At 38.4% G+C, this 72,089-nt stretch overlaps 1 protein-coding gene across 1 annotated transcript; it reads right to left on the minus strand.

The window, feature by feature from the left end:
• Positions 1 to 425: 425 nt before the first annotated feature.
• Positions 426 to 41,245, minus strand: MAT1A (methionine adenosyltransferase 1A). Its single transcript, XM_020977377.2, has 9 exons — positions 40,909 to 41,245; positions 31,822 to 31,899; positions 28,133 to 28,255; positions 19,520 to 19,632; positions 16,640 to 16,783; positions 9,281 to 9,499; positions 5,264 to 5,446; positions 4,357 to 4,490; positions 426 to 3,368 (listed from the first exon to the last, which is right to left on the minus strand). The coding sequence occupies exons 1-9, from the start codon at positions 41,000 to 41,002 to the stop codon at positions 3,266 to 3,268; spliced, it is 1,191 nt and encodes a 396-aa protein (XP_020833036.1). The 5' UTR covers positions 41,003 to 41,245; the 3' UTR covers positions 426 to 3,265.
• Between the last annotated feature and the right edge of the window lie 30,844 nt (positions 41,246 to 72,089).

Below are 72,089 nucleotides of genomic sequence, written 5' to 3' on the forward strand. Positions count from 1 at the left end.
AATTGAACCTAAAGCAAGGAAGCATTAGCAGTTCCACAAGTTCACTCCTTCTCCTTTACTTGACCTTGTTACAAAATGTCTTTTTCACATTTTCTCCAGCCTTCAATTCCTTTCAGCAGTGAGCAGTTGTGAACTAGTCTGTGTACAATGATATGATGGTGGATTGAGCTTGTATATTTGGCGTTCAATTTGATTTAGTGCCTTTACCCAGCATTGTATAATTAACCATTATGACCTGTAAAACATGGGGAAATATCTGAGGAGAAAATAGGAGAATAGACATGATAGAGTACAGAGAAAATTGTGGTTATCCAGAAGTTGGCCCCTTTGTTTACATTTCAAAGTGCAGATTTGCTGGTTATTCTGCTTTTTCCCATCTTCTATTCTGGAAGACTTTGAAGAATGGCAAAGAGTGAGCCCAAGACTAATACTGCTTGAAATTTTATTTATTATATACAGAACTAGCAGGAGCTAAGTATTAAGAAGGAAAGATGTTAGTTTCACACAAATACCTTTCCTTAAAAAAAATCTTTGATGAGGGTGGGCAAGAAAGTAGAAAAATCAACGAATTGCAAATAGGCTCAGAAGTGAACGTGCTCTTTATATTTCTGGAAAGGAAGAGTCAACAAAAATCAGGTCACTTGCTCCTTTGGCACTTAACCTAGCCAAAGTAGAGCCTAGCCAAGGCCAAATCTGGCTCTAAATGTAACACCCTGTTAGAAGCACAGGGGCTTTTGGGTAAAATATTATTAAGCTATAGCATGGCATTTCTGCATCCCATTTTGGCTCGAGGGGTTTGTAGATTAATTTTCCTTCTGTACTCAGGCAACATCTTGCCATGGATATGAAAAATAATAGTAATAAGTTCAGCTGGTGTCATAGGACAAGTACAAAGATGCTCTTCCAGTAGACAATGGGCCTCTTTGCCATTAGAATTTCATCTCTCAGAACCCTTTCATTAAGGTGAAGACAAACTACATTTCCTGCCAGCAATGATCAGAGCAGATAGGTGACTTGTCTTTTGTCAGCTGCCTAATACTGGTATTCTTGGCAAATACTCAGAAATTTATAGGTCTGAAAGAAAGTCTTTTCCTGGCTATTTCTCTAGGGCCAGTTGTTTTTTTTTTTTTCAAAGTGCACTGATGATTAGGCAGATGTGAGGGGAAATTTAAAAGATAGAACATTATTGGTTATCAATGACCAAAGGATGCTGGAAGTTTTTAGTTTCCTAGGCAGTTAAGTAATTGATGAAAAGCAGGTGAGTTTACAGCTGTGAGGGCAATAGGGTGTCAGGGTAAGAAACTTCCCTTGAAGGAACAGGGAATTAAGTTTGGAGATGATAGTCATCCTTGATTCAAATCAGAACTTTCTTCAGTGTCTGAGTTAATTTTCACCTTCATTTCAGGGAGAAAAAGGCGGGAGTAGAAGCTGAGGTATATTACATCTGCTACTTTGTGTAGCTTAGCGTTATACATTCAAAAATCAGCCCGACCTTTACCACGGGCCTGCCTATTAACCGCGGTTTCACGGTAAGCTGTAGGTGCATTTAATTAAAAGCTATCATCTCTCCAATGTGTCTTTAGAAAGTACCGGGTGAGAAGATGAAAGTACAATCGCAGTTTGGGGCTCGGCAGGCCTTCACGTGAAAAACACGCAGGTGCCCAATAGATGTGTTTTTTCTAGTAAAGAACTTGCTTCGTTGCTGTTTCCTCTTCAGGGAACATAAGTCTCTTCCACATGAGTTTTCAGGATTTATCTTCCTAACAGCAGCAGCAGCAGCTGTATGGAAATTGGGCCCCAGAACTGGCCCTTGAGTGACACAGGCTCCTGGGGATTTCTTGATTAGCAAGGTTTCCTCCTAGTTGTTTTAGTCTATGCTTTAGTGTTTCTAGTTTGTCACCAGTTCTTACTCTCCACTCTCCCTCCAAAAGCCACCTCTAGGGTATTCTTGCTAGATAACACATTGTATAATTTGTGTGAAATATTCCTGAGACAGAAATAAATACATCTTTAGCTTCTCTTCCTGGCCTTGTCTCCTTTTACACACTGAATCATGAGGATCATGGATTTTCAATTGGCCGTAGAAACAGCAGGCCTCTCTCCAGACAGATGTGGACATATTTCAAAGAAGTCCCCCTTCCTAGTCAATTCAATAAACACTTGCTAAGCTCCTATTATGTGCAAGGCACTGGGCTAGGGTAGCATTCAAACCTGCTTTTTCTCTGAGGCCTGCTTCTTGACAGAAACCTGGCCCAGAGCACCAAGAGAGGGCTGAAGAGGAAGGGGCCTGTGACTTCAGAAGCATGACCCTGAACTGGGTTGGACACGGTACCTAGGCTCATATGATCATAGATTTAGAACTGGAAGTTGAGGGAGCTGAGGCCCAGAAGAGTTAAGCGCTTTGCCTAAGGTCATAGAGATACTAAATGACAAAGTCAGGGCTTCTATCTCCAGATCCAAGTACCTCTTCTTTGCATCACACATCCTCCCTAGATAAAAACTTTTCAGTGTAGTTCAGGTGTTCTTAATTGTCCCTTGGGCATGAAGCCTAGTGACCCCTTCTCAGAATAATGTCTTTAAATCATTATAGAAAATGGTGTATATTTCAGTCAGAGGTTGGTGAAAATAAAGATGTAGGTCTTTTCAGGAAATCTATTCATGAATTCCCTTGGGACCCCCAGGTGTAGGGATTATCTCGCAAATATAAGGCCAAATCTTTGGGACATTGGCCCATTTGGGAAATCCTTGTGTTTGGTATATGGCAAGTAAGGGAGACTGATCTACAAAGAACACAGGATGCCATTGTAAGAAAAATAAATCTGGACCCTAGAACTCCCCAATTCCAAATACCACTACCACCACTGGCCCCCAAGTGATAAAGGGACTGGCAATTGGCAAACATATACAGCCTGGATATATGCCTTTCCTTTGAAATCAGTCAAATTTTCCCGGGTCAGAATCAAGAGTTGAGGGAAAATCTTTATCATCTTTACAAACAGGTCTGACCTAGCAGTACTAGAAAGATGAATTCCACTCAGCCTTCTGCTAATGGCAACATGCTAAGAATAGGTATGGCTTTGCCACTAACTCGGGACAATGGTGAATAGCAGAACCAGTTCCTATAGAGATAATAAGTAATCTGTCAGTATCGTGTAGCTCTCTGATCTGCATATAGGGTGGTCAAAGGGAGTAGAAATCCAGGGCCATTTTGCAATGTGGAATCCTATTGGGTTTTCTTCAAGAGACTGACTGATTCCTGCCAAGATTAAAATATGAGCTCCTTGGGAACTTCCCAGGGAAATTCATTTCTTCCAAAATGGCCATAGCATGCTGTCTTCTGATAAATTGGCTTCTTCAAATCAAGGTCCCTAAGAGTTCAGCAAAAGGAAAGAAAATGTTGTTACTCCAGAATTTTATTCTATGGATCACATGCATTGTAAACACAAGAGAACTAAGTAGGGAATACTCTCATTCTATATATTGGTTGGGGAAAGTAATGACTGCCTCACAGAGTGGTTATGGGGATCAGATGAGTTAACATAGGGAAAGCAAACTCTAAAACACTATAAAAATATGTTATCATTATTATTACTATTATTATATAAAGTTTGAGGTTTGGGGTGTCATGAAAACTCTTTGTTAGAGGACTTAGGTATGCTACTGCAATGAAAAAGTTGTTGATATTATTATTCCCTATGTGATGCTCTGACATCTTTTATGGCCACATCACCCCCTGCTCAAGAATTTTCAATGGTTCCCTATCACTTCTAGAAAAAGTGACAAGCTTCCTCAGCTGGTAAAAGTCTTTCACAACGTGAATCCAGCCTACTTTGCTAGGCTGACTACACATTAATTCCATCCACACACACTTGGGGGCTTCTTGACATTTGCCATGTGAGGACACAGGGACATGCCTGGCACTAGATGTTCCCTCTTGCCCAGAATGCCCTCCCTACTCAGCTCTCCCTCTTAGAGTCCCTAGATTCCTTCATGGCCTTTCCATTTTCCTTCTTCCTCCAAAGAATCATAATTCCAGAAGGAAGAAAATCATCTGCCTTATTTCCTCTTTAGTAAATGAGGAGTGTAGGGGGACGATAAAGGTAGACTGGAAAGGGGGAAATGACTATTGCTTCTTTAAAAATATGTGTATAGGGGCAGCTAGGTGGTGCAATGGATAGAGCTCTGGACTTGGAGTCAGGAGGACCTGAGTTCAAATCCAATCTCAGACACTTGACACTAGCTATGTGACTGTGGGCGAGTCACAACTCCGATTGCCTTACCAAGAAAAAAAAAAAAGTAAGTGTGTGTGTGTGTGTGTGCCCACTCATGGGAACTTTGAAGCTATCAGACCATTACCTGACAATGACTCCAGGACGAAGATCAAAATTCTTATTCACCACTTGTAACAGCTCTTTCTCTGTCTTTTGGGAGGTCCCATAGGTGAACAGGGAAATTGAGAGAGGCTCAGCCACACCAATTGCATAAGAAACCTTCATAAGGAGATGAGGCACAAGAGACATATCAGCTAGGAGTCTCTACCATCCCCAAAGCCACAGTTAGCAGTTCTGGCAGCTAAGGTAAGCACCATGAAAGATGCCCTTAAATATTTTTTTTTTAAAAAAACAAATTCAGTTGAAGTTAAGGTGGAAGAGACATGTCATAGATATGCCTCAGACCACAGGGAAACAGACTCTAAGCAACTGCTCATATGGGCAGAAATAGGCTTTTGCAAGGGAGACCAGGATAAGGAAGTGAGCCATCATTCAGCTTCCTATTTTAACTAGTGATACTAAATAGGTGCCAATTTCAGTTGTTTTTTTCTGATAGCATGTAAGTTCTATAAGAACCTCTAAATTCTGACACCCTGAGACAAATCACCTATTGTCCCACTCTAGTTTTACCTCTTCCCATTCCTCATCATTCCTCATCATAATCCAAGTCTTTATAAAATCAAGAAATCTAAGCCATCTATCACACTACCTTGAGGCTAACCACTCTACCACAAATTCTGCTGGATTTGAGATCCTTAAGGCTGAAATAAGGTCTTTTTTCAGTCTTCTCCCTTCTTCCTAAGGGCAATATATAAGGGGGAAAGACAGCATGGGTTGAGATGGAACTCTACAGATGAAAGACTGACTGACGGAAAATAACCTTAGCCTTTAGCATCCCAGAAATCACAGATTTTAATCAGGAACTGGCCCTTGAAATAGAAAAGGTATTTGGAGGGAGAGGGCGGAGAGGAAGGAGAAAAGTGCCCACGTACTTGCACCAGAACTCTCCGACACAGTTTGGCTTTCACTAGTGACTTTGCCACCCAACGAGCTGCATAGGCTGCAGAGCGGTCCACCTTGGTATAGTCCTTCCCGGAGAAGGCACCTCCCCCATGTGCCCCCCAGCCTCCATAAGTGTCCACAATGATCTTCCGGCCAGTGACTCCTGCATCCCCCTGAAGGAAGGCAAGAATAAGGGTCATATGAGCAGTTTCAGATCGAGAAATAACCACTATGTGCCAGGCAGAGTGCTAAGCTCCAAGGATACAAAAAGAAGCAAAAGATGGTCAGTCCCTGCCCTCAAGGGGCTCTCAAGAATACTTTGGGCACAGTTCCATTTTCCTGCACTGTGGCCACCACTGATAGGTCAGAACTCAGGAGAGCAAGCGCTTCTGTTGACTTTAGTAAAGTCACATCTCCCCTTTGGACCTCAGTTTCCTCATCTGTAAAGTGAAAGGTTGGGGTGGGGGGAAGGGAGCAGGAGAAGACCAGATGATAGCTAATGAAATAATTCTCAAGGAGAAAACCAGACCTAGAAAGAAACTGTTAGTGTCTAGAATTCTCCACTAGATGGTGATATTGGGTCAGTGGTGTTAAGCACGACTCTCCAGACGTCCCTACTCATTGCACTGGCTTCTAATCGGGCCTCCTAAGCAGGGTTAACACCAGCCACACAAGTATGCAGACAGGAGCTAATTGATGTGATACAAATCAAAGTGACACCAGGCAAAGCGACCTGCTCCAGGACACCAGTGCTATTAATTGCTGTTTACCTTTTTACCGTCATTCTTTTCTCTGAATCTTTAAGACTCTTGCAAATAATGTGGAGGTATGAGCAGGTACCTCTGCTTAAAACTGAATCAGCTAATATTCTAGTTTCCAGTTAACCTCTTAGCAAGAACAATGAGAAATGAGACACGGGATCTTCTGCCTAGGATAGAATGGTGCAAGAATAATATATATTACAGTAATGATGAGGCAGCTAACTAGACAGGGCAGTAGACTTGGAGTCAGGAACACCAGATTTCAATTCCTTCCTCAAATACTTATTAACTAGGGGCAGCTAGGTGGCGCAGTGGGTAGAGCACTGGCCCTGAAGTCAGGAGGACCTGAGTTCAAATCTGACCACAGACCCAACACTTGACACTAACTAGCTGTGTGACCTTGGGCAAGTCACTTAACCCCAACTGCCTAAAAGCAAAAAAAAAAAATACTTATTAACTGTGTGCCCCCAGGCAAGTCACTTAACTTCTCTATGGCCTCAGTTTCCCCATGTGTAAAATGGGAATAATAATAATAGCACCTAACTTATAGTGTTGTTGTAAAGATTAAATGAGATAACATACATAAAGCATATTTGTAAAATATGAATACTTGAATAAATTTTGCATATTTACTGCATATTTGCATGGGGAGGAGGGGGGAAGAGGAAGAAAGGAGGGGAAAAAGCAATTATATGGCACCTACTACGTGCCAGGCACTGTATTAAGCCCTTTACAAATATTATCTCACTTCACCCTCACAAAAACCTGTCAGGTCGGTATTGTTATTATCCCCATTTTACAGGTAAGGAAACTAGGTAAACAAAGGTTAAGTGACTTGCCCAAGGTCACACAATTAGTAAGTATCTAAGGCAGGAATTTAAATCAAGGCTTCCTGACTCTAGCCCCTGAGAAGGGAAATGTCACTGATGTATCATAACCCTGTGTGGGACGGAAAATAGAAAATCATCTGAGGAGAACAGGAAAAGGGCAGTCCACTCTCTCACAATAAGCCCCTCATGATAAGCAGCTGTATGGGCAGGCCAGGAGCTCATCCAGCAATGAATATATCTAGGACAAACAGGGGATTTGGACAATGGACCAGGCTTAGAGTGGAATAGGAGGAAGAGAACTGATTTGCATGTGGAAAGCTGGGCAGCAGTCCACCCTGAAACAAAGGCCCAGACCAACATTCTCCCAGTGGAACTCGGCTTGGCCTCTGCTGCTTTGCCTCGTCTCAGCTCCACAGAACAAGATGGCCCTCCCAGGATAAGTTCATTGTTTCTAAACTCATCACCTTGCTGCTAACTCAAGACTTGATTGACTGATAACTCCTCCCAATGTCTTCCTTTACAGAGGATCGAAACTGGATTCTCAGCTCCCTCCACTTTGCATCTGCTGCTCTGCCTGGTTTCCTGTCAAAGGAACAAGATGCCTCCTGCTGTATTTGACCCCTCGCCCCTTTTCTGCCTCCTTTTGTGTATTGTCTCCCACTTCAGATTATAAACTCCATGAAGGCAGGGAATATCTTTTTATTGCTGTAACCTCAGTGCTTAGCACAGTGACTGGCACATACTTAACAAATGTTTATTTGATTGAATTGGATAAAATTACATGATTTTGAGTCACAGAATACCATAGTCTCTGAAAAACTAAAGTTACCTCAAGGTAGAAATGCATGGTGATTATAAATATGTTGAGTATTTTGCCAGCAAAGAATAGCTCTTTGGGACAGACATGAAAGAAAACAAGTATACCATTTCTCATCCTGGGTAACTGTAAATCCTCCACAATCTACCTGGTATTCTGGGGGCACCTGTCTCTGAATATCTTGAGATTGCCTGGGTTAGTACTGGGCTGCTCACCTGTTATCCCTCACTCACTCTAAGTTACTGACATATAATAATAGTTCAAGGGGCAGCTAAAGGGGCCTAGCGGATAGAGTCCTGGTCCTGGAGTCAAGAAGACCTGAATTCTAATCTAGCCTCAGACACTTAGTAGCTGTGTGAACCTGGAGAAGACTCAGCCTCTCTGTACCTCAGTTTCCTTGTCTGTAAAATGGGGAAAATAATAGCACCCACCTCCCAGTGTTGTTGTAAAGATCAAATGAGATATTTGTAAAGTACTTTGCAAATCTTAAAGCTCTATATAAATGTTAGCTGTTATTATTATTATTATTATTATTATTATTATTATATTCATATAGCTCTTTAATATTTAACAAAGTATTTTGGAAGGAAAGTAGAATATCTCTTTTTTTCAGTAGATGAGAAACTAAAACTTAGAGGGATGAAACAATTTAATCACATATCCATAAACAAAGGAGCCAGGATATTGAAAGAACTGGGAATGTTTTGGCTTGGAGAAGATAAGTGAGGGGACATGATAGCTTCCTTCAAGGATCTGAAGGTTTGTTATGTAGAAGAAGTCTTAGACTTGTTCCTGAGATTGCAGAAAGTAGAGATAAAGATAAATTCCCAACTTTAGCTAGGACCAGACCTCACAGTGCCACCTCAAATCAACTCTGGACATGCATATGGGCGTGGAGCTAAAAAATGCCAACCATAATGAAGCATGCTACCTACCTCCTAACAGAGAAGTGGCTGACAAGGTGCAGATTGAGACATATTTTTTTAATATAGCCAATGCAGAAATTTATTTTTCTTGACGATGCATATTTGTTTCAAAAAGAGAAAGGTTGTTTTCCTCTTTTTTTTTTCAACAAAGGGTGAATATGAGAGAGAGAGGGTGAATAGATTTTCATTCATGGAAAACAGATGATAATAATAAAAGGTCTAAGTTTTACAAAGCATTTAAAGAGCACCTCTTTTAATGATAGATATGTAGACAGACAGATGGACTGACAGATAGATAGATAGATAGATAGATAGATAGATAGATAGATAGATAGATAGATAGATAGATAGATAGATAGATAGATAGATAGATAGATAGATGATAGAGAGATAGACAGAAAGACACAGACAGATAGAGAGATAGATAGATAGATAGATAGATAGATAGATAGATAGATAGATAGATAGATAGATGATAGAGAGATAGACAGAAAGACACAGACAGACAGATGGATAGATAGATAGGTAGATGATAGAGAGATAGAGAGGTAGATAGATAGATGATAGAGAGATAGGTAGATAGAACAAATGTTCAACCTATGGTATGGAATAGAATCAACAAGGCAAATGACTGCTTGATTTGGATGCTAGCTTGTAAAGATAAATAAGGCACCTGTGGCCCGCCAATTACAAAACGCCCACTGGGCTGCAGGTGGTAGATTGTCTTTTCATCCAGATACTTTGAAGGCACCACGGCTCGGATCACTTGGTCCTTTAAAGCCTGGCGCATGTCCTCCAGTGTGATGTCCTCATTGTGCTGCACGGAGATCACAATGGTGTGAACGCGCACTGGAATGACAGCCCCATTGTCCTGGGTGTACTGGACAGTGACCTGCATGGAGAAAGAACAAGGTGATTATCATCTGTGTTCCTTCCATGTTGTAAACAGAGGACCAGGCTTTATATTGATGTTTTATGGGTGAGAGATTATAAAGGTTAAGTACACAAGATCCTATTCTCTCATGTCTCATTACAGCAGGAAGGTAACCCAGCATTCTCAAAGGCTGTACAAGAAAAGGACAGGCTCTGTCAGGTCCCACCAAATTAGAAGAAAAAAAAACAGAGGACCCATCCCACATTTCTGTCGTCCAAGAGTCAGCCTGGCTAAATTTAAAATACTATCACTGCTACCAATAATAATAACATTGTTTGCATTTATATAGTACTTTAAGGTTTACAAGGCACTTTACAAATGCTACTATTTTATCCACAAAACAATCCTGGAGGTAAGAGCTCTTATTATCCCCATTTTACAGATGAAGAATTTGAGGCAAGCAGGAAGTGAAATGATTTGCCTAGGGTCACACAGCTAGTAAGCAGAAGGATGACCCCAAAGTGTTGGATGTTCTGTCCACAGCAAGTCACAAGAGTCTACTGATTCACTGAGATATAGATGAGTTCTAATCTGTATCATTGAAAGAAGTGACCACTCTAAATAAATTCTATTTAATTCAACAAGCATTTAGCTAGCACTCACTAAATATAAGGCTCTGTGAGACTCTTTATATAATGAAGCAGCACATATAAGGACAGAATTTAATGGTACAATAAAATAACAGACAAATACATTTGATAAATATTTAATGACAAATAATTGCTGTGGAGTTATGTGCAATTAGCCGTAAATGGCAAGTAATTCACATATAAATGACTTGAATTATTGTTATTATTAACTTGTCATTGTTCAGTCATTTCAGTTGTGTCTGACTCTTGGCAACCTCATCTGGCATTTTCTTGGCACAAATACTAGAATGGTTTGCCATTTCCTTCCCCAGCTTATTTTATAGATGAGGAAACTGAAGCAAAGAAGGTTAAGTGACTTGCTCAGGGTCACACAGCTAGTAAGTGTCTGAGGTCAGACTTGAACTCAGGAAGGTGAGTTCCTAACTCCAGGCCCAGAACTTTTTCCATCTATTTACCCAACTGATCCCTATTATTATTATTATTATTATTATTATTATTATTATTAAACCAGGTAGGTTTTTTTTCCTCCTGTTCTGTTAGGCCTCCAGTGACATTCCTTTCAGTCTAAGGGCTTTTTGCTGTTGTGTCCCAAGTAAGTTGGAAAATTGCATTTATTAGGTTAAATACTAGCCTCAACTCTCTAATACCTGAAGTACCCCACATACACTTCATAGCCAAGGACTGAGGCTCCCTCTGCCATACCTATATTCAGCCATCTTAACTGAGAATATCTTCAACAGAATGTTTAGCTGTTTCCTAATACTCAAGTCCAAACATTCTGGATTTACCAAGCACTCTGGGTCATGCCCAACAAGTGGGCATCACTATGTAGCAGTTATGAATTGGTGGAAATCTGGGTTAGTCAAGGTGAAGGGGCAAAGGCACAAGAAAAAATGGATTTTGAATCTCCATCATCTGAGCATCTTGGTTACAGAAGAAGAGGGAGACAAAGTCTAAGACTGTCTGGTGGGTAAGGATCTGGAGGAAGGGGACCTCTTGGTAGACTGGTATAGGGTGTGAGAAAAAACCTCTGTTATAGAATATGCATATTCCACACTAGCAGCTCCAAGGCATAGACCTTCATCAGCTGTAGTAATAAACATATCTTCCCTCAGGGATCAGGCAGTGGCATGGATTCAGGGAGAACGCCACCCTTTAATCACCATGTTTATGTACATGTCATGTTTACGATCAGGGTCAATTTTTCATCAAAGCATAGTATTATTTCAGAAGTCTCCATTACCAAAAAGGAAGTCTCTCCCATCTACTGCTAATGCCTACACTTAAATTGGAGACATTCAACACTTAGCCTCCATGCCACCCGTTTCATCTATAGAGGTATCCATGCAAACAACTTATTGGAAAAGGGATTTATAGCACATAGTCTGCCCAGGGCATCTAAAATGTCAACCAATCAAAAAGTAAGTATGAGCACTCAGTATGGGTTCAGTCCCATACTAGATGTTGGAAAGGAAACAAAGTGACAAAAAGTGACAAAAAATGACCCCTGCCCTCAAAAAGCTGGAGAGGCAAGATATATGTGCCTGAAACAACAGGATACAATTAAATGCTAAATGGTGCCATACTGATTTTAAGGACTAGAACAGTTCTTATGGAAAGGAGATCTAGAAGGGCTAGACTGGCCACGGGGGCTTCCTGGAGGAGGTGGTACCAGATCTGAGTCAAGAATGGAAGAAGTTGACTTCAATGAAGACTTCCTAACTCATAATGAAAATATGACTAAAAAGTTTCCCACATGTTCCCAGATGCTTCCCCACCCAATGCAACCCTACCCCCAATATTGGCCCATTTAGAATTATGAATGCATTGAAAGAGTGCTAGATTTAGAGGCAGAGGACCTGGATTGGAAAGCTGGCCTGGCAACTTGCTACTTGTGTGACTTTGGGGGAGTCCCTTTCAGCACTCTGGGCTTGTTTCCTTGTCTGTAAAATAAGGAGGCTGGATTGCACGACCTCCAAGGTATTTCAGTATGTGATTACATGATCTCTTGAATTCCTGCATGCCACGAGCATGATCCTCAAATTCTAGGGCTTAGAAAAGGAGTTCAAGAAGTTTGTGTTTCAGCCTTTAGTCAGAATCATGCTTAAAACTCACAATGTCTGAGTAGACTTGATACAAAGAAGATTGGTTCTAAAGTCAGAGGACCTGGGTTCAAATCCTGTTTCTGATGCTTACTAGCTGTGTGACCTTGGGCAAGTGACTTCACTCCTCTGGGACTCAATTAACCTCCTCTAAAATGAGGGGATTGGACCAAATACTACCTGAAGTCCCTTCCAGGCATGTCTTTTACAGTCTCAGGATTCTCTCAAACCCTTATTTTGTGGCCATTTCGTAGACAGATAAAGAAATGTGGCTACTAGATTTAAACCACAAGAAACGTAGTCTGGAAAAATCAGAGTACTGCAAAAAAAAAATCTACTTCTCTCTGATCATAAAAGAAATAGCCTAGTTGCACTGCTACAACCCAGAGCCCAGTGGATCTTCGTGGTAGACCCTGAAGTAGGTAAGGATAGGAGGGAAGAGGGAGACAAGGATAATTAATATCTATCATTATAAAGAATAATACAAATGCTATACTAGCCAGGTGAAAAAAAAACCATACATACTCTTAGTCATAGAGCAGCTAGGTGGGCAGTGGATAGAGCGCTGGGCTTGGAATCAGGAAGACTCCTCTTGCTGAGCTCAAATCCAGCCTTAGACACTTACTAGCTGTGTGACCCTGGACAAGTCACTTAACCCTGTTTGCCTCAGTTTCCTCATCTGTAAAATGAGCTGGAGAAGGAAGTGGCAAACCACTCCAGGATCTTTGCCAAGGAAATCCCAAATGGGCTTACAAAGAGTCAGACGTGACTGAAACAATTAAACAACAACGCTCTTCATCATAACTACTGCCATCTGATCATCAATAATAAGTAGCACAATGCTGTTCACAAAGGGCTTATCATAGGATCACAGGTCTGGAGCTGGAAGGGACCACAGAGACCATCCAGGCATTTTACAGATTAGGAAACTGAGGCCCAGGGAACTTAAGAGACTGACCCAAGGTCACACAGATAGTAGGTGTTGTTTTGAACCTTGGATCTTGGTTTTTTGTTTTGTTTTGGGTTTTTTTTGCTTTGCTTTTTGGTGAGGCAATACAGGTTAAGTGACTTGCCCAGGGTCACACAGCTAGTAAGTGGCAAGTGGCTGAGGCTGGATTTGAATGCAGGTCCTCCTCACTCCAAGTCCAGAGCACTATCCATTGTACCGCCTAGCTGCCCCAGAACCGTGTCTTCTTGACTTAAGACCTGCACTACCAAAAAAACTCTTGATTGAAAATGGAAACTCTTTGGGAATGGACCAAAGAAAGAGAGCTCAGAGAGTTACCTGGAATATTAGTACAGAAGCTCCCACTGTCAAATGTCTGATCTCTAGATGGAGAAAAGCTTGGGACAAACATAAATGCCCTTTCAGGAATCTTTGGAACAACCTATGCCGGTACGAATATTGAATAATCCAGTCGTGTTGCAACTGACTAAGAAAGCAAGGAAGTCTTGCATGACTTAGCCAAAAGAATGTGTATGCGGATCCTTCATGTCCTCAGGGAGCTGTAAATCCAGAAGGAGCTTGGCCTTGGATCAATGTTTGCCCTGTCTCTCCTTCCCAGATCCAGGAGCATCCCATTTCTCAGCACAGGAGCAAAGGAAGTAATCTGCTTTCTTACCAAGTAAAATGGATAATCTCCTCCCATTAAACACACTGTATATATTTCATTTCCCATCGATCACCCGAGAAAAACAAAAACTCGCGTGGTTCATCTTATCCTTCTCTGTGAATCCATTTTATTTTAATGTCTCTACATACAGGTAAGATCAGACAACATCTTTGTTGATTTTACTTGGCATGATAAAAAAAAAATTTTGAATGTCTTATCCCAATCTCTACCCACATGTTATATTCCCAAAGGGAAGGCTCTTGAGAATGGCCTTTATTTAAAAAAATCCCCTCTGCTGATGCAATCTCCAGCTGAAATTTTGTGCATAAGACTAAAGAAACCAGAAGACAGCATTTTACCTGTTTGGTTTGGTTTGGTTTGGTTTGGTTTTTAGGCAGCATGTACACTGATGTCCATTGTACCAATGAATTAAAAAGTTCACATTCAAAACTCTGCCCAGAGGCGAGGTGGCTAAGCTCCTGCTGCTGGGCCATAAAATCAAATCCAAAATGTTTATTGAGTGGTGCAATATGCAAAACTCTGGGCCAAGTGCTATAGATGATAAAAAGAAATTTAAAATGATCCTTGCCCTCAAAAAGCTTTCAATCTAGTTGGTGCATTTTTTAAATTGTATATAAAGCTACCTAAATTGGAAAGCAGCACATGGATAAGTCATTTGCATGACAAAGACTTAGCAGTAGCAGATCAAAGGAGGCAAAGGTTACCCTGGAATGGTCAGGTCAGAGAAGGCTCCATCAAGAAAAGAGGACTTAAACTCCAAAGGATGGGTGAGAATTGGGAAGGTGTTTCAGGAAGGGAGAATGGCTTGAACAAAAAGCGTGTTCAGGAGATAGGGTGGGGAGGGATCATGTGGAAGAGTAGATCATCATATTTGGAAGGTGGATTAGGATTCATTGCCTAAGAACTTGATTGTCTTACTAAATTATATGGACTTTATTTAATGGGAAAGAGGGAACCGCTAGCAATTTTTGAGCAGAGATATGAAACTACAAAAATCATACTTAAAGGAATCTAATCTGGTGGCTGGGTGCAGAATGGATTGATGGAATCATAGGATCATAGACTTAAAACTAGAAGTGACTTTAGAGACCAGCAAGTCCAACTCCCCATTTCACAGATGAGGAAAGTGAGACAGAGATGGTTTAAGTGACTTGCCCAGGGTCACACAGCTAGTAAGTGGCTGAGGCAGGATTCAAGCTCAGGTCTTTCTCATTGTACCACCTAGCTGCCTGGCAGAAGGTAAGATCAATTCTAGGAAGACTAGTTGTATTGAGTTGTATTGATATGAGTCAGATGGTAAAGGTTGAGATCTTAATAATGGCAACAGAAAAACAAAGATAGGGAAGAATTTGAGACTCATTTCAAGGGAAAATTGCCCATTTTAATGACTAACAATATCAGGAGGAAGAAGAAAATGATATCCAAGATGACTCCAAAATTTTGAATGTAACCAAAAAAAAATACAGAGATTAGCTATCGTTCTGAAGGAAGAAAGAAAACCAAAGAAGGAGAAAGAAAGAGTGGTCAGAGAATAGAAAATGATAGAATAGTGTCATGGAGGCCAAAGAAAGAAAGTTCTAAGAAAGAAGTGGTCAATAGTGTCTCATACAGAAAAATCAAGGAGAATAAGGACGGAAAAAACTGGAATTAGTGATTAAGAAGTCTCTGGCACCAACATCTTAGGACAAGGGAGCAACAATGATTCCTCAATCAGTCATCTTAAGCACTAAGGTCCTCTACCAATGTTGGCCCATGAGACACTGTTGGGATTCCTTCCCACTACCGTACTCCCAATTACTTCCTTGCCTCCAATCTCCTTTGGAGGTGTCCAGTGCCATTATTACAGCAGCGAGCCACTCCTGTCCTAGTATCCACCTTCTACCATGAGGACCCCTCAATGAAGGATCCCTAACCCTCCCCGAAGCTCATCCTGGGAGTTGCCCAATGCAACCACACCCACATAGAGGCAGACTGGCTTCTGCCCATATCTCCATACTGCCTGTCCCCCACTCATCTGTAAAATGAGGATCCTACCCTTCACTTAAAGCTCACCTCTCCCTACTCCATCCTCCTCCCCCTAGTGATTGCCTAGTTTGGCAGCAAGGTGGTATGGTGAATATTACTCAGGATTTTGTATCAGTTAGACCTAAATTCAGACCTTCTCTCAGAAACTTACTAGCTCTGTGACCCTGAGCACATCACTTAACCTCCCTCAGCCTCATCTATAAAATAGGCATAATAATAGTAACTACTTTCAGGGTTGTGGTGAGGATCAGGTAAAGTAATATAGGTAAAGTGCTTTGAAGATTCTACATAAACACTTGCTAGCTAGCTAGCTAGTAGTAGTAGTAGTAGTAGTAGTAGTAGTAGTAGTAGTAGTAGTAGTAGTAGTAGTAGAACTGACCATCATTGAAGATCCTCTGGACTTACTATTCTACTGCCCTTTCTCTTCATTCTCATCCAGGTTAGGATGGCCTGGTACAACTCTATCATAAGGGCTCTGATACCTCATTTACCACCGCCACCCCAACTCAGGAGTGCAAAAAAGACTGCCCCCAATCTACTGGGGCCAGCTTTCTTCTGTTCTTTATATACTGAAATGCTTGTGTTTGGGGATAATTGTTCATTTCATAATGAAAAGAAATTAAAAATTGATCTTTGTGTCTCTGAGTATATGATTTTGACCTGTCAAGGGACAAAATTTAAGAAGAGTTTGAGGTTGTTGAAATTTTTGTTCAGTGGCCCTCTATAGAGAACCAAAGGAAGACTTACCTGAGTTTTAGAGTCAGGTCTAAGCCAGGGGAGAACCCCCATGCGCCTCAGCTCTGCCATCCGGGCATTGAGCTTATGAGCAAGTATAATGGTGAGAGGCATACATTCTTCTGTCTCATCTGTGGCATAGCCAAACATCAAACCCTACATGAAGAAGGAAAGAAGAAAGGGAGAGGAGAAAAAACAGTTTGGTGCCCCAACTATGTTGCTATGCCCTAGGGTTCATTGGCTCTTAAATTTCTATGACTCCTTACTTCAGCTGCTAACTCCTCTCAGGCTCCTTAACAAGTCCTGCCAAAATATTCCCATTCTCAAGGTAAGTGACAAAGAAGGGCATACTCTCAGGGATGCATTAAGTTCATTTAAATGTAAAGTGTGAGTTGAAAAAGATGGATGAAAAAATATTTATTGTCTTAACAGACAATGTGCTTATTAAAAAGGGGGTCAGTCATTTCAAAAACAGGAGTCCATTCAGTATTTAAATTTAGAGTCTTTGTAAACACACAAGTGTAGATAAAGGCAAAAAAAAATTCATGCTTCAACATTTGAACTCCTTGAACTTGTAATTTCACTCTCAAAGCTGACCTCTGCAGATTCTGAAATTCCATTAGACTTGAGAAATGCTCATTTTGTTTTCTAATAAAATTACAGAAGGATTTTTTATTTTGGACATCAGTATTCATTATCTATGAGTAGAATGAGAAATTGACCAACTTGAAACATGGTAAATAGACATGGATTAGTAATGAGCCCTGTTGAACATCCTTATACTTGGAAGCTACTCAATTGCATTCAATTTCAGTTTAAACTCTCCAAGTCAGACTCATTACCAGTTGGGAAGCAGTTTTATCTACAGTATTTTTCTGTGACATTACGGTCTCCATCTCTTCTCATTTATGCTTTTAGAACTAAATATATTATATAGCAAACATCCAGATTTCAGTCCAAAAGAAGAATGTGCATAGACTGATTTTTTTTCTTCATCATTATTTTTTAAATAGATATTCACACATCTATCACTCCTCTTTTTCACAGCCAAACTCCAAGAAAGAAAATCTTTGTATTCTCATTACCTCCACTTTCTCATCTCCCAATCACCTCTCAACCCTTTGTAATCTGGTTTGTGATCCCACCATTTCATCAAAACTGCTCTAAAAGGTCACCAAAGATCATTTATTGACTGTATCTAGTTTCTTTTTCTCAATTCTCAGGCTTCTTGTGTTCTCTGCAATGTCTGGTACTGCTGACCATGTCTTTTAAAGAATCTCTCCTTCCTGGATCTTCCTAGCATTGATTTCTTCTGGTTCTTCTCCTACCAGCCTGAACATTCCATCTCAGTCTCCCAGTGGTTCCCACAATTACAGATAAGGCAAATGGTGTTCTTAGACCTGTATTAAACATCAATTACCACAATCCACAGTTTAGTTTTCCTCATGGTAAGTCTGAAGATTTATCATAGAAACTATGTCAAACACATAAGAGTTTTCGATTTGATCTAAGTTATGATTCAGAATGATTTACTTTTAGACTACAAGGTTTCCTCTAAATTAAACCTCATTGTTCAGCTACTCTCCCAAAATAAATGACCAGGTGGGGAAACTCCCTCTGCCAATGCTGGTTGAAAACTTCTCTTCAACTTAGAGTCTTAGAGAATTATTTATAGTTTGGAGAAATTAAGTGACTTGCCCAGGGTTACATAGGCAGGACTATCCAGGTCTTCCTGCAAGTTGACCTTTCTATCCACAGTGCCATACTAATTCTCACAATAACAAAAGCTTACAATTATGTAGTGATTTAAAGTTGGGAAAGCATTTTATGCATTTTGCCTCACTTGAACCTCACAACAGCCCTATAAGATATGTGCTATTATTATCCCATTTTACAGAGGAGGAAACTAAATCTCAGAGAGGCTAAATGACTTTGCCATTATCATTCAGCTAGTAAATATCTAAGGCAGGATTCAAATTTAGGCCTCCTTTGACTCCAACATGTATCCTATTACACCACACTGCCTTCTCTATAGAGATCACATATATCATATGAGTTTATGAGTTTCTCATCCTCTCTAATAAGAAGTATGCTGGTAAATATTTAACAACCAGCTCTCAGGATGTGTGTGGGGGGAGTACACAAGGCACATTTTTAGTTTAATCTGCATTATTAACATTTTCTCTAGCATTTTCTTAAGTCAATCAACAAGAAAATAAATCAAGTGCTGATTTGTATCATTCGCCGATTCCAAGGTATAAATTGCTCACGCTGAAAATTTAACAACTGGTTCTCAGGAGCCAGTAGACATTGGTTTCAGCACACCCCCTGTGTCCTGTGTTTGATGTATGCTCATCAAACTTATACATAACATGAGACTTTGATGGTGATTTTGACCTTTTAATACTCAGTAAGCTTTTATGTTACTTATAATTACTTTCTCAGAGTTTTCTGTCCATCGGGCCATTTGCCATCCAACCAACTGTAAACACCACGTAGTAAATCAGTCTTTCTTTGAGGGAGGATAATGAGAACTGAATAAGAGAAGGAGTAATAGCCTCTCATGCACAGCCCGAAGGTTATTCCTGAGTCCTTAGGCAGCTTGGAAATCAATGAGAGAACTTCATTTGAGCAGTTGGGGGTGGAGGAGCAAGAAACAGGAGCAAGAAAAAGTTGTCGGTGATCTTGTAACATACTGGCCTTGCCCCACAATTTGTAACTGGATAGAAATAAGAACACAGAAAAAACAAACACTATATGACGTCAACAGGTAAGCAATCCAAATAACTGAGATATTCTAAAAATGGAGACCATTTCCTCCCTGGAAAGAACAGAATAATTGACTAACTGAAACTGAATTATGCCTCGCTAAGGTGAATAATGCTTAGTCACCTGATCTCCAGCACCCACATCTTCTTCATTTCTGTCTAAATGGACACACTGGGCAATATCTGGAGATTGTTGTTCCAGGGCTACTAGCACATTGCAGGTCTTGAAGTCAAAGCCTACAGGGGAAGAAAAGCAAATAAGAGAGAATACACATTTCACAGGTGAGCCGGGCAGAGGCCTGCTTCCCAGGTGAATACGTGGTGGCCTTGCTCAATTCCTAACCCAAGCTAGAGCTCCTATCTTTTTTTAAGTTTATATAATCCTCATTTATACCTTCCAGGAAATATCTTACCTTTGCCTCATTTATCTAAGATAAGGTCAGGCGCAACCTAAAACTAATCCAAACCAAGAAATTGGTAACCAATGTGGGGTAATAATACACCTTCCCCCCCCTTGTGGTGAAGATAAAAATGAGATGATATTTGTAAAATGCTTTACAATACTGAAAACACTAACTAGTCAGTCAATAAACATTTATTAAGCACCTATTGTGTGCCAGGCGTGGTGCTAAGCACTGAGGATGCATGGAAAGGCAAAAGATAGGGCCTGCTCTCAAGGAGCTCACAATTTAGTAGGGCTACAACAAGCAAACAACTATGTAAGATCAAGATATATACAAGATAAATTGGAGATAATCAACAGAAGGAGGGCTCTAGCACTGGTGGTGGTGGTGGTGGTTACCATCTGCCTGCCTATAACCCCAAAGAAGGAAGGTAAGAGCTTGAAAGAGTCAAAGTCACAGAATAAAAAATGTAATCTGTCCACCTTTGCTAGATAAAGGGGTTCCAAAAAAGCCATTTTTTATGCAATCAGGGTCAAGTGACTGCTAAGGGTCACACAGCTAGTAAGTGTATGAGGGCAGATTCAAACTCAGGTCCTCCTGCCTCCAGGGCTGGTGCTCACTTCACTGTGCCATCTAGCAGCCCTAATTTTAGTTATTGTTGTTGTATGGTCAATTAGTCACATCTGACTCTCCGTGACTCCATTTGGGGTTTTCTTGGCAAAGAGGCTGGACTGGTTTGCCATTTCCCTCTCAAGCTCATTTTATAGATGAGGAACTGAGGCAAACAAGGTTAAGTGACTTTGCCCAAGGTCATACAGTTATTAAGTGTCCGAGGCTGCATTTGAATTCAGGTCTTCCTGCAATAGCACTGAGTTGGGAGACAGGGGACCTGGGTTCCAGTCCCATCTTAACCACAGACTAGGTTATAACCTTGGGACAATCCCTCCCAGTAAATTTCAACTTCCTCACTTACGAAGTAAAGGTGAGGGGGGTAAGGAGAGGAGAAAATTATTCAGCATGGGACAGTAAAAAGACCACTAGTCATTTGATCTTAAAATGACACAAATCTCCCTGACAAATCTCACTTCACTCCATGAAACATTTCCATCTGTCATGGCTAAAATTCTATACAATCAACCAAAAAAATGCCATTTCAGAGCAAGAGGCTTATTCCTCCTTGGCTATTGTTATGTTTTGTACACTGAGAAATAGTCTAATGTGAGCAACTCCATAGTACTCAAGTTGCCCTGAGGATGACAAGAATATGAGTAAATCAAGATTAAGGCTAAGAGATACTCCCTCCCCAAGTGGCTGGGCTGAAAATACCTCTGAGGCTTCTCAAGGTGAATCCTGACAGCCAGAACTTTTTCAGACATTCAATACCAACCATGACTTTTGTATGTGCACGGAGAGGATAATGGACACATGTTCTGAAGGGCCTAGCAATAATACAGATGTGAACAGAGCCTTTCCCTGCAGGACTAGCAAAAGGGTAGCAGAGGAAGCCTAGCCCATTTCTCAGGAATTCATTGCCAATGGACTTGCTTCTCAGGACAGCTGAACAGAAAACAGGCTTGTGCCTCCTCCTCAGAGGAGGCCTGTGCACCTTGGTCCTAGGGAACAGATAATGAGATGGAACTGTACCTCCTTGCTGTCCATTAGCATGGTACTGTGGAAATAGAATTGGTTTTAGAGTCAGAAAAAAACTTGGTACAAATGTCCCCTCTGACAATTACTCCCTGGATTACCTTGGACAAGTTACTTGCCTCTCTGGGTCTCAGTTTCCTCAACTGTAAAGTGAGGGGGTTTGGCTAGATGGCTTTTGGGCCCCTTGCAAAGCTAAGTCTATGATCCTCTCAGCAGAAAAGGCCACCCTGTCAGGCATTTTTGCTTAACTGTTTTCCTTAGTTACAAGAGAGGGTTCATTTCCTGAGGGGTGGCAATGTTTCTACAAATGATGGCGTTATACCAACAAAGGTATCAACCATACTTAAAAAATAGAAAAAAGATGGAGTCTATGAAACAGAAAGAAACAGAAGAAGCTGCAATGCATGAAAAGAACGGACTGTGACAAAAAGAAAAAAAAACCTCTGGCCTAAAGCAGCAAACACACTGGAGAACAGCAGAATATGGCTTTCTGCCTGACTGCAACAGCCAGAGATTTCCTGAAATATCCTCAATGCCAGATGATGATCAAATAGAGACACTAGCATCTGAGTGCACCGGTACACACACACACACACACACACACACACACACACACACATAGAGTCACAGAGCTGCCCAGGTGTCACAGGATGGAAACAAGCATTCATCAAGCATCTAATATGTGCTTTGTGCTGCACTAAGAACTTTACAAACATCGTCTCACTTGATCCTCCAACACCCCTGGGAGGTAGGTGCTATTATTGGCCTCATTTTACAGTTTAGGAAACTGAGGTAGACAGAAGTTAAGGCACTTGGTCAGGGTCACAGAGCTAGAAAGTGTCTGAGGCTGGATTTGGCTTTAGGTCTTCCTGGCTCCATGTCCAGTGGTGTGTGCCAATTAGCAGTCATAAACAACAGCCCATGTGCCATCTGCTACAGTAAGACAGGGCTCACGAGGAAATAAAATGAGCTTTGGAGTTACTCTTTCACTTTCCTCTCCCTTTACCATTTCTAGGGGAAATCCCTTCTGGGAACTGTCTCTCCTAAAGACAAAGACAAAAAGTCACTCTTGAATAAGTTCTGAATAAACCAAAATAGAGTGACTGTCTTGGTAGAACATGTTGACAGTTCTGTCTGGCAAAACATGTCCATTTGGCATTTCAGGAAGGTTAAATAATTTTGACAGTATGTTCCTCAGAGAGATTTCATAAAAGAATGCTTCTAAGAACTAGCAGAGTAGAGAGAAATATTTACTTCAAACATGCCTCTTAGCATTCCTGGGCCTCAATTTCCTCATCTGTGAAAATGAGAAGGTTTGACTAAACAGCCTCTGAGATCTCTTCCAACTCTAAATCTATGCTCTATGAAGGTCTGTTGCAAAGAACTGGGTTCAAACTGAGGTTCAAAGCCTCAGACACTAACTGCCGTGGCTCTGGGCAAATCGATTATCCTCTCCGCTTCAGTTTCTTCATCTGTAAAGTGAGTCCATTGGTCTCTGAGGTCACTTTTAGTTCTAAATAGGTGTTCCTGTGATTCTATGATCCTCTTGTTTATAGCACTCAATCACAGTGATAGTTGAGCACGTGGGGGTATTGTCTCATTTAGGTATGCCCAGGATGTAGCAAGAACCTCAAGCGTATTCTCTCCTCTACCCAACCTCATTTCCTTAAGAGTAGTCGATAGAGACATTAAGCAACAGTCCAACAATTCTGAAGTGTCTAATGTTGCTTCTGCAGTCCTAGACTATGGCCAACTTGACCCAAAGCCAGTTTGCTTCATTGGAGAACAAAGGTGTCCAAGGGTCAGTTTTGCATCTTCAGGCATTCCTGTTTATCTTCTCTCTACCTGAAGTAGAATTTGCTGCTCCTCCCCTGCCCCTTCCCACCAATGTTATTGGCTGGCTGGACTTTCAATCACAACCAAACTCTCAAGTTTAATACAACCGATCATCCAAAACTTTCCCTGGTTGACTCAATACTGGTTGATAGCACAGCCAACAACTGATGTTGGTGGAAAGGGGGAGAGAGAAGGAGCCAGAAAATTCTACTTAGGGGACATCTGTAAGGTATTTTTCACATAAGGATTTTATTAAAATCTGTGTCTCCAGCACTCAAATCACATATTCTCCTCACCAACAGATAGAAGTAGTGAATAGACAATGTGTGTATGTGTATATATGTGTGTATGTGTGTATGCATGAGTATACACATGTGTGTACACATGTGTGTATACATACACACATGAGTATACACATGTGTGTACACATGTGTGTATACATACACACATGAGTATACACATGTGTGTACACATGTGTGTATACATACACACTATAGAGAGATATTATCTATCTATGTGGTATTACAAGAATTACTAGTCCTATTTTATAGATGAGGAAACTGAGGCTCAAAGTGCCTCCGAAAAGGTTAAGTCATTTGACCACGTCACATAAGCAGTAAATAGCATAAGTAGAGATAAGGATGAGGACAGGGGCTAGCTAGATGTGACTTCATTGGTGTAGAGAGAGCTTCCCCTTCCAGTGGAGGTCAGCACCTTGTCTAAAATTTCTAAATAATCTCAGAGAATTGCAATGAGAGATGAACTGATTTGTCCAGTGTGTCTGAGACACAACTCAAACCCATGACTTCTCAGTTCCAGATCTAGCACAGTGTCTATTGTGCCAAGTTGTCTCCATACTTAAAGGTATTCTGCAGGCTTCACTATGAATTCAAATTAACGTTATGTCAATACAGGGAGGCCTGGTAACAGAACATAATTAGTATATAAAATAATGAGGGAATTTTTTTTCCCCTGAAAGCAGATGAGCCAGACACTTGGCTCTGGTGGAGTGGACTTGATTCCTTCCATGTCCTTGACAACCTAGCTATGCCGGCCTGCTTTCTATTCCTTGAACAGGACAATGCATCTCCTATCTCTGTGACTTTGCACTTGCTGCCCTCCATTCCTGGAATGTTCTGCTCCCTCACTTCCATCTCTTAGTGTCCCTGGCTTTCGTCAAGACTCAGCTCTAATCCCACCTTCTACAGGAGGTCTTTTCCAGTACCCCCAGCTACTAGTTCCTTCCTCTCAGATTACCTTCCATCTACTATCTATCCATCTATCTATCTATCTATCTATCTATCTATCTATCTATCTATCTATCTGTCTGTCTATCTCTACATCATCTATCTAGATAGGTATCTACATGGGTAGATCGATAGATATCTAGATATGTCTAGTAACAGATAGATAGATAGATAGATAGATAGATAGATAGATAGATAGATCTCTTGTGTGTATACTGTGTATACCTAGTTATTTACATGTTGTCTCCTCCCTGTCCATCCTAAAAGGCCAAGGTTAAATGCAATCAGGTCTATGATGCTTATCCTACCAGATGATTCTAAGATCTCCTTCCTATGAAGTCTCGTGATGTACATATCTTCATAACTTCTCTCAAATATGCCCCCTTCTGTTCTCTAACACTGCCAGACCCTGGCACAGGTCCTCATCACCTCGCTTTTGCACTATTGCAATAGCCTGATGGTGGGTTTCCCTGCCTCAAGTCTCTCCAGTCCATTCTCCACTCAACTGTCAAATCAATCTTCCTGATGTTGGTTGGCTGTTGTTCTTCATTCCTGAAGAGGACCAAAATGGCTTCACTATGTTGGGGTCAAGGTACAGTGTGTCCAACTGTGGCTGATCAGACCATTACAAGCTTGGAGGGCTATGCCACTAAGTCAGGCACAAATAGTCCATATTCTTCCTAAAGTACAGGTCTGAACATGTCACCTACATATCCCACTCCCATTCAACCAACTCCAGTGGTTACCTATTACATTCAGGATCAAATATAAAATGCTGTTTAGTTTTAAAGCCCTTCATATCCTGGACCTGTTCTACCTTTCCAGATTGCTTACATCATACTCCTCTCTGTGATCCAATGACGCTGGCCTCCCATACCATCCAGTGTTATTCCTCTAATATGACAATCCATCTCTTATCTTATTCTGCCCCAAACAATTGACGTTGTATGTTTCTTTTATCCTGCTTACTATATGGCAAGCTTGCTAAAAGCAAGTACTATGTATCACTCATTTTGTCATCTCTCATAGCATTTAACATCGTGCCTTAAATATAGTAGGTGCTCAATAATTCTTTTTTGAACTTAAGTTACTTCGTTTGCAATATAGAAGAACAATTAGCAAATTCAGTGACCTGCCATCACTCCTACTGTGAAAGATAATTGTCAGTACAAGTAATATCCTATGCCTTAGGCTAAGCCTTTTTTGTTGTTCGGTCACTTCGGTCATTTGGAGTTTTCTTGGCAAGGACACTGGAGTGCTTTGCCATTTCCTTCTCCAGCTCATTTTACAGATGAGGAACTGAGGGAAACAGGGTAAAGTGACTTGCCTAGGGTCACACAACTAGTAAGTGTCTGAGGCCAAATTTGAAATCAAGAACATGAGTCTTTCTGATTTAGACCCAGCCCTCTATCCACTGCATCACCTGGCTGCCTTTAGACTAAGCCTAGTTCCCCATTAAAAATGAGCTTGAGAAGTTCAAACATAAATAAGGAAACACTTTTTCAACTACCAGTAAACAAGTATTTCTTTATCTCACCCAAGCTGGGGATGGAAGAGAATACAAAAGTAGTATAAAAAATTAATCCTGCTTCAAGAAATTGAAAATCCACCTGGGAACTCAAGATTGTCAATAACCATTTTAAACAACAAACAATAAAATACTACAACTAAGTGCTATATTTTATGGCATGATGGATACAAACTGTTAAGTTCAAAGCAGAGGGAAATCAGTGTAGGTTCTAGTGGTCCAAGATGTTTTCACTGAGAAGCTGGAACTTGAGGTAGGTCCTAATGACCTTAATAAACACAAAATATGACTTTACTCTGATCAAGACAATGATCCAAGACAATTCCAAAGGACTCATGATGAAAAATGTTATCCTCCAGAGAGTTATAAACCAAGTGCAAATTGAAGTATAACTTTATTTTAGATTTCTTGCTTTTTGGTGATATGGCTAATATGGAAATATGTTTTGCATGATTTCATATGTATAACTGGTACCATATTACTTGTCTTCTCAGTGGTGGGGGGAGGGACAGGTGGGAGTGAGAAAATTTGCAACTAAATTTTTTTAAAAGAATGTTAAAAATAAGTGACAATTTTTAAAAATAAGATTATATGAAAAAATAAAAACAAGATATCTTAAGCAAATGATTAACCTTGATAAAAAAAAAGTATAAATAATATCAATGAATTTTTAAGTACTTTTCTCTACTTTGCTCTTTATTAGTAATAGTGGTAGTAATAACAATAAAAATGATAGCTAGCATTTATATATTGCTGTAAAGTTCATAAAACACTATGTATAATTTCATTTGACCCTCATAACCACCTTATGAGATAGATCTTATTATTATTCCTATATTACAGATGAGGACACTGAGGCAGAAAGAGGTTAAGAAACTTGATCATGTTCACTCAGCTAGTAAGTATCTGTGGCAGAATTCCAACACAGGTTTCCCTGACTCCCAGTCCCGTTACTTTGTTTTAGACTAACGTGTTCTTCATGTGGTTGTGCTGAGGGCCAAAAAAGCAGGTAATGAGCCCAGTGGCAGAATGTCTTTATAGTCTCTGTCACGATAGGATTCAAGATATCATTATGACGTTTTGAGGCTTGGAGGACTTTCCTGGGATTTCATTAATGTAGAGAATAAGTGGCAAATAACAATAGAGAGGCTTTCTCTGCCACATAGAATGTTAGAGAGCTTCCCAAGGCCTAGAGAAGAGAAATTTCCTGCCCCCAGTCAGGAAGTTAGGATGTGTCAGTGGTGAGACTTGAACCCAGGTCTTCCTAGAAGCCAGCCTTCCTTTTCCCTCCTTCAATTGTTTTATTTTATTTATTTGAAATTTATTATTTATTTATTTTTAGCATTCTTTTTTTTTAGTTCCAAATTCTCTCCCTCCCTTCTCCTCCAGCGTGCCCCCCATTGATTGAGAAAACAGGTAATATCATATCACGCTTCTATGTGTTGTTATGTAATTCTTATGCTAGTCTTCATTCAGATACATGTGTGAGGCATATATAAAGTGACCCAGCATTGGCCACTATTTCAAAAGAGCTGTATTGCTCTCATTTCTAGATTTTTCTGCCATTCAGGCAGCTAGGGACACCCACCCTTACGAAATACCTAATATTAGCAATTCAACTTCAGGCCCTTGATGTTTTCACCAAGCACAATTTTGTAATTAATCACTTGATTTTCACTCTTGAATATTTACAACAAAGACACGGCTGCTCATTTGTTTAAACAAGATTTTGACTAAGGTCAGCCACCATTGGAGTCAAATGATGCCATACCAGACAACCTAAACAGAAATGTGTTTTCATTTAATTCTAATTTTCTATAATAATCAGGGGTATTTGCCTATGAGCAGTTTCTCTTCCCAGTGCTTTATTGTTCAGGATGTGGGCCTAGCTACCCGAGCTCATCTTTTTCTAACATGGTCTTTTATATTACCCTGAATTCCTATGACATGACCTACAAATTTGTTTCACCCATAAAGGCATCTGGAAAGCTTCCAGATAAATCTGCTCTCATTCCCAGACATGGAGACACAGTTAAGATGAATGTGCTTTTCGGTCCCAATGTTTTCTCCCCTACCTTTGGCTGAATCATCATAGCCTATGTGTTTGATGGTGTCCCGGACTACACGCTGATAATCCACCATGGCAACTGAAGTGATCTCCCCACAGAGTAGAACCATCCCAGTTTTGCAGACAGTCTCTGTAAAGGAGAGAAGAGAAAAACTTAGAACACACATTGCAAGGCAGCAAAGGCTCCATACAGCCTGAGACGGCCCTCAGAGTGACATTGAAAAAGCTGAAGGAGACTGGATGGCAAAGCTGTAACTAGTATGGGGTGACTAGGGCTTTGTCCCAGGGGAGAGAGAATGCTTCTTCTCCACAGCAACCATCCCACATGTTATTCTCTATGTCGCCACACAGCGCAGCTTCTGTCCACCCCACCCTCTCCCCATCAAAGGGCTGGCAGTGGCTCATAATCCCTCTCTCAACTCCTATAGAATGTGTGGGGCCTTGGGGTCAGGTCGCCCCCCAGCTGCTCCTTTGGTCAGACTATGCTTTGCATGGGTACTATGTAATTAGTTCTAGTATAAGACCAAATAAGACCTGTGACCTTAGAAAAGTCACTTTTAGTAAGAGCACTGTTTCTAGAGTCTTAGGACCCAGCTCAGATACTAACTCTGATGCTTCCTGTCTTTATGACTGTAGAAAAGTCACTCAACTCCCTTGGGTTTCAATTCCCCTATCTGCAGAATAAGACAATTGGACAAGAGGGCCTCTGATGTCTTTTCCAGCAACTGATCTATCATCTTATGGCCTCTTTGAGCTTTAGTTTTCTTACCTATAAAATGATAGAGTTCAACAAGATTGATCTTTATAAACTTTTCCAGCTCAAAAATTCTATAAATCTATCATTATAATCCTGAGTCTTATTGAAATCAAAAGAGTATGAAACAAGAACATTCCCTTAATATCAAGATGAAGAACCTTGCACCTTATACAGGTTTAGGAAATACTGATAGAGGATGATAATGATTTGAATGAAATTTAGGTGAAATTTAGAAATTTAGATTAAATTTAGATGATTTAATTACACAATAATGTACCTTGGTCTATCTACAGGCTTAATAAGGAATCACAAGACGATATTATGACACATATGGGAGAATGAATTAATTATCACATAATTTAACTCTAACCAACAGACTAGTGCCAAAATAATAATCCCCTAGAAAATCACTCTTTTGTCGAGTGCTACCATGAATTAGAAATTATAAATGAAAAAAAAAATCTAAGCCAGAGAGACATCTGTGTTTATGTCCCATTTTGGTACAATGAAGTCATTATTAACAGTAACTTTAAAGGTTTGGCTTGTTCCCAGGAACTGCCTGATAACTTCTTGCAGAAGACCCAAAATCTGCATTGACATTTCCCCTAAATGAAGATAACCTGCTTAATTTCCAATCAGATAAATTCTCTGGGACTTTCTAGTTGTGACCAAGCTCTGAGACAGGTTTATACAGGATTATTCTCCCAAAGAAGGTAACCTATTTAGGACCATTAAAACACCAAGCAGAGCTTCTACAAAACAAAAAGATGAAACGACTAATTTTTCATATGGTACAATGATTTCACCTATATAAATAGGAAAAAAAATTCAGGCTGTTGAAAGACAATGGATTTAGGAGATAGGCTATTTGGATTCTAGTAGTGGCTCTGACCCTAATTTGGCACACGACTTGGAGATAGATATAACCTCTCCAAGATTTAGCTTCCTCGACTTTGAAATGAAAGGATTGAACTAGATTATTTCTAAGGTCTCTTTCACCTCTAGTATTTAACCCAGCATTTAGCACAGTGCCTATCCCATACTAAGCACTTAATGAATGCTTGTTGACTGACTGAAACACTATAACCCATGAGGCATAAAAGCAATACTCAATGCTCATTTGGATATTTAGATCTCTAGGAGAAGAAAATAAAAATTTACATGTACCCAAGAATAGATACGAGCTCTATTACATTTGGAAAATGACACAATGAATAACAATTCATTGGTCAATGAATGACAAAATCAGGATTCCAAAAGACCTTGGCAGGCTAGAATGTTGGTCTTAAACTAATAAGATAAAACAGTAAAGGTTTAGACGGAGGTTTAAAAAAATGATTTCATGAGTATATAAGATAGGGGGGTATGGCTAAACTGCAGGTCTTCCGAAAAATAGTGGGAGGTTCAGTGGGCTGAAATCGATATGAGTTGACAGTGCGGCATGATTGCCAAAAAGATCATGTCAACATCCCCCATTTAGAGGTGCAATGTTCAATGTTATAGAGGTGATTGTCCCATTGTACTCTGTCCTTAACAAATCACATCCAGAGAATGGTGTTGTTATGGGCACGATATTTTGGGAAGGATGTGGATGAGCCAACAAGCATCCAGGGGAGGATGACCGAGAGAGTTGAGGCTTTCATGAACATGTCACATAAGGGTTGGGAGAAAAAAACAGAGATGTTTAGCCTAAAAATGTCTTAAGGATATAAAGATAATGCTATTGAAGTAATTGAAAAATTGTCACATAGAAGAAGGATTGGGCTTGTTCTATTTTGCTCCCAAACGATAGTAATAACAACCAGAGCAATAGCTAACATTCATATATTGCTAACTAGGTGCCAGGCATTATGCTAAGTGATTTATAATTATTATCACATTTGATCCTTACAACCCTGAGATCTAGGGGCTATTGTTATTCTCCTTTTGACAGATAAGGAAACTGAGGCAAATAGAAGTTAAGTGACTTGCTCAGCTAGTAAGTGTCTGAAACTGGATTTGAACCCAGGTACTCTCTAATTCAAGACCTAGTGCTCTATCCACTGGGCCCCCTAGCTGCTAATATGGTAGATGGCAGAATCAGGAGCCACAGGCCAGAATTATAGAGATGTAGATTTAGATTTGATTTAAAGAAAAACTTGTGAACAATTAGAGCAACCAGAAGTAGAATAGGTGCTTTGAGAGGTTATACTACAGTATGCAAATATGAGCGCACGGTCACACGAGCACACGCACGCACACACACATACTCGCATCTCTACCAGAGGTCTTCAAAGAAAAGCTAGATAATCATTTGCTGGCTACACTGTAGAGGGGGTTCTTGCTCAAATATAGGTTGGACTGGATGGCCTTTAAGGTTACTTCCAATTATGAAATTGTGACAATTAAAAAATTTGAGAGATGCAGTTTCTGGATAATTCAATCATTTAATTAATAAGACCAGCACCTTTACTAATAAAAGGAGGTCATTTGGCCATCTCTCTTAGACCAAAGACTCCTCATGGTGGTGGGTTCACAGTTATGCCCTTCAAAGAGTAGGTGTTTCTGGGGGGTGGCAATGAACTCTGATTGGTTAACAATGAGAGAATGAGTGTTACAATGAGAGTGTGGGCTGTATTAACATGAGGGTCTTGGGGTACATGACTTCAGTCACCAAAATCTTGGTCAGAGAGACTTATCAATTTCCATATCACCTATCTGACAAAAGGGAGGAGCCACATTTTCCCAGATCTGTCTGAGCAAACACAATGAGCAGCACTACACCCATTAGCCCAAACTTAGAATTTCTTTTACAGTCTGATTAGCTCTTGGCCTGGGTTGGTTTCTTGATGAGGAAACAGAAAAGGAGGAGAATTTTGGTCCTAATTCAATAATTAGCTATTAAATGTAAGAGAGAAATAATCATTTCTCACAAAATCATGTGACTTTGTGATTCTTACCGCAAGCAACCTTGGCATTTGGGTCTTGTTTGAGATGGGCGTCTAGCACAGCATCACTGATCTGATCACAGATCTTATCTGGAAGAAGAAGGAAACTATCAGTCTGAAACAGTACATAAATCATTTATGAATGGACAAATGTGAATATATCATTAGCTATTAAAGAAGAGACTAGAATATTGGGTATCTGAAAAATAAGAAATTTCAAATACTGTTTCAAGCACCTCTCCTCTCCCACTCCAGCTTTGGGGTGATGTTAATTTTTGTCCTAATCTTGGAATTTCCTGTAGAGAAAGATGCATGCCAAAAACAGTTACTCCAAGACCTCCAGGGTAATTCACAAACATTCTCCTAATAATGTTTTCATCCATCAGCATATATTCCCTAATTCCTGAGTGCACATCTGGAAAAGTCCTAGAAGCAGACACTCAAGTGCTTACTTCAATAATAACAAGTTAAAGTTAGGATAGTGAAATCTGATTGGACAACAGAAGGGGTTTTTTGTTTGTTTTTTTAAGAGTCAATGCACTAGGTTCAAATTGTTACACCTTAGTATGTGTAAATTCTAAAACAAAAGTGACCAGGAGAATACCTCTAGATCAGTATAAAAGTTTAAGATATTTTCACAAGAAATTCTCTAGCTTTCCCAGACAATCCCAAAACGACATACATCCTCATTGTTTTTAATAACATAAATAGTTAACTGAAAACCCTTGTCTAATGTTAGTTGCAGTAGACACAAGAGAGCTCCAATCTGTAGCTTGGCATTGTTCTTTTCATATTTATGAAGGATGTCTTCAGTGTCAAAGATACTTGTAAAGAGGGAGCCCAGAGATGCATTTCCCAATTAATTTGGCCATAGAACACTTTAGAACCTGACATATACCAACAAAATCATACATGCTGGTCAAGATATATGGAATTGCATTGGCACATAGATAACTTTTGGATTGAGCAAATTAACCTTATTTTACTACCAAAAATGCCATATTCCATGTGTATCTGATATGTACATTATTTGATATGTAGTATCTTAGAGAAGAAATACGAAATTTTCCCATGGAACCATTATGTCCATCTTGAACAGCATCATGTTTGGGGAAAACTCCAGGAAAAAAAAATGTATCACTGTTACTTCAGGACAACCTGAGATGCCCATATTCAAAACTTAAGGAATAAAAAGCACTTTGGCCTTATACCCACATTCTTAGATGTCAGATTCAAGTTTCAAATTAGCTGCAAAGATCAGTTCTTTAAATCACTTCTTTTTCTCCAGTAAAGAGTAAGTACTAAGAACAGGGCCGCACAATTGTGTGACCACTATTAATTAAACCAAGAAACTTCTAAGAGTGTACCATGGAACTTGAGTTATTGTATCTAAATTGTATTAGGCTCTGGTTCAAACAGATATTAAACAACATGAAACATGTTTATACTGTTGCTTCTTATCAATTTCCTCTATGCTATTTTATGCAACATTTACCTGGCATTACTGTCTTCATATTTTAGGCTCATTTTACCAGTGGGAGTTTGCTTGTAATATTTTTTGTTTCTATTAAAAAAAAATACCTATACCTACAAGCAACTTTCAATTATTTACATAAAAATTATCACTCTGGGAACAGTGTAACTGAATTTAATTGAAATATAAATCTATTTTAAACAATATATTGTGCCATACATTCCCAAATCAAATAGAATTTATTTTAGTATTTTCTACTTCATAAAATAATCCACTAGTCTGGAAGCAGAAAGCTGACCATATACACAAATATTTTCTGTATAGAATTTTTTCAATGAAACTAAAAGGGAAATATGTCTGGGATCCTTTCATGCTCCAACACTGTAAATGTTATATTACACTGCACATCATACATTTCACTATAAGTGTTTTGTTAGAATGCAAACTTAAAACTCTATAGTCACTGCTGTTCCTCTAATAGTTCATATTGCCTAACAAAATTCATATCTATTCACATTCATCAAAAAATAGTTCATATTATCTTTAAAAAAAAAATAGAATGAGCTCCACTCACTATGCCCTAACATGAAATTTTGAATGTTCCAAATAAATTTTGAACCTGCATACATGGCTTATCCAAAAATTCAAAGCACAACAGCTTAAGAATTGGGAGGAACCATTCAATCCAGCCCCTTCATTTTACAGGTGAGGAATCTGATGTTCAGAAAGGAGAATGACTTACCCAAGATCACACAGGTAATAAACAGAGCTACAAGCCAAAACTCGGTTTTTTTCCCCTTACTTCCAAATCCAGCTCTCATACTCACAAATGTTTTCAAAACTCCTCATCTTGCTTTAACACATAGAGCATCTGAACAGCTACCACATCATAGAAACCAGAGAGCCACTCAAGGGCTATGCATCATCTGAATAAAAAGATTAGAATGACTAGCCTCAATTACAATTTAATGAAGCACTATCATATTCCTCTGCCTGCCTCCCTATGTCTCATTTACTAGGTGGGATGGAAAACAGGAAATAAAATCTCATGGTGTCAAAATGGATATACTGAATATACTTTAATACATGCAGAAGAGGCAGCCAAAAGTGTGCCTGATTGAAGAAAGAGTGTAAAAATTAAAATTCAGTTCAGCAAGCATCTATTAAATGTCTGCTATATGTAAGGCACAAAGTTAGGTTTAGGTGATTGCAAAGACAGTAATGAAAAAAGTCCTTCCTTTAAGCAACTTATGTTCTCTTGCCAAGTGCTTTGCACACCTCAGCGTACCTCTGGGGCCTCCGTGAATGATACAACCAATCAACAAATAGTTGGTATACATTCACTCTGGGTGCCTAGAAGTATACCAAGTGCCATGGAGAATTACAGAGCAGTACAAGAAAATGGAGAGGAAGCCCAGTCCAGGGCACAGAGACCTTCTCAAAGTTGGCCAATGTCTCCTAGGTTCTTTATCATGGGCAACCATAAACAAAGATCATATGCCAATCCCCTAAAGGCCTACCAAAGCAAGTGAGTAGAAAAGCAAAGCCTACCCCTATTTACATATGGCCATCAGACGGTCAACCAACGAAAGAGCCTTCCCTTATGAAAACAAGAACTTGAGAACCAAATGCTCATGGGAGATAGATCTCAAAATCATCTACTTTGTGAGTATGCTACAACCAAACTGAATAATTCAGTCAGCTTTATACAAGTATCTAGTTAGGTGGAGGAAAAAGAAGATCCAAGTAATATGGAAGCAATAGTACTTATTTCAGAAGTTTGACAGCATGCAATTTATTGACATTGTATTGCCTCCACAAGTACAGATTGCAACTGTGCCATAACAAAGTAATTAGCCTTCAAGAAATGGTGAGGCCAAAAAAATGTTATCACCCCATGGCCACTGACATGGTGTTGAACCTCTTAAAATTTAGCTAAGTCTGTTCCTCAGACAGCAGAGAGATGACCCATCACCAGGTCCACACTAGAGCTTTTCCAGCTGGGTAAAACCAACAGAACTTCAACTCTACTGGCATGGCTATCAAGAACTCAGAATTCCTTCCATGCTACAATGAGGAATTGAAGAATAAGAATTTATGATATTTTATAGGCTACATCTAAGGTCTGATAGAACACATTCGCATATAATGCCCACTTCAAAATCCTCTAAACTTAGAGGAGTCACCCATTTTGCTAAACAGGGCTGACTAAGCTTGATGAGGGTTAATTGAGTATGTATTCCTGGTTTTCATGAAGAAGGTGCAAGAATTAGTTCACAGTGGATAGAGTGCTGGTCCTGGAGTCAGAAGAACCTGAGTTCAAATCTATTCTCAAATGAGCTGTGTGATATTCAGCAAGTCACTTAACCTATTTGCCTCAGCTTCATCATCTGTAAAATGAGGTTAATAACAGCATTAATCTCCCCAGGTAGTGAGAATAAAATGAGATATAGTGTACAGCACTTTACAAATCCTAAACTGTAAAAATGCTAGCTATTATTATAATTGTGGTTATTGGTAGAGAACAAGGTACAGTAAAAAATAGTGATAGTCCAACATGACTATTATGGAAGTGTTTTGCATGACTACACATGTATAACTTATATTGCATTGCTTGTCTTCTCAGTGAGGGTGGACAGGAGGGAGAGAGGGAAAGAATTTGGAACTCGAAGTTTTAAAAACAAGTGTTAAAAATTGTTTTTACATGTAACTAGGGAATAAGATACACAGGCAATGGGGTATAGAAATATCTTACCCTACAAGAAAATAGGAGTGGAAGGGGATAAAATAAGGGGGGCATGATAGAAGGGAGGGCAGATTGGAGGAAGGGATAATCAGAAGCAAAATATTTTTGAGGAGGGACAGGGTGAAAGGAGAGAGAGAACAGAATAAACAGGTAAGGGGAATAGGATGAAGGTAATACAGGTAGCAATAGTAACTGAAAAAAAATTGAAACTAATCTCTCGGATAACAACCTCATTTCTCTAACATACAGAGAACTGTGTCAAATTAATAAAAATAAGAGCCATTCCCCAATTAATAAATGATCAAAAGATATAATCAGTTTTCAGATGAAGTAATTAAAGCTATGTAGCCACATGAAAAAATATTCTAACTCACTATTGAATTGAGAAATTCGAGTTAAAACAATTCTGAGGTACTACCTCATACCTATTAGATTAGATAACAGAACACACAAGTTAAATGACAAATGTTGGAGGGGATATGGGAAAAATGAGACATTAATGTACTATTGTCAGAGTTGTAAATTGATTAAACTATTCTATAGAGCAATTTGGAACTATGTCCAAAGGGCATATCCTTTGACATAGTAATACCACTACTAGGTTTGTATCCCAAAAGAGATAAAAAACAAAAAGGAAAATGACCTATATGTACAAAAATATTTATAGCAGATCTTTTCTGGGGGCAAAGAATTAGAAATTGAGGGGATACACATCAATTGGGGAGTGGCTAAATAAGTTGTGGTATATAATTATGATGGAGTACTATTGTGCTATAAGAAACAATGAGCAGGTTGCTCTCAGAAAAACCTAGACAGACTTACATGCAAAGCGTTTATGCAAAGTGTAATGTACTAGGTACAAAGTAACAGCAATATTATAAGGTGAGCAGCTGTGAATGACTTAGCTATTCTCAGCAATGCAATGATCCATGAGGACTCTGAAGGACTTAGGATGAAAAACGCTATCCATCATCAGAGAAAGAACTGATGGTGTCTGAACGCAGATTGAAGCAACTTTTTTTATTTGTTTTTTTGTTTTGTTTTGTTTCACTTTATTTTTCTTGAAATTTTTGTTTGTGTTTTCTTTCACAACATGACTATTATGGATATGTTTTGCACGACTACATATATATAGCCTTAAAAAATTGTGATAGTCTTTGCTAACTACGATCTTTTTCTCTGTAAGTATCAGCACTGTCAAAATGTCAAAAGAGGCAATATATCATAATGTTAAGCGTGTTGGACTTGGAGTCAGTAGACCTGGGTTTGAATTCCCTTCTCATGGAAAAGCCACTTAACCTCTAAGATCCTTACTTTTCTCATCTTTTAAATGGGGATGGTAATAGTTGTACTACCTAATTCATAGCCTTTATCATGTGAAATGGGAGTAACCACACCATTATGCTTATACAATTTTGAAACTCTCAATACATGAATTAGTTCATATTATAATCATGTATATGCCTTTATCATTTATACTAAAGCTTCTTTCATGAAAGAGTGACTGATTTCTTTTCCACATTGCCTTTAAGGTAAATAAGTTTCCAGCTGTTAGTTATTGTAATCATCTTTTAAGGATGGCTTATGGTGTGCTAATCCCTACCCAGGAATCTTTCGCAGGAACATAGATCTGGTGGTATGCCTCCCCTGGAGGTCCAAATAAGCAGTAGATTCCATTCTTGAGGAGGAACATCTTTTTTCAGTACTGAGGAACTATCATCCCTATACAAACTAAGGAAGGCAGCAGGTTGAATTAACATTTATTAAGCTCCTATTATGAGCGAGATATAATTACTGCACTGAAGTACCTTGCAATCTATGTGGAGAGACTGAACATATGCATTTTAAAATGGATGCATATGAGTCCCAAATGAGTGGTACAATATAGTAAGGGCTTGAAGATTTCAATAGACTCAAGCACAGTCTAATGAAAGGGACAAAAGGGATGTGTGTTCTGTTTATGTTTATTTTTATTGGTATTGTTAAATATTGCAATTATAATCTGAAGTTCCATATAAATGTTGCAGTTTTAATTTCTTTCTAGCACCAAGACTATGGTAAGATGAAATTGTTTACATTATCAAAAATAATAATTTATTTTGAAATAAACACCAATTCCAACCTTTTCAGTTATTACTTTGATCTTTCAATGTTGCATCCATAGAGCTGTGATTTCATTGGTATGGGTACTCACTTTAACCATTAAAAGCACAGCCCATACATCCATGCTTGCTGATCTTGTGCTACCCTTGTTCAAGGGGTCTATGCACAATGTTAGGGCCTTCTTCCAGATCTCTTGATGGATACCAATGCTAATGGAGCATATGGACTATCTTCCATTGAGAGCAAGGAGTCCCAGAATATGATCATCCTACTTCCTTTTCTAGGCATTCTAGATAATCTTTAATAATATCTTTTACAACATTGTTATGCATGATTCTTCATTGGTAATATGCAGCCATATCTTCCTCTCTGCTGTTTTTCATTATCAAATGATTCAAAACTACCTTATTTCAAATATGGTAAATGTTGAAGTTTCCACAGACTTGGTGGCCAATGACTATTCTCATATAATGGAAAAAATAAAATGTCAACTTAACGAATTTAGAGTGAAGGGAAATGCTGGATAGGAATTCATTTAAATGGTGGTACATGGTATTCAAAATCATTCATTTATCAACTTTTTCATTTTTCACCTATTCAACACATTATTATTGTATCATCATGGATTCTTTGAAGGTCCAATCTGGTCATCCAAGGTCCTAAGTTTTTCCCCTAGGTACAGAGAATCAGAACCTCTAATTGTCAGCACTTAATAAGCATTTAGAGCTCTGGGAATGCATGAGATAAAGCAGTATACTGGAAAATAAATGCCATGACAATCCCAGATACCATACTTCAAAATTAGTAGACAAAAATTTTGAAGTGGGCAATAGGAGTAGGAATAATAACATTCACCTACTGCACAGGGAAGTGGGGAAGGGACTAATGAACCAAAAGGAAATATCAGGCAGAAAAAACAAGAGGCAAACTAGGAGAATGAAAGATAGTCAAGATAATAAATGTTTACTGGATTGAGTTTGTTTGAGGGAGTAAACATGTTACGTTGCAATACATTTCAAGTTATCAATAAAGCCTCTGAGTAATACATAAGCACATGCCTGAACTGCAGCTTTGAGGGTTGCCAAAAATGTCTTGTCATTTTAGTCTAAAGTGCAAAAAACCTCATGCAGAGCTCCAAAATACATCTGAACTTTATGATACCCCTATATCTATAATGTTTATATAAGAATAATGCCAGAGACTGGAAACAACTAGACTTTCAATAGTGCCTTCATGTTAGCAAAGCATTTTATAGCCATTTCATATATGATCATCAATAGCACTATAAGATAGCTACTACAGGTATTATTGGTAAACATTTTGCAGACAAGGAAAATGAGGCTACCAGAAGGTAAGTGACTTGCCACTGATCACACAGTTAGCAAGTGTCAGGGGTAGAATTGGAACTCAATTCTTCCTAATTCCGGGTCCAACACTCAGCCCATAATGCTGTGTTGTATCTTTGGGAAGGCATGGCATAAAGTAAAAAGAAGCAGAGTCTGAATCAGAGACCCTGGGTGTGAATATAGCTTTTGCTAGACTGATTGTGTGGTGCTGAGCAAATTGCTTCACTTTCTGAGTCTCGGTCTTCTCATCTGTAAAATGTGGAGACTGGACTATATGGTCTCCAAGGTCCCTTCCAGCTCCAAGCCTATAATTCTACAATCTCCAAGGTCTCTTTGGTTGGAAATCTTTGCTCCTATGAAGTTGATCATAGTTACAACTGTCCAGAGTGACGATTTCCCTTCCTAAGGTAGCTATTGTCCATATGCCTTTGCAGGAGTAGAAGGGCAAATAATTATCTTTTCAGCCAAAGTTTTTTTTTCCTTCATATTTCCTAAAATAACAGACATTTGATACCATCTCTTTCTTTCTAAAGTACATTCACTTAACATGGAAAACTCAGTGACCCTTGTCCTTGTTTGAGGGAACATTTTCTGTTGACTCAAGCTGCATATTGGTGGCAGAAGACTATTTGATTTTTTAAAAATACATAATTTTAAATTCTCTGACCATACACACAGACATTCAGCTGGTTATTTTTGCATTTCCAATTCAAGCAACTCCATACATAACCTTATTTAAAAAATATAACAAGATACTTGTGAGGCTAAACATGCTGCATATATTATTGTTTTATACCCTGTTATTTTGTGTTTTCTCTCTGACAGCTGAGAGTTCAACTTTTCTATGAACATATTTTCTAAGGCTTTGAGAATATGAAGACCAAACCCAATCCCCATTCGTATTTATAACAGGATTATCATCATCATCATCATCATCATCATCATCATTATTATAGGCAATAACAATAATAATAATAGATTTATATAGTGCTTTAAGGGGTACAAAATGCTTTACATATACCTTCATTTTATCTTCACAACATCCAGAAAAGTTGATGCTAATATGTTATTTTTATTTTACAGATGAGAAAGTCAAATAATAAGTGACTTGTCCAGAGTCATACGGCTCATAAATGTCTAAGGTAGGATTCAAATTCAGATCTTCCCGACTCCAGGTCCAAGGCTCATATCTACAGCATATCTAACTGTTCTGGTTTGTTTGTTCGTTTGCTTTTTTCAGAGAAGTAATACAAAAGTAATATAGCTAATACTAATAACTAATAATGCTAATACAACCTGCCCTCTTTGACGGCAGTTGTTGTTGACACTAACTATATTCTTCTTCGGGCAACCACCCACCTCTTCCATCCCATGTCACTAATTGCTAGTGACTTAATTGTTTGAAGCCATTCCCAGGCAAGCTAACTTACCAGGATGCCCTTCTCCTACAGACTCCGAAGTGAACATGAAAGCCCCTTCTTCACTCAGAGAATGGTCACATAAGCCATCCACGGGTCCATTCATGTTGCAACACTTTCCCTGTAAGTTTCTTCAAAGGAACAGATTGAGGACTCTGATTGCACCCTGGTTTCCTTTGGGAGCCAAAAGGAATTTCCCCCCCAGCAGAGCTGTTTCTATCTAGGAGACTGCCTCTGCCTGCAGAGCTTTGAGCAAGTGTGAGTAGAAGAAATATGTATGAGAAAGTGAATGAGTGAACTGAACCGGCATGTGCCTCTTCCCCCTATCAGTGTCTCTGGCTGATTGGATCTTTAGTTCCAGTTGCTCCTATATATGGAAAAGTGAAAGTGCCTGAATAATCATGTGAGAAAATTGGAGGAGTCCATTTGCTGGGAGTGGAGGGGAACCTTCTTTCTTTGGGGGAATTTCAATGAACTCTGATTCCCCACAGCATAAAATTCAGCATTGCACATCAAGAAACCCTATGATTTTTTGCAAAAGTGAAGAACCTATGGGATCCTTGATTGGCTTCATTTGGAATGTATGAATTAGTCCAATTTTGACATCCCCTTTGGACAGATGTAAATGTTTTCACATGTGTACTGTTGTTGCATGAAGATAGAAAAATGTGGGATCGAACTCTCCTGAGGAAATGTGTGAGAATAATAGTTGATTTGGAGTATGGAGAAGTATTGTAGCGTAACTTGTCTTTGCTACAAGGTGTTTCTCCCCTGTTTCTTTTCAGTATTTCTTTAGTTTTCTTCCTTCTTTCTTTTTTTGTTTATTTTTTTTTCTATTGTCCAGTACGGGTTTCTCTATTTGTATATATCTGTTTGAGCTTATCACTAAAAGAAAGCCAAAGCTAAATTCTGCCTTGGTTTGCAGTTGCTGAAGAGCAGTTTTAACATAGTTTCCTCTTAAAAGGAAAGCATGCCTCTTTGTTTTCAAGTCTTCTTTGACCACACTAATTGTTGTAAAAGGTATTTCTGCCTCTATGAAGTTGCTACATAACGACCAGATGGACTGTTACTGAATCAAGTTTCCTAAGTTTCAGCAGAGAAAATGTTTTTTTTTTTTTCCAGGAAAGGATTTTAAAAGTAAAAAATCATTCCTGGGGCATTTCAGCTATGGAAGAGTACAATTTTCTAGAGCCTTCAGGATAGAAATGTGATGTTTGTATGTATAGTAGCCTAGATACAATGACTTCCAGTGAATCCCTATTCACACTGATCCTAGAATCTTCTACGATGGCCAAAATAATAAATAAAGCATATTATACAAGTAAGAAGACAATGCATTTCTAGTAGGAACACCCTCTAATTTATCATCACATTCCAACTGTGTTTGGATTCTTCTGTAATTTGAGGCAATAAAAATTAAAGGTAATCAGGTTGAAAGGAAAACTGGAATACAGAAACCATTTTGCATTAGGGAAAAACAAAAGATCACTCAAAATCCAGTGTCAAACACTTCAAAAATAGCAAAATGTGAAAGCCATGGTTGGGAACCATGATGATTACATTTAGATGTGTCTCCCATATATGCATTATTTTTTTAAAGTTAATTAAGAAAGGTCACTATTCCCTTTTGGCATGAATTCTGGTCTCTAAAGCAACAACCAGCACATTGATGGCTTTACTAATTGCTTAGTAACAAAAGCCATATTTAAATACTTTACTACTACCAATGAAACAAAATCAACACTCCCAAGACATTAAGCAACATTTTTGTTTAGCAATATTTAACAAGGAGGGACCTTTGGCTGGGGAATGGGATTAGTAAAAGGAGAAGAAAAGGCTGATGGCAGGAGGTAGATACAAAAGGAGAATCATATTAGGACATGAGATAACCTTTGATACCATCAGTATATTGGGATTCACATTGTTTGCACCTAAAATGTTTCATCATCAATGTGCTTCAGCAAATTTCTTCTGCGTATATTTGTTTCAAACCAGGAGGTATAGTGGGCTAATGTTTAATTTGGACTGTAGACCCAGGTTCCTCCCTCAATCAGTTGCTTTGTTTGGGGGGTTTTTTTTCAATATCTACCAAACAGTAAAAAAAAAAAATAAGACAAAGTTGAGATATCAAACAATTGTCAAAGTTCTCAATCAGGAGCTAGAATGAAGTAAACCAGTAGTCTCCCTGTCCTCTGTATTGCAAGGATAAAATTAGCAGTAGAATCATTGATGCTCCCTGCTTTTAAAATAGTTTAAGTAGTATTAGGAAACAATTATCATTTATAATACGAAAGGAGAAAAAAATTTATTGAAACTATGTTACTCCCTATGTAATCCCTTCAAATGGGTCACAGTTTATTCAAATTCTAAAATGAGAGGGTTGGATTAAATCATGTTACGTTGTTTTAAGGCATGTCTGACACTTTGAGACCCCTTTTGGGGGGGTTTTCTTGGCAGAGATACTGGAGCAGTTTGCTATTTCTCTCTCTCTGCCATTTTATAGATGAGGAACAGAGGCAAACATGGTTAAGTGACTTGCCCAGGGTCATACAGCTAATAAGTGTCTGAGGCCAGATTTGAACTCAGGAAAATGAGGCTTTCTGATTCTAGGCCTATCACTCTACTCACTGAACCACCTAGGTGCTTATTTTGTGTGTCATAGACACATTTGGTAGTCTGGCGAAAGCTATGAACCCCCTCTGAGAGTCATGTCTCTATTTGTCGGTTTGTTTTGGGTGAGGCGATCAGGGTTAAGTGACTTGCCCAGGGTCACACAACTAGTAAGTGTCAAGGGTCGAGGCTAGATCTGAACTCAGGTCCTCCTGATTCCAAGGCTAGAGCTCTATCCACTGCGCCACCTAGCTGTCCCAAGAATCATGTTTTTAAATGTGTAAAATAAAACACACAGAATCATGAAGGAAATGAAAGGCTAATGAGAACAAAGATGCACATACCCCATGAAATCTATCCAGCTAAGAACCCCTGGATGAGATGATGCGTCTCTCAAGTCCCTTCTGCCTCAAAATGATAGCAACAACTGTCATTTTATGGAGGCTCACAAACTGCTCTGTACACATTGTCTCATTGGAGTCTCCTGACAACCCTGAGAGGATGGTGATACCTTCGAATGACTGTCTCCTCTTTAAAGGGAAGTGATTTAGAGCTCAGGTAAGCAACTTGCCCGTAGTCACACAGTTAACAAGGGCCAGGAGCTAGATTTGAATCCAAGTCTTCTGAACTCCAAGTCCAATGTTCCACTCACTGAACTATTCTACTTCACTGAATCCTAGCATCCTATGATATTAAAGGCATAGAGAAGTGATCCTTAAGAAAGCTATGCAAACTATTGGTAGAGTTGTGAACTGATCCAGATATTCTGGAGAGCAATTTAGAACTATGCCCAAAGGGCTATAAAACTGTGCTACCTTTCGATCCAGCAATACTGCTGCTAGCTCTGTATCCCAAAGCTATCCCCCCCCAAAAGGGAAAAGGACCTATTTATACTAAAATTTTTATAGCTGCTCTTTTGGTGGTATCAGAGAAATGGAAATCCAGAGGATACCCATCAATTGTAGAATGGCTAACCAAGCTGTGGAATATGGTTGTGATGGAAAAGTATTGTGCTATAAGAAATTTCAAGCAGGATGACTTCAGAAAAACCTGAAAAGACTTTACATGAACTGATGCAGAGTGAAATGAGCAGAACCAGGAGAATGTTGTACAAAGTAACAGAAATATTGTATGATGAAGAACTGTGAATGACTTAGCTCTTCTCAGCAATACAATGATCCAAGACAATCCCAAAGGACTCATGATGAAGCATACTATCCACCTCCAGAGAAAGAACTGATACTCTGAATACAGACTAAAGTATGATATTTTTCTCATTTCTTCTTTCTTTCAAGTCTTCTTGTACAAAATAACTAACATGGGAATGTTTTACATGACTGCTTACCATCTCAGGGAGGGGAGAGGACAAGGAGGGAGGGAGGGATAGAATTTGGAATTCAAAAAAAAGTTTTTAGAATTGTTTTAATATGGGGAAAATAAAAGATTATATAAAAAGAAAGCTATGCAAGGATATCCTACCCTCTATTGGGATGTCATTGAGGAACTGTTACTATCCCAGTCACGGAAAGGCACTCTCAGGCACACTGACCCCTGACTTTATAATCTCAGGTTTCATGCTGTATCCTAAAGGCCGGTATGTAGGAAAAGCCACAGTAAGTGGAAAAAAGGAGTGTCTCTAAGAAATTTTGACTTTCACATAGTCGAGATGATCATTCAAATGGAAATTATTCACTATACACTGGGTTTACTCTCATTTAATGTTCTATCCAGTTCTAGACACTTAGTAGCTGTGTGACCTAGGGCAAGTCACTTAACCCAGTGAGCCTCAGTTTCTTCATCTATAAAATGAGCTAGAGAAGGAAATGGCAAACCACTCCAGTATCATTGCCAAGAAAACCCCAAACAGGGCCATAAAGAGTGAGACAAGACTGAAAACAACCAAACAACAACAACCAGTTCCTGAAATCATGACTTTTGTTTAGGATGCCCTCATTTGATAGGTCAGATTTAGAATTTTTTTACCCGAAACATACAACTTACGCATGCTGTTACACTAAGTGAAATTGGCAATACATTGTTTAATACATAATCCCTGTCCTTAAGATTCTTAAATGCTCCATCCTTTGTTTGTAATGATGCTATTAATGATCCACTTACATAAGGCAGGTACTTCGGACTATTCTTTCAGCAGGAAGGACAAATTGCACTGAACCATTCACACTCCATTCCTCCGCTCTCCTTTCAACCAACAGCCCACATTCACAATACAAGTAAAAGGGAGTACACATCTACAGTAAAAGAACAGGTTTTTAGTCAATATCTTTATATTTTGCTGGACAGTCTTTACCTTGCAGGGTCAGTATGGAGTGTGATAAGCTATTTGAGTGTTTTATGTATCCTTTTTTTTCTAGCCTAACTTCCAACTGAAGGAGAAGTTTTGAATGCCACTGGGCTCCTTTTTTTTGTGGCAAAGTGCCTGGTGCTGATTCTATTCCAGCTGAGATTTGCAAAGCATGGGATCTGCTTCCCATACAAAAGCTGACTGAAATTTTCTGGGTTACGTGGCAAGAGGAGGTTATCCCCCAGGAGTTCAAGGATGTCTCCTTTGTCCATCTCTATAAAGGAAAAAGGAAATAGATTGTCCTCTGATAATCATGGGGGCGTGTCTTTTTCTTAGTCATTGCTAGCAAGATTCTCGCCTTAACAGATGATCCTTCACCTGGAAGACGGTCATCTATCTACCTGAGAGCTAAGAGCCAGTGTGGCTTCAGAAAAGGCTGAAGAATAATTGATACGGTGTTTGCTGCCTGACAACTCCAGAAGAAATGTCAGGAGCAGAACAGATATCAGTACATAACATTCATTGATCTAACCAAGGCCTTTGATACTGTCAGTCAGGTGGCCTTATAAAAGATCATGGCAAAATTTGGTTGCCTGGGGAAGTTCATCAGTATTGTACATCAGTTTCACAAGGGTGTGCTTGCACAGGTCCTAGATAATGTTTTTTGTCTGTTCATTTATTTTTCGTTTTTTTGCTAGGCAATGAGATTAAGTGACTTGCTCAGAGTCACACAGCTAGTAAGTGTCAAGTGCCCGAGGCTGGGAGGACTCAAGGGCCAGTGCTCTATCCACTGTGCCCCCTACCTCCTCCCAAGCATGATACTCTTGCACTTTCCCAGCCACCAGTTGAGTGGAGCAGGGCTGTGTGCTTGCTCCCATGCTTTTTAGTGTGATGTTTCCAGCAATGTTGTCAGAAGCCTTCAACAAGGACAAAAATGGCATCAAGGTCAGCTAGCACACTGATGGTAAATTATTGAACTTGAAAAGGCTACAAGCCAAAACTAAAGTAGAGGGAAAGTTCATGCATGATTTTTTTGTTTGTTTGTTTGCAGATGATTGTGCACTCAATGAAGCTTACGAGGCTGAAATGCAACAAAGTATGGATGGATTCTCTGCTGCTTGTGTTAATTTTGGCCTGATGATTAATACCAAGAAAACAGAGGTTCTCCACCAGTAACACACTAATATGAGGAACCATCAGTTACAGCAAATGGAGAAAGTTTGAATGCTGTGGCAGTACCTTGGCAGTACACTTCCAGGGACATACACATACATGATGAGGCTGATGCCAGAGCTAGTTCAGTATTTGGAAGGCTCTGAAGGAAAGTGTGGGAGAGAAGAGGTATTAGACACCTTTCAATCTGAAGGTCTACAGAGCCATTGTGCTGATCTCATTGTTGTATGCCTGTGAAACCCGGCTAGCATAACTGTGCCATGCCAGGAAACTGAATTACTTCCATTTGAATGGTCTTAGGAAGATGCTGAAGATCACTTGGCGAGATAAGGTCAGACACTGAAGTCCCTTCTCAGGCTGAAGTGCCAAGCATTCAAACTCTACTGCAGAGAGTGCAACCCCAGTGGATTGGATACGCTGTTCAAATGCCAGACATATGTTTTCTAAAGACTATTTTATGGAGAACTCACAGAAAGCAAGTGCTCACATGGAGGTCAGAAGAAGGAGAAGGATGGAAGAAGGACACTCTCAAGGCCTATCTGAAGAACTTTGCATTGATTGTGAGACAGGGGAAACACTGGCACAGGACCAACCAGTATAGTGTGCCCACATCAAAGAACGTGCTGTGCTCCATGAACAAAGCAGAATTGCAGTAGCTCAAAAGAAACATGAGATACACAAATTTAGAGGCACCTTCACTTCAAATGTTCATATGAACTATTTGTGCCTGACCTGTAGTAGAGTGTTCTGAGCTCATATTGATCTGATCAGCCACAGTCAGACAACCGTACCCTGACCCCAACATAGTGATGTTATTTTTATTCTCTTTGAGCGTGAAGGACAACCAACCATTTCTTCATGAGTGTCCTTTGCAATTACATATTTTCTAGAATAAAAGAAATAAAAAGCTGTCCCCATACTTGATGTCCATATTGTACACTGACTACCTTCATAGAATGGGAGTGGGGAGCTGTTATCCACATAGGGGAATCCCTATTTCCCCTATGTTATCTCAGCTTGGTTTTAGAGATTTCCCTGGAATTTTCTTCCAGAGTGGGGCAAAGGCAGAGAGAAATACTGACCATCTTGAAGGGAGGGAAGACGGGGAGAGGTTTAGGCCCCTAAGATGAATTTGGTCTTTGTGAGTACAAGAGTTCCTTGGAAGAATTTGAGAGCCATGTAGCACATGTACACACACACACACACACACACACACACACACACACACACACATATACATATATATGTATGTGTGCGTATATGTATGTATGTATATATGCATATGTATATGTACTTATGTGTGTGTGTGTAATTTATACACACACACACACACACACACACACACACACACACACACATTAGTGTTCTGCCCCTGTCCTGCACCAAATAGAATATAAGACCATTGAGAGAAGGGCCTGGTTCATTCTTATCCTTGGATCCCCAAGCCTTGCACGTAGCAGGAACTTAAATGTTTGTTGAGTTGAATCTGAGATTGTCTTAGTGTCATATTTCCTCTGCCAGTACAAATTGCAGCCCCATCTATAATTCTTATCCTGGCAATCCATATCCATGCTTTTCTATAAATCTTCCACAGAGGATCCACCAATGTTAAGGATTTTTTCTTCTACTTATTTTAGTGTTACCATTTCAACATGTGTGTCATCCATCTCTTGTATTCCGTTCTAACTACTTGACAAGCCCATCTTGTTTTCTAGTTATCATGCCTTGATTATACCGTTAATGTCATTCTTTCAATGAGAACCATTATTAGCATGCTTCAACCCACCACGTGCTTTCCCATTAGCTTTTGGATTTGGTTTTTCTGGAATTATGTGTTTTTTTCATACACAAGCACTAGAATACTGATGTTGAAGAAATAAAGCCTTTGTTGTCATTTAGAATCATTGAAAAATTGAATATACAATACAGTTTCCCAAATGTCATCCAATGTCATATCCTCTCCTGTGAGTCTAGTTGTGAGCCTAGTTCATTACCAATTTGCAATGTCTGTCCATTGGGGTGTGTGTATGTGTGTGTGTGTGTGTGTGTGTATGTGCACACGTGTAGATAGACAGAAAGAGAAAAAGAGAGAGACAGAGAGAGAGATGGAAGGAAGAAGGAAAGAAAGAAAGAGAAAAATACGAGAGAGAGAGAGAGAGAGAGAGAGAATGGTTACTCATCCAGCTGAATGTCATAGTTGTGGTAATAGGTATTTTTCATCTACTTTATTTTTCAAATGTGGATAGTTTAAATAATTTTCACATTGTTGTGGATTCCAATGAAGAGGCTCTACCTGTCCCCCATCACTTGTCACCCAACTTTTCCCTATGGCTCCAAGAAGCTGCCCAACAGCCACACCACAGCAGAAGGGCAAAACCAGATTGAGGGTAACCAGCAGGCCTCCAACCTGTCAGTGAGTAAGGAGATGTCTACCCCAAAGATGTGAAGATGTCCCCTGCTGAAATGGGCAGAGCTTGGTCAGACATCAAAGATGTCAAGATCATTCACTGCATCTCAGACCATCACTGGTCATCCTGACTTTTGTCTTGCCACTGGACTTAGATGACTCTGGAAAAGAGAGTGAGGCTGATGACTTTGTGCAACTCTGTTTCACTTAAATCATGGGCAAGTCAAGATATCACCCCATGATATCATTGGTCCTCTTCAAAAACAAAGGACGAACAACAGTGACATATAGATATACAAATACATATATGTATAGATATACATATACACACATATACATCTTCAATATTCCTGCACATTTAACTTTTGCAACTTCAAGCATTCATGTGATTTTATTACTAAGCTCTTTTCTGCTTTTGGGTTGGCAATGCCACACCTGTTTATGGCTATGCTCAGTAGAGACAGAATGTAGAAGGTGGTATTCAGACCTCACCAGTCTCTGAGTCTTTTGAGCAAATGACGAAATCGCTAAGTGCAAAACTTGGCTTCCTCCTTTGGCTTCTCCTAGCTCAGTCTGGAGCCAAACTCTTCTGAGCTCAAGAGGAGGGAAGGAGGGAAGGAACACAGCTGCATGGCCTAAAGTGCTTAGTTAGGAAGGGGAGGGCACTCTTCTCTGGGAAGCTCTTGGAAAGCGCTGGCTAAAAGGGGCTAGAGACTAGGGGATGTGGAACTGACCATGCCAACTGGGCTGAGTAACTGAAGTTCTAACAACCTCTACCTTCATGGAAAACCAAGAGAGGCCAAGGTAGAGATGATTATATCGATACAGTATACAGTACAACAGCCTCACACCACCATCTGACACAGTGAAAGACACGATTCAGGTTTAAAAAAGTTTTAATTTTAAGAAATGTATTTGCTGTTTCATATTTATGGCATTTTAGATTTCATGTGTCATGAAATGTAAATGTTTTCTGAAATTAATGTTGGGTGTTTTTTTTATTGAGACATTAGCACAAAAGGTCACAGAATTCTAAGGAATTACTAGCAAGAAAAAATGTTTTGCATGTTCCCAATTGTATTTTTTCTACTGCATCTTATGGGTTATTTCATGGTTGCCATGTTAGGAAAAGTACATATTGTCAGAATTAATGTTTTGTTATAAAGAACTGCATGCATAAATATATATATTTTCAGCAATCTTTAGCAAAAGATTACAGTTTTTAGTGGTCATGGAAAACTAACCCCCTATTTTGCATAAACTCAACATATCAGCATTTGAGTGTTTTGCTTTCATGCCATTTTCTAGGAACATTACCTCCACGAAAGTTGAGAATTGACTGTATATAAAATCAAAGATACTTTCAATGTGTACATAAACCATTCTCATAAAAAAAACCTTGTAGAAATGAGAAAGTAAGCAAAGCACTTGCTGGCGTTTTCTCATCAGTTGGAGGGAATAGGTGGAAGTAAAGCACCAACTGTGACCTTTTCTTTTATAATTTTCTTCAGAGTGCCTTGAAAAATGGGTGTCTGTGTGCTTATCAATTCAGATGTCTTCAGATCATATTGGACAAGATACAGTCATTCTTCCCAACTTCACCTTAATTACCATTGTCAATTCTTCCCATGTTATATTGGACATGAATACCTTAAAGTCTAAAGGAGGTGAGTCCACTATTATCATCAATAAAAATAGATCACTATAAAAAATATTGGCGAATCTTCTATTTCTTGGGTGTTTGTAATACTTCTGATGTTACAATCTACAAATATTCTCATGCCAAGCTCTATGCATGTGTGCTTTCTCCTCAACCATTTTCCCTGTCTTCTGAGGCCATACTACTCAGACTCTTCCACCATCTTCCTCTATGATGTTTTGAAACAAGCTTGTGTATTAAAGAAGTTGTCTATCATTTTACTTGGCTGCCATGTGTCTCCATTTAGACAGTGTTTAAGTGTTCATTGACTAAGTCAATTTCTTGGCTCTTTTGGTCTCTTAATTGTGACTGTTTTCCATCAGTTAAAATTTGCCAATAAATCCTGATATTTGTTACAAGGGTTTTGTTTTGCTTTGCTTTTTACTTGGGCAAGGAAGTGGGAGGGAATCGGGGTTAGAACAGGATGTCCTAATCTCTGCCCTTCTTTACCCAATCCCTCACCCCCAACAAAAAAGAAAGAAAACAGAAAAGAAGGTCCGAAGTCATCATAGACAAGCAGGATAGCTTTGAAAGTTACTTTTTTTTAAAAAGCAGGTGCTACATAGTGGAAAGTTTCATAGTTTCATGTACAGTTCTGTTTCTATATTACAATTGTATATGGAAATACTAATTGTGTTTGGCTTTGTGGAGTTCAGAATAAAAAGAAAGGAAAGGAAAACAAGGTGGGCAGGGTGGAAGGAAATACTGACATTCAGGAGGGGGGGGAGGAAATACTGACATTCAGGAGCGGCAGAACGGGGCTGTGATTTCCCTAACTTTGTGTGTGGGCCACCTGCTGGATTTGGTGGCTTCTCCCTGCCCAGGGAGCTCTGAGGTGAGGGCCTCTTCTCTTCAGATGGGCCTCTTGGTTCTTCAAGGGAACAAATAGACATTCGTGTAAATTTCCCATTTATCACAGTTGACAACTTGTACCTTCTATAATCATATAGTAACCTCTTATCTTCATCTATCATTCTAACTAAGTATTTACTGCTGTATTCTACCACCACCATTTCTAGTGCTACTACCAAGGGGAAGACCTTCACATGCCAGGAATTGGGCAAAATCAGGGTGAGGAAAAAAGCAATCTCTCCTAGGAAGAGGGTTGGGGTCTGAATTGGGATACAAAAGAGTCAACCAAAAGGTCACTTTGAGTCAGTATCAGGATGTCTTCAGAATGCTATGATCCAAGGGGTGAGACAAACAGGAGAACCAGTTGTAGGAATAGAAATCTGGTCTGGGAGATCAGTCCTGGATCAGAAGGCAATATGTGGAATACATCAGAGGGGTTGATGTTTTGCTGTATTTGGCCTATTTCTCCAACTCATTGGTCTTTTAGGACAACGTCTTGCTCTCTATGTCCCAAACCTGTACTGAGATGGTCCTGAGACCCTCAAACTTTTAAATTGGCAGTATTTCCACCTCCTTTCTTTAACCAAAATCTGGCTTTCAACTAAGTACACCACATCCTTTCCTACACATTTCACTGGAGGCCATCCCTTCTTCTATTTCACCCAGTTCACAGGAGTAAGAGAAGGGATGGACATAAATCTTTTCTCCTACTGGCCACTTTCATAACATTCCCCTATACTATCTCTCAGCGACATCTTATTTTAAAGGTGGTGCTTTTTGTTAAATACCATCTTTTCCCTATCCATGTCACTCTTTCAACTTTATATTGACTTCAGCATCTTGTCTATGGTGTTCTTTTCCATACCATCCCCTATTAATATTCTTGAGGATTTCAATATCTATATTAATATCCCCTCTCATCACCTGATCTGCTAACTCCTCAACCCACTCAATTTCAGTAACCTCCTTCTTGATCCCATCTCTGCTACAATCACTCACGAGGCCTCATCAGCTCTTAGACTTGTATCCTTTCTAAGACTTTGAATTTTGAAATTCTAATCTCTAAAAACAAACTCTTACTCTTTTCCCGTGCCCACTCTCACTCAGTTTATGCATATTCATATAACCTAAACTCAGCAGAAAATCTAGTCCCTTATCCTATTCTCTTGATTCATCTCACCTCACTCTTGATTTACTTCCCTCAATACCCACCAGCCTTGACACTATGGGCTGCCATTTAACATTTGACTGACTTCTCCCCCTAGAATCATTTACCTTCTGTTCTACAGTAACTTCCATGGAGGAAAATAGAGGCAGTGGATTATATTGGTTCTACAGCTGACAGTGGTTTGAATGATTTGGAAAGATATGGTCAGCCAGCACACAGCTGGGTTTAAAGCTTGTATGTGACTTTAAACCTAATAAATTAAATAGGTCTAATTTAATCCTGTCTGTCTCATAGACTAAAACCCAGACTTGACTTTTCACCAGCAACTCCCCCTAGCCTTAGCCCTTTGTATATTTGTGTTGTGAATTTCTGGGTTTGATCCTCTTTCAATCTTTGACCCCACTTCAACCTCTGGTCCTTTTTCAGCTGATTGATTTATCTGCACAGTTCCCTCATACTCCTAACCTCCATCCTTAATGTAATCCTACTACTGCACTTCCCTCCCTGCTTCTAGAATTAGGGAGAGTTCAATCCAGAACATGAACCCTACACCATGCTGTTCTTACTAGCCTCCAGCCAAGACTGAGCTACATGGACCAGTCTTAGTTTTATCAATATCTTTTGCGTTTAATGTAATTTTCGTTTCTAAACGTATTTCTCCCTCTTTACCTTGTACTAAAGATTTAAAAGGAAAAAGGAAAAAATCAGTTTTGCAAAACAGACTATGCCTGACAGCATATAAAATAGTCTATATTTATGGTCACCGACCTCTACAAAGCAGAGGGAGGAACATTTTCTCAACTTCTCTCCAGAAGCCAAAACAATCTTATCACACACCTGACAAACCTCCCAACTCTAGCTATGAGGAAAGTGACAGTCCTGATTAGCACACTGCCACAAACACTGGTCAGGATTCCAATTTTTTTAAAGTATTTCTTAAGCAATTGACTATACATCAAGCCCTATGCCAAGTGCTGTAGATGCAAAAGCAAAAACAGTTCCTTTCTATGAGTAAGATAGATTTTAATAGGGGAGGATAGGATAGGATAGGATAAACACTACATCAATGATTTCATCACTGTAGGGAATACTTGGCAAAGAAATTCCCAATACCAACACAAATCAATACTTTCTTTCTTAAGAGAATTGCCTAGCACAGTGGGAGGTTAGGTGACTTTCCCAGGATCATATAGTCAATATGTGTCTGAGGCAGGTCTTCCTAGTTTCAAGGTCAGCTACTGCTTCTGGAAAAGTCAGCATTTAAATAAATAGGTACATCTAATATATCTAGAGTAGATGCAAGATAACCGTAGAGGAGAAGGGTCTAGTAACTGGAGGACCAGCCACTATGCTAGGCGCTGAGGAGATAAGTACAAAATTAAAACAGTTCTTGCCCTCAGAAAGCTTACATTTTACTTGGGGAAAGAACATATAGTTATGTAAACATATGTAAATTACATAAAGTAAATATAACTTAATTTTGTTGGGGAATACAGTGAAACACTACCACCACGAAGCAGGACCCAGGCCACGTTAAGACTATAGATATGAAGTTTCGGGCAGAGTAACCTTGATTGAGAGAATGGCTGACTGTGAGCCCAGCTAGATATCTGGCACTGGTGTGAATAAGGGCTTGTTGACTGAATAATTGATCTGACAGATATCTCCATTGGGAAAGCAACTCAATGACCATCCCCAGAGAAGTTCTCCTCAGTCTTTGTGGATCCATTCGCCAACTGCAAATATTTATTGGCTTCCAGACCCCAGAAACCTATTACAAGGATGGTGAGGCAACCTGTTTGATAGAAGCTGAGCACCTGTCTAGAATGAGCCCTACCTGACCGGCAACTACCCAGCTAATAAGTTCCTAGCCTTTCCAATAGGAGTTATGGGAGATTTTCAATAATGCTTCTTATGCTGAAACCAGCAACTAACAGATCTACGAACTCCAGCAAGGAAGAAGATATCCATTACAGAACATGCTGGCAGCTCCTGGGTGTTGCCCCAGGACCACTAGATGGTCTTCGATTGGTCCCCAGGAAACTGATGATGGTCTTTGGTCAGTTTATCAAGGGCATAACAGTATTGATGTGATATGAATTATGAAGATCTGAGCCTACAGATATCATTCCAGGGTTCACTAGACAGTGTACCTGAATCAATACCAAATCCAATGCCTAGTCAAGTCAGCAAAAGTTATGAGAGGTAACATGATATATGGAACTGAGTGCTGCACTTGGAGTCAGAATGACCTGTATTTGAATCTTGCTTCAGGCACTTAATTTTGTGACCTCAGCAAATCACTTAATCTCAGTTCCTCATCTGTAAAATAGGAGTGGGTAGATATGGTAATGGAGTTCATGACTGTTTACCTCCAAGGTCCTTTTCAACTTGAAATCAATGATCCCATAAATCCCCTCAGAGACTTCACACACTTCTTCCTTTAATACTCACTCATGTATTGCTACCAAAAGAATCCAACAAGTTGAAAAAGCCTAGCCCAAACTGAAGTCACCAACCAACGATGGTACAGTATGGAAGGACCACGTTTACAATGTAGCCTGACTGTCATGATGGATAGATTGCTAGACCTGGGTTAAAACTCCAGTGTCTTTGCCAAGAAAACCCCAAATGTGGATCACAAAGAGTTGGAGAAGACTAAAAATGATTTAAATTAAAAACAAATTAGATTAAAATATCATTGTCTATAGAATAATTTCACTAGTATCATTATGCTTATTGTATTGACACAGCTAAAAAAAATGAAACATTGATTGTCTCTCCAATTATTTAGGTCTTCTTTTATTTCAGCTAAAAATGTTTTTGTAGTTTTATTTATGTAAATCCTATGTGTATTTTGATAGTTTAATTCCCAGATACTTAATGCATTTTCTTCTTGTCTTAAGTTGAGTTTTTCTTTCTAACTCTTCCTTTCAGATTTTTCAAAAACAAAACAGAGTCCCTGTTACTTCCTCTTGGATTTTCTAATTCTTCTTCCTGGATTTTCCCCTTAATTAACCCCTTGCCTTAGAACTGTACAACTTGGCAACAGACAGGAGCCAAAATTAAAATAGGCTACACTTCTTTGGGCCAAAGATACATTAGGCTAGAGACAGACTGATGATGGTTGTTTGCCGTGGCTCACATGACAAAGAGGAGAGTGCATAGTGGCAACCCTACATTTTTTGTGTGCCTCTCAAAATCCTTTGGTGGGCGCAAGTGGCCCATAGGCCATATGTTGTGCAGGCCTTGCTTACGTGATCTCACCACCACCACCAAAAACAACAACCACCCTGTTGAATAGTTGCACTTTCTAAAAATTAAACCAAGCTGTCTCCTCTCTTTGGTTGATTTTCCCAGTACATTGCACAGAATCTCAGTCATATCCTTAGGAGCTCCAGAAGAGGGAGGGGACCCTGCCACAAAAAAATCCTAAAGAGCATGAAAAACCTCATGCGGCAGAAAGTACTGTTGTAATATATAATAAAAATGCAAACATGTATATACACAGCAAAAAAAAAAATTAATTTGTTTATCTCAAAGGGAGAAGGGGATAGGTCAAAAATATAACTAGCTCCAAAAATGCCTTATGTAATTATAGTTAATGGAGAAATTATGAAAGGTCCAGGTTTCCTTTGCATTATAGTGCTATTTTCATGCACTCCAGAAACCTGTAGAAATCACCTTACTGGGCATTTCAAATTCTCAAAGAATCAGCCCTTTGTCTCCTTCAAGAAGGAGCAGACAGACCTTGCTCAGGAAATCAGGATGTTACTTTTCAATGTGAACCCAAAGGTTTTCTATGCCCCTCTTTGATTTTTAACAAATATAAACAACTCTCCCTTACACATGAATTGTTCTACTATCCTTCAGTGATTACCCAAGTGCAACATAATGTCAAAGGATTGTGATAAATTTTATTTCTGTGGAACAGCCTTCAACTTTCACATCCCATTCATGGCTCATGGAATAAATTTGGCTTTAAAAATAAAGTATAGGGGCAACTAGGTGGCACAGTGAATAGAGTACCTGCTCTGAAGTCAGGAGGACCTGAGTTCAAAACCGGCCTCAGACCAAACACTTAACACTTAACTAGCTGTGTGACCCTAGGCAAGTCACTTAACCCCAATTGCCTTTAAAAAAAAAAGTAAAGTATACATTATTAATAATCTATCATCTGGAACTTTATTGCAAAATCTCATTCTAAAGTAGGGCTCCTTGACCTTTTTTGTGCCATAGTCACCTTTGGCAGTCTGGTGAAGTCCATAGGCTCCAAAGAACAATGGTTTTTAAGTGCATAAAGTAAAATAGGATTACAAAGAAAACTAGTTATATTGAAATACAGTTGACAAAATATTTTTAAAGCAAGTTTACCAATCTCAGGTTAAGACTCCATACCCTAAAGATATATACTTACTCTCTTGATTTAGATACAAAATTTAAATGGCAAACATTTAATTGCAAAGAGAGGCTCATTAAGTGACTTAGCTGAGTACATGTCAGAGGCTAGACTCGAACCCAAATGTTCCTGATTCCAATTCCAGGACACTCTCCACTCTGCCATGTGACCTACCTAGGCAGGAAGATAGTGAGGAGACTATACTTACTGGTCCACAGACTACCTGTTAGGGAGTAATGAAAAATCAATCAATCCCTCTTGTGTGTCCTTATTGAAGTTTGAGATTCCCTTGAGAGAGTTAATTTCCTGTCAGGTTTAACTGTTTGATAAAAAGGTTAACAGGAATAAAACCTTTGTTCTGGCATCCATTATTCTTTTTTTAACAATGTATGAACTGCTCTTGTCCTGAGGACCACTGTTAACCTCATCTTGATGAAATGCATAGGTTGATACCTGCCTAGTCAATACATGATTGCTAAGAAGGTAACACCTGTTAGACTTTGCTTTTAAAAAGGCAAAAGAGAGATGGAAAAATCCAGAGCCAAAAGAAACATAGAGAGAAGAGGGTCTACATACTTAGACTCAGACTCATTTCCCTAAAGGGGAAGCTTACACATCCACTAGACCCCTACAAGGAGCAACATGGTTCCAAAAACAATCATTAGAATAATCCTGTCATGTCTATGAGATACCATTTTACATAGATATTTGACTGTGAAGTAAGTACTATAGGTATTACTGTTCCCATTTTGTAATTGAGGAAAATGAGATTCAGGATGGTTATGAAGAAAACATTTTATAAATTAGAAAATTGTGATAAAGATGAGCTTTTACTACTTGTTTTTATCCAAAACATGTAGCCTTTCCTAACTTCTCATTTACTTTTTTTTTCATTGAAAGCTTAGGATTAGGCTCATGTCTACTATTTTTCCAAAGGGAGAGTAGAAAGGCATTCAAAATATATATGAATCAGGGGTGGAATAATTATTTCCTACACACAGACAAAATGCTAAACATAGAATAGTCACATTTGGTGAAAACAAACTGCAAAAAGGATTTAGTAATTTAACTTATAACTATTGTTAAAATCTACTGGATGACTGATCCTTGACCCCCATCAGAACATAAAGCAGTTTGTCCAATCATTGATTAGACACTTTACATTTCATGTCAGCTTTGCACTGTCCAAACAAGTCCTACTACATGTCTGCTGATGAAACAGCCAGGCGTGAGTCAGTTCTCTTGGGGTTTTTTGTTTGTTTGTTTGTTTGTTTTTGGCTTTTTTAGGCAATTGAGGTTAAGTGACTTGTCCAGGTTCACACAGCTAGAAGTGTCAAGTGTTTGGTCTGAGGCCAGATTTGAACTCAGGTCCTCCTGACTTCAGGACCGGTGTTCTATCCACTGCAACACCTAGCTGCCCCCGGTTTTCTTATTAATGGTCATCTTCATTGATTCAAAAACCTCTCCCTCTTCCACTTTTGAAGCATGCTGAAATAGATACCACTCTTCTCTCAAATACTAAGTTCAATTAAGATGACCAGGTTTTTATGGAACTGTAGGGAGCTAAATAAATGAAGGATAGAATTGAGAAAATGATGTAGGAATTATGAGCATAGAGCTTAAAGAAAAGAAAAGCTGGAAAGAGATATAGTTGCATGCAGAGGAATATTTACTTGTAAAGGTATTCTGAAAAATTCAGGTCAAATAGAGCCTAGAGAAATCAGCATTATTATACTTTACAACTGTGAAATCCTAGAAACAGAGCACTAAAGCCCTCAAACTTAAATTTAACTAGTAACCAGTGATATGTTGACATTTTCATCTGGGACAGAATTATTCCTCTACTAGGTAGGCCAGTAGTTTTGCATAGTATACTTTCTTTTTGTTTCTCTCTTTCTTCCCTCCTTCTTCCTCTTCTTTCTTTGTATTTATTTTTCTTTTTCTTCTTGATCAAACAGAAGAGAACTTGGAATTCCTCCAAAATCTCAGGGTCAGTGCAATAACTCAGTATCTTTTGGTTTTTTAAAAGTGGTTTAATATAAGTAAAACATTAATGTTTTGGGTCAACAAGGTGCTATGAGTTTCCAGTTAACCCAAAAAGCTTTTTGATGCTTGTCTTCTTGGGTTTCTCAGTGTTTAATCATTGCTTACCTAAAGAGCTATCCTTCACTTCAGTCTTCAATTTGTTTTAGGAGTTAGAAGAAGAGGTATGGCATGAGGGCAGCTAGGTGGCACAGTGCATAGAGTGCCAGACCTGAAGCCAGGATTCAGGTTCCTCTGCCACAGACTGGATGGGTGACCTCGGGCAAATCTTAACTCTTAAAATTTGCTCCAGGCAACTCCTTAAGATTATGAATTGCAGATCAGGTTCTAATCTGCATTGTCAGGTGATGTTTCCTTATTGGGAGTCCCATTTACCAATTAAATCACAGTGATTTTTTTTAAATTAAGAATAAAGAGCAAAAGAGAGTCAATGAATAATGAAACAATTAATTTTTTAGAATAGTTTAAGTTATGGGGACATAGTCTTTAGAAATATATAAGGACAAGACCCATATTTTTGGAAAGTTTTTATATCTACTTGCCTCATTCCCACCCAAGTTAAGCACAGTATCTTCTATATGTCCAATAACTACTTGTTTATTTGATTTAGCTGAAAATTTTTTATTTGATGCAATACTTAGGCTTTATTTTGAATGGGTTGGTAATATGTCATTATTCAACTCTGCCCCAGAATCAGAATTCACTATGGATAAAGTAAATTCCTATATTGTAAATAGTAGGCAGCTTCTGTCCTACTCAAGCTCCAAAGTGACTTTAAAGATACCAGAGCAAAGAATGAATTAATAGCAGAAGTATTCAGACATAATCTGAAAAGGATTAATAGATTTGGTTAGACAACATGCCTTCATACCTCAATTTTAAGGAGAATAAAAGTAAATAATAAGAAATCACAAATTATTCAGATATAATACTTGAGATTTTGATATTTCATGTTAAGATGAGGTTTTAAGAGGGTAATGCCAATTGTCTTATAAAATTGTCAGAGCAAAATGAATTTTAATTCACTAAAACTAAAACACTGAATATGTGGAATATAACACATGAAGGTGCTGTGTCACAAAGTCAAACTAACAATAACAGAGTACTGTTATTTCACAAAGGTTGGAAATCACTATTTGAGACATAGCAATCATCTGAGTCTTTGTGGTAGAGAAAGAACTCACGTGACCTTTGAAGACAAAAAAAATGTTGTATACCTATTGAAGAACAGTGGAATGTGCTACACTAGTATACAGATAGTACTTTTACTTGGTAGTTAAAGTGATAATTAGTGCCAATTAGTTCTCCAATAATAGTAATGATAATCTATTACATATAAATTATGTAATATGCTTTACAAAATGCCTTCATATACATTAACTCACTTAAGATAAATTTTTTGAAAATCTTGGGAGGGGAAGATGGTGACATGAAAGTCTCCATCTGAACTCATTCCTCTCTAAAACCACCTTAAAAACAAGAAAATTTGCAAATAAAATTAAAGTAAAAAAGATGAATGGAAAGAGTTTACAGCAAAGCAGGCTTTATGAAAAATAACAACAAAGGGCCATATTATAAGCAATCCATCTACTCTGAGCTAGTTTGAAGGGCTAAAAGGAGGGGCAGTGGTAACACTACAGAACCTTATTCTACCATCCCTTTTACCCCTGATCCTCAACTTGATCTAATCCAACCTAATCAAAGACAGTTCTGAGATGGAAGGGCACTGGCCACATTAATGGCTTTTGCACCTTCTATCTGGATATTCAGGGGGTAGGGGGAAGAAAAGATGCCATGCTTCTGACCCTAGGTCTGAGGAAGATAGGCAAGGGCCACACTGCTGCTCAAATCACCACTAGCCCTGCTCTGAAGGGCATTTGTAGCCATAACTCTAGCAACTACAAAGGCAAATTTAGTTCAGAAGGAACAGCAAAGGGAAAGAACCCTCACCAGACATATCTATTGCAGAAACTAAAGAAATGAGCCATAAGAAAATTACTAAGATAATGAAGAAATGCCATAGGTTAAGGGAAGAAACCCCATGATATAACTCCAAGAAAAGAGAATGACTTGAGAACAATTCCAAGTAGAACACCAGAGCAGAGAATAGGCTGGCCATCAGAAGTTCAAGAGTATATGGAAGGTCTACTAAAAAAGTGAGGAAGGGATAAAGGTAATTCTAAAGAGTCTAATTAGAATCTTTAAAGAAAAAAGACTGGCAGGAAAATAAATAGCTTAGAAGAGAAGCTGGAAAGCCTCTCCAAAGCTATTGATATCCTGAAAAATAAAACAGATGAATGAAAATTCAAAGTCAATAATTCAAAAAGAAAGTACAATTTCAAAAGGCAGATAGTTTGGAAGAATATTTTATATATCTAGAGTCAAAAAACTGAACTGGAAAGTAGGATAAGTTTAGATCATTTAAAAATCTCTCAGTTTTCTGAAAATCAGGATGAAACTGAGAGAGAAAAAAACTTACACACCAAGTTTCAAGAACCCATTAAAGGAAAATACCCCCAAACCATTGGACCTAGATGTAAATTAAAAATAGGATCCATATTCCACTTTCTAAAAGAAACTCCTACCTAATTTAATACACCCAGAAATGTTGCTGCCAAACAAATACTGAAAACAAACAGGAAAAAAAATCACATAAGAAATCAGTCAGAATCACTTGAAATTGTACTATAGATATAAGAAAGAAAGGAAATAAAAGTAATATAATCTCTCAAGAGGCAAAATGAAAAGGTCTACACCAAGAATAGCTTACTCTGCAATGTTAAAAACAATTCTAGGAGGGTAGTGGGAATCAACCTTTAATAGAATTGATGAAATGTAAGAATTGTTAAGAAAACAAGAGCTGAGAAGAATTTCTGAAATACAAATATAAGAGAAAAGAGAAACCTAGAAAAATAAACAAGTTTGAGGGCTAAATGATCAAATATATATATATACATGTATATATATATATATATATATATGTGTGTGTGTGTGTGTGTGTGTATATATATATATATATATATAAATATATAACCCGAAAGGAGGAATTAAACTATTATCTCTTCAGAAACCTATTCTAAGACAGTTCTGGGAGGAAGGAGTATTGGTCACACTACTATAAGGGTCAATGAGGGAACAAAGATAGACAAACTGAGGGCAAAGGTACATAATAAATAAATTATTACATTTATTCAATGTTATGGTTTACAAATATAATTTTTATTTTTAACATTTTTATCATATTTTAAAATATGATCTTATTTGATCCTCACAACAATCCTGGGAGGTAGGTGCTTACATTACCCTCATTTTACCAGTGAGGAAACTGAGACAGACAGAGGTTAAGTGACTTGCCCAGAGTCACACAACTAGTAAGGCTGGATTTGAACTCATGTCTTCCTGACTCCAGGTCTAATACTTTATCCACTAAAGACAGAGGGAAGAAGGGAAAGGATGGCCATTAGGGATGGAAGGAAGAGGAAAGAGGAGAAACTATTTTCCAAAATTAAGACACTAAAAATCAAGATTATACAAAAATGTAGGTGGCAAAATGCAAAAGCGGTGATCTCATAAACCTCACACAGCTCAGTTAGAGGTGAATAAGAAAAAGCAGGGTGAATGAATAAAATTTAGTATAGAAATGCAATAAAGTAAATAAGGAACTAGGTATGAAAAGGGTCAGAAGGAGAGAGGTTTAAAAAAGAAAGAGGGAACAAGTAAAACCTACTTCAGAAAGGATTAGCGAGAAAGAGACAAAGACAGAGATAGACTGAGAACTATTGTTGTGGACTAGGTAAAAGTGGGATGGGAAAGAATTTGCATTATACTCTTCCAGCTGGAGAAATCTAGAACTGGTTCCATTCTCTCTGTTCCCCTTTTATTTTTCTTTTTAATAATAGTGTGGGGAACCTATAGAGAAAAAATATAGTAGAATTTGGCTGAGGAGTAAATAAACCTAACAATTGTAATTGTGTATTTGAATGAAATAAACTTCCTCTTAAATAGAGAAGGGTCATAGAATACATCAGAAAGCAAAACACAACAATTTGCATTTTACAAGAAATGTATTTAAAATAGAAAAATCCATACAGAGTTAAAATGAGGGATAACAGTAAAAGCTATTATCCCTCACCTAAATAAAAAAATAGGAGAAGAAATCATTATCTCAAATAAAGCAATAGTCAAAACAGAGTAAAGGGAGAAGTGCAGGGAAACAACATAATGTTTAAAGACACCATGGATAACATTACTAATTAATTCTAATGATATGTAACAAATGCCATATCATCTCAGCACTTAAGGAAAATATATCCGAACAAGGTCAACAAGATAAAAAGAAAAGCAATAGTTGCAGATTTCAGTACATGCCCTTCAAACCTAAAGAAATCAAACATAAAGATAAAAAAGAAAGAGATTAAAACCTGATTGCAGTATAAGGAAAAATAGATGTGACAGAACTTTGGTAACTATTGAATGAGAATAATGAAGTGCTGATATTTTTCAGTTTTAAATGACACCATTACAAAAATTAATCATGAGTTAATAAAGAACTCACAAATACAAAAAAGGTAGAAATAGTAAGCATTCTTTTGAGGTGACAATGCAATAAGTATAATTAATAAAGGAAATATGAAGAACAGATTTATACTTAAGTAGAAACTAAACAATTTTGAGTCAAAAAAAGTTAAGAAACAAAAAAATATCAAATAAAATGATAATAATGAGCAGATCAAAACTTATGCGATATATCCAAAGCAGTCCTTGGGTGAACATGTATGTCTAAAAATACTTATGTTGACAAAACAGCGGGAAAAGGAAGTCAATAAATTCAATGTGTAACTAAAAATAAAATTAGGAAAACAATAAAAACCCAAATAAATATAAAAATAAGAATCCTGAAAATCAAAGTAGTGATTCTTAAAATCTCTAGGGAAATAATTTAAAAAGGAAGAATAAATGATGCACAGAATTATCAGACCTCAGAACAGTAATCATAAAAATTACTTGGTCCTGTTTTACAAAGAGCAAAATTAGGCAAGAACAAGAAACTATTAAAAAGAAAATTTGAGAGCTGGAAAGGACTTCAGCAGTCACTGACTCCAATCCACATATGAAAGAGATCATCATAATAATTAACCCAAACAAGTGGTTGTCTAGTGAATGCTTAAAGCTCTCCAAAGAGGGGGAGTCTATCACTTCTCAATGTCTTCCATTCAGCATTTGGACAGCTCTTGTCGTTAGGAAGTTTTTGCTAATATCAAACCTATATTGGCCTCTTTACAATTCCCACTCATGATAGTGGCTAATAATAATAGCTAACATTTATATAGTGTTTGCTATGTGCTAGGCACCGTGCTAAGTACTTTACAATTATTTTCTACCCTGGAAAGTAGGTGTTATTATTGTCTCCATTTTATAAATGAGGAAATTGAGGCAAACAACATTTAAATGACTTACCCAGCATCACACAGCTAGTAAGTGTCTGAGAATAGATTTGAACTCAGCGTTTCCTGACTCCAGGCCCAGTGCTCCATCAACTTCATCACTTACACTCTTTACTATTGTACCCCCTGGACAAACAGATTAAACTTAATTCCTCCTCCACATAGTAGCCATTAAAATACTTGAAGAGTTATGTCTTCCCTCCACCCCTCAAGAGTCTTCTTTCCACACTAAATATCCCCAGTTCCTTCAACTAATCTTCATGTGGTATAGACTCAAGACCCTTCACAATACATAATATAGGAGTAGTTCGTCAAATCCAATAATATAAACTATTGAGATAAAAGATTTTGTATTAGAAAATATTTGGGAAAACTAGTTTATTGGAAATTGGGCTTATACTAACTTTGTATACCATGTACCACAATTAGTTCCAAAGGCATACATGACCTAAATGTCAATGGTCAAACTATTTTTTTAAAACAGAGAATATAAGAAGATAGCTTTCATAAGTGTGATGAGGGGTAGAATTCCTAACCAAAGAAAAATAATAAATGTTGAAAGGAGGGAAGGACTGTGGGAACTTAGGTACTCTAACATACTGTGTAGAGCTGTGAATTAGACAAACTGCTCAAGAAAACAATTTAGGAGTATAATTACAACTCTTTCACAAAGACCTAGAAAATGCACCAGAATGAATCCTGATCAAGAAATTCAAGAAAAAAATCAAGTGAGTTATTTTTACAGCCCAGGTCAGCAAAAAGAAAGGGACAAAAGTTCTGTGGAGACTCCAAAATATTTACAAGAAAAGCTTCAAAGGAAAAATAGCTAAGACAAAGGTCAACTAAAATCCCTGGAAGAGATGAAGCAAAGGTTTAAAATATTTTTAAAATTGAAATGAAAGCACTGGAGGAAAATGGGACAAGAAACAAGAGCTATGGAAGAAAGAATTTGAAAGGGAACTAATACTTTGAACCAAGAGATACAAAACCTTACCCAGGCAATAAACTTTCTAAGAATTGGAATGGATCAAATAGAAACCATTGATTTCATGAGATAACAAGACATATTAAAACAAGGTCAAAAGACTGAAAAAGTGGAAGAAAATATAATATATCTCATAGCATAAACAACTGCCCTAGGAAAGAGACTGAGTGGAGATCATTTAAGAATCAACAGACTACCTAAAAACCACGATTTTTTTAAAAAGCCTAGACATCATATTTCAACAAATCATGAAAGAAAATTGCACATATCTTTTAGAACCAGAAGAAAAAGTAAAAATGGAATGAATCTACCACTCAACTCCTAAAACCTCAAAACAAAAATCCCTGGGAACATTATAGCTAAAATTCAGAACTTTCAGATTGAAGAAAAAATGCCTCAAGCAGCTTCAAGCAGAAAGAATTCAAATACTGAAGAGCCATAGTCAGGATCATACACAATTTAGCAGCCACCATTTTAAATGAGCAGAGAGCATGGAATATGATGTTCTAGAAAGCAAAAGACATAGGTATACAAATAGGAATAACTTACTATGAAAAACTGAGCATATAATATTACAGGTGGGAAAAATGTACTTTTAATGAAATAGATGAGTTTTAAATATTTATGATGTAAACATCAGAACTGCAGGAGTCAAGAGACATGTAAAAAAGGCAAATATGAGCAAGTAATCATGATTTTATTATATTTTGATAATATTAAAAGAAAAATGGAAAAAGAGGGAAGAAGGAATACACTAGGATAAGGGGAAGGAGAAGAAAGATGGGGAGAATTATCTCACATAATTGGGATTTATAAGTAGACGTCTATATGAACAAGTAGGAAGGGAGGATCACATGACACTTGAACTTCACTCTTATCTGAACTAGATGAAAGGAGGAAGAATACATGCATACACAGTCAGAAATACATAGAAATACATTTCAATCAACAGGCAAACAGGTGGGAAGTGGGGAGAGGGAAAGGGGGGAACAAGACAGACAGTAAATTAAGGAGGGATTAGTCCTAAGCAAAACAAGCTCTAAGGCAGGTAGATCTCAAAGAGAGCTTAAAAGAAAATAAAAGGATAAGAACTTATAATTGGACTTTGGGTAGGGAGAGAGATGAGGCGAAAGAGAACAGAGGAAAACTGTACCAAATCTAGGGCACTGGTGCTAAATACACTACTCTCTCACCACTCTGTCCTTTTGAAGAGTGACTAGGAAATGAAGACAAGGAAAGAGCATAAGAGAACAAGAAACTTTAAGGAATGGTTTCAGAGAAACCGTTGAAAACTTGTATGGAATTTATGCATAGTAAAGTGAGCAGAACCAGGAAAACAATTATATATAATGATAAACAACTTTGAAAGACTTATGAACTGATGAACATGATGACACACCATGATTGCAGAGGATGTGTGAACAAAAACACCACCCATTATTTGACACAGAGATGATGGACTCAAGAGTGCAGATTGACAAACTTTTTTTTAGACATGGCCAATGTGGTCATTTGTTTTGCTTCCCTACATGTTTGTAACAGGGGGGTTGTTTTACTTTCTTTCACAATAGGAGGAGGAGAGGAGGGAAAGAAGACATGTTCATCATTGAAAAAATAAAATTTAATTTAAAAAATAAATTAATTTGGCATTATAGTAGAAATGTCACTAAACTCTAAACATACTCTTTGAACCAATAATACCACTACTAAGCATACATCCCAAGGAGGTCGAAGGCAGATTCTATATATACAGAATTATTTATATCAGCGCTTTTCATCATAGCAAGGAACTAGAAACAAAGTGGATACCCATTGATTGAGGAATGGTTAAACAAATTGTGGCATATGGATGTAATGGGATATTACTACACTCTAAGAAAGGACAAATATGAAGAATTCAGTGAAACTTGGAAGGACTTGTATAAACTGATATAGAACGACAATAACCACAATAATTTAAAAGGAAAAAAAGACAGAACCTCAATCAATACCATGATTGATTATGACTTCAGTGAACTGTTAGTGAAGTGTGCCTCCCCTTCTTTTCAGCAGAGAGATGGTGAATTATAGGTGTTGAAAGAAGTATACCTTGTCAGATATTTCCAACATAGTAATTTGTTTTATTTAGCTATGGTTCTTTGCTGCAAAGGAGAGTTCTATTTGGGGAAAGGAGTACAGTGATTATAACAACAAATAGGAAAAAATCATCAATAAAACATTTATTCTAAAAGATTGCTCCTAAACAAATATAAAAAAAATTCTCATGCTTGCCATATATGTCCCTAGGGTTTTAAATCAAAGTGTCATGTAATCCAGCAAATTTCTAAGTCAATATCCAATTCAACATTAGTTATTTCAGGAAAGTTCAGAGGAAGGCAAGATGGTATAATGGAAACTACATTAGGATTTGTGTTGAAGGCCATGGGTTCCAATGTTGACTCTGTTATATGTCATCTCTATTTTACTTTGAGTAAGTCACTCTTGAGCCTCAATTTCTTTTTTGTAAAATGAGAAGGTTGGACTATAGGATCTTTAATATTCCATTTTATGGATAGAATAGGGACTTACCCTGTGATTTCATTGGCATAGGAGACTCATGAGTGAGGAAACTGCCTCCACCAATGCAGGCCAATACTTTCTTTGCAACTTGTAATCTTAAGAGTTCCCTAGAGCACCAAGAGGGTAAGTGATTTGTCCATGGTCATACAGTGTAATGTTGTAGGTGAGACTTAAACCCATGTCTTCCTAGATCTAATGTCAGTTCCCTGTCCACCATGTCCCACTGTTTGTCACATTTTAAGTCATTTAAAATCTCAGGTAAACATTTTGTTCACATTTTGTAAGTATAAAGTTCTATAATAATTTACTGACAAAAATGACAATTTCAACTACCAAACATTGTTATTAATATGACATTAATAATGTACCAATATTGTGTTCTCTTCATCAGTATGGTGATTTGCTAAATAAATACCACTCTTTTTACTTAGTAAATATATCTACTAAGGGAAAAAAATAACGTGTGTAGTAATAATGAGTCAGACATGGGTGTGTATGGAGACAGCCAGTCATTTAGAAGTAACATGGGAGGGGTGGAGAAAGTCTAAAATGATTGGCCAATGGCTCTCCTCCCCAAGGCATCACCTATCAAAGACAAAATTATGTAATCAAATTTGTTAGGCATGCTTGATTATTAGTTTTATGTTTCCTTGACCACCAGCCAAACTAATTTCTATTAGATTGTTTGTTCTCCCATTATCATCCTCTTCAAAGAAAAGCATCTCTCGAGCACACCCTTGTGACTGAAATCTGAAAGCTTTCAAGGAATTCAGGAGATTAGCCAACCACAATAACGTTGCATATATAGATGGAGAAATCAATGGAAATCCCTTTGAGTACAGTTACTTCAGATTCTATTAGCAATCTAAAACTCTCACAAAGGATTGTATGGACAGATATAATTTTAAAACAAAATTAGGAACAATAAACAAAAGGTTTACTTTGCCCTAACACAGCAAGAATATGCAAGAAGGATAGAGTGGCACTTGAGTTCTCTAGATGCATCCCCTACTTGTCAACATGCAGATATGCACCTGGTCAGCAGGGTACAATGTGATGACTAGTGGTCTTCAGATATCTACCAAGTTGAAGGTGCCCTGATTTTACCCCTTTTATATGGGTGATCAAGGAGTTACAACAAAAGAGGCAGGGGCCAATCAGGTCCTGGGGACTGCTTTTTTGCCTTTTAAAGAAAACTAATCCCTGTTATGGGGAAATAGGGAAGACAGATCTTATCACAATATGGTTCGCATCCTTATATATGAGCCGTAGCTCAGAGATTTTCCCTGAAGTTCTCCAAAGAAACCAAGGAGGAGCTGTGGATAGAGCACTAGACCTAGAGTCAGAAAGACCTGAGTTCAAATCCAGCCTCATTCACTTACTAGCTGGGTGACCCTAGGAAAATCACTTAACCTCTGTCTGCTCCAGTTTCCTCTACTGTAAAATGAGACTAATGACGGCACCGACCTCCCAGGGTTGTTGTGGCAATCAAATGAGATAATATTTGTAAAACACTTAATCCAGTGCCTAACACATAGTAGGTCTTTGATAAATGTTTATTTCCTTCCTTCTTACTCTGAGGTAGCCTCAATGAGGAAGGTACTTAAAACTCACTGAATCTCTTTCTAAGATTTCTAAATAAGTTGGAAAATTCTAGTTCTACTTTTTTTAAGTGTGCAAGATAAGAGAGAAGTTCTAAGTGACACATCCTTTCCAACAAAAAAAATTGTTTTTAAATATCTTGCTGATTGTGATGTCTACATATCAATCTGAAATAAATCACAATAAACATAAAGCGAACAAGAGAGGCACCTCTTGTCAACCCCACTAGGTGGAAATCCAACTCTTTCCTCAATGCTTTTCACATATTATCACATGACATTTGACTACATGACATAGGAACTGAATAAGGGCAGCAGAGTCTATCCATATATAGAATTTTAGCCAAGTATTTTATTTTTTATTTTTAAATAAATAACTTTAAATAGAAGTCCTATTATTTTCTTCCCACTTTAATTCAGGCATTCTCAACATTGAGCATGGATGCCCCAGGGTGAGGTATGAAAAAACTGTCAAGGGAGTATGAAGAATATGAAGAATATCATTCATTTCTCTTTATAATAATTGATTTCTATCAGTTTTTGGTGTACCTTTAAGAGAAGTATACCACATTCTTATTTTTCTTTATGAAAAGCCAATTAATCTCTTTTCTTTTTTATGTGCTTATTCATGATACATTCTAGAAATTATTTCCTTTCACATTGACTAGAATGTATCAGAAGATATGTTGAAAATGGAATATAAAGAACAAAAACATTTAGAGCCTTTGCCTTTGCGTATTTTCTTATGTACTTTGTGCATTTATTTTTGGAGACCACTGATCTATAAGATGGCAGTTTGGCGGTATCAGTATAAAAGTTTTTTTAAGTATGAGACAGATCTGAGTTTTTTTTATAGACACAGGAAAGAGCCTATAGATGGTAAGAAACTAAAGATGAGAGGGAGAGAAGGATTGATCAATGAGTGAAGCTCCCAAGAGACAAGGCTTGAGATTAAAGGTATAGAGGGATTGACCTGAACAAGTGTAAGGACTACTTCTTCCTCAGAGAACAGATGTAAACAGAGGTTCAGAGTTATGCCATGAGAGAGTTAAGGTAGCGCATAATAACTGATGGTCATGATTTTCTCAATAAGTAGGTAAGAGTCAAGGTCTTCTGCTGGGGAGGAGGGATGGAGTAGATGTGGAAAGAGGGAGGAAATTAAGGGCTAAAGAATAGTGGTAGAACAGCCAGCAAAGGGAATAAGATAGAAAATTAATTGAGAGAAAATAAAAGGGTTGCAAAACATGAATGAAAGCCCATAGGAGATCACATAATATTCATTTTAGTGGTCCAAGCTGGCATGGTTGAATGACTTCCTCTAGTAGCATTCAGTAGAACAGGAACAGAACAAAGGAGATGGAAAAACAAAGAGGGCAAGAAGATTTATTACTAATATACAGGCTATTTCCCCTGTGTATTTATCCCCTATTCAATTTACAAGTGAGGATTAAAAGGATAAGGTACTCTCCTCAATCCACCCCCATTACTACTATCTACATTTCATGTGGGAACCAGCCTTGCCATAGAAGCGTGTGTGTGTCTGTGTATGTGTGTACACACACATACATATACATATATATATGAAAATATTTTACATGCAAGGGACTTTCCTCCTTATTACATGCATGTTGTCCTTATTACACAGATAATACTGAAAATAAATACTGACTAGATTTATAAAAGGCCAGGAAAGTGGAAGACCAATCCATTTCCTTTAGTCAATCAAATTTTTCTCTAGTTGTGCTCATTGCTACCTTTAGCGATAGATCTGTTATGACCCCAAAGCAGTCTAATTTTGGCTTCTAACTAATCCAACAGCACTTTAAAGATCTTTGTAATGATTCTCATGTCCCTGCCAATGCTTAAGCTCAGCAGATTTCCATGGTGGTCACAGTTTTACAATTCTCCAGTTCAAATTGCTGGTCAATGCTGGAAATCAATGTGTCTGAGA

This window comes from Phascolarctos cinereus, unplaced genomic scaffold (genome assembly GCF_003287225.1).
Source record: "Phascolarctos cinereus isolate Bilbo 61053 unplaced genomic scaffold, phaCin_HiC Scaffold_3;HRSCAF=262, whole genome shotgun sequence".
In the NCBI taxonomy this organism is placed as follows: domain Eukaryota; kingdom Metazoa; phylum Chordata; class Mammalia; order Diprotodontia; family Phascolarctidae; genus Phascolarctos; species Phascolarctos cinereus.

What these genes read in the sequence shown, in the direction of transcription:
- MAT1A (XM_020977377.2), bottom strand. Translation starts at nt 41,002, where the DNA reads ATGAATGGACCCGTGGATGGCTTATGTGACCATTCTCTGAGTGAAGAA. An exon ending in TGTAGGAGAAGGGCATCCTG is followed by an intron (nt 31,900 to 40,908) that starts GTAAGTTAGCTT and finishes TTCTTCTTCCAG; the next exon opens with ATAAGATCTGTGATCAGATC. An exon ending in GACCTGACTCTAAAACTCAG is followed by an intron (nt 9,500 to 16,639) that starts GTAAGTCTTCCT and finishes TTCTCCATGCAG; the next exon opens with GTCACTGTCCAGTACACCCA.